Here is a 67,551-nt window from a genome sequence, read left to right on the forward strand (position 1 = left end):
CCATGACTTGTTTCATCTAAAAATGAAATTTAAAACTGTTCAGGGTCAGCACTTGGACCGTGTACGCACTTCTGGGGTGCTTATAACAGCTCTGAATTGAATAGAAATAAGAGTCGGATAGAGAAAATGATTGTAGTTTTTTGCAACAAAAAAATTGGAATAAACTTCTGAAGCAATTTACACGAAAAGAATATTCCTCTTTAGGGGAAAATTTTTTCAGAGGAAAAAATTCATTTGAACGTGGTGAAAATTATTTGAGTGTGATTAAACCAAAGCCATAACATCGATTAAAACAATTAATTTTTCAATGATAAATTATTATCAAAAAAAAAATTAAATTTAACCGAAAAGTCCATATTTTTGAATTTATGATAAAGAAAACATATAAAGTAACAAACAAATAAACAAAAAAAAAAACAATAAAATTTGCATCGTCAATAGATTGAAAAAAGTGCAAACGATGTTAAAAAAAGATTCACACGTTGCTAATATTCCGATTTGATAGTTTGTGTGATGAGTAGCAATACTTCAAAAGCCGGTTAATTGCAGGCGCTTCTTTGTTTAACTGAAGAAACACGCATATCAAATACCACAGCAAGTGAATGAGTGTGTGACATGACAATGCAAAACACTTCAGCCAGTTCAAATCGATTCCATACACACGAATGGATGCACCAATTCAATTGGATACATAAACTGTTTATTAGTGAAAATGCTTCAGTCATCGTTATCAATTCAAAAGACCACGTAAATGATGTTATTGTGGAGATAATCGGTGTGTGCGAGAGCCACTCAATGACAATTGCCTTGTGATAAAGAGAACAACATCAGCGGCGTTGGTGTTGCCCGATCGGCTGTCAAATGAATCAGGGGAAAATGTTGAATACACACAGAGCCGTGAATGCAGCAAAATGCTGCGTATAAAATGTGAAGAAGAATTTTTTTTTCAATTCTTTTTTTTGATGTTTTGATTTTTTTACCGCAAAAAAAAATTATTGAACTCGCATAAAATCCGCTTAAAAATCTACAAACGACTTCGGTTGTCGGCCGTAATGTCATGCATTTGACATTAGCACAACGATTTGTCAGTGTTGTTTGTCTCTTTCGCACGGAGCCGTATGTGTAAATTGTTCGCACGACTATTCATTTAATTAGTCCAACATTTGACACATTGAATGAAATTCTCTAGTTAATAAGTTAGAAATTAATTATTCGATTTCGAATTCAAAGGAAAGACCTAAAAAAAAACTATCGGGAAATTTCTGCTTAAGTGAGTTGGTGAAAACAGGAAAAAAAAGAAATCATGTCGAACACACGAACCAGCACAGTGGAACGAAATGGGAATAGCAGCAAAGGTATAAAATTAGCATCTCCGTGGTCTCGTGCCATCACCAGCAATTCAGAATGGCAAGATAAGGTATGTGATGCCGTGTTTTTATCGCCTTTTTTTTTAACAGAAAAGTTTCTTTTTGACTTGAAATCGCAACAAAAATGTCCAAAATTGATAGTTTTTTCTCTTGGTTTCAGGACGAGTTTCTCGATGTTGTTTATTGGTCTCGACAAGTATTAGGTATCATAATCGGTATTATCTGGGGCATCATTCCATTGCAAGGTTTCACCGCGATCGCACTGTGAGTTTAAACAACAAATCCAACATTTTTGACCGTTCAGTTCAATCGCAATCAGAGAGACATTTCCTCCATGGGAAATTGTCATTGAAAATGAGCGAAATGAAAAAAGAAGAAGAAGAAAATGAAGAAATCGAGAGTGAAAGAGAGTGCAAGAAAAAAACAGTTCATCTAAACTAAGAATCTAATTTCATACCATCATTTATACTAATCGATTTCTATTTTCATGGTTATTTTACAGTTTCGGCGCTATAAATTGCGGCATCGTGTATTTGTATTGTTTAAACTTTCAAAAAATCGACGAGGATGAGTACGGTGGCATTTGGGAGTTGCTGAAAGAAGGATTTATGACATCATTTGCCTGCTTTTGCGTCACATGGATCGTTTTCTTCACTGGTCTACACTTTGATGATGTCAACACACCGACCAGCCTCTGAAACCGACCATCATACACACACACACACATAATCGACGTTTTGTCCACAACGCCAATTCAACACAGCAATAAATCGATTGACATCAATCTTCATTTTTCGATTCGAAACGATTTTTGGAGACACACACACACTTAGAAATAGAATGCAAAATTCGGCCACGGAAACAATCGCTGTAATATTTTTATCGATCAGTTTTAAGATGAATCGCTAAACAAGCTTTAGACTTATTTAAGACTTGAATATGGTGAACTAAATATTTAAAAGAAACACTCCTCAAACTAATCGTAATGAATATTTATATTGAAATGAATGAAAAGAATTCAAATACCAAACGTTTGAAATAAATTTTTTGAGATTACATCGAACATTTTACTTGTGATTTTTTGTCTTTGTTTGGTTTATGTCCCGATCTGTTGAAATAAAATGGATACTTTTGTCGCTTCTATAGGGGAAGGTTTATCACTGAAGAAACGAAAATTAGCATATTCAATCTTTTTCTCCAAATTCTCTGGATACAGAAATAGTTATCAATTGGCATCTGTTATTGGTTGGTTTTTAATTTTTATAATGTGGATATATGATTATTATAAACGTTACACTGGAATGAAAATATTTCTATTCCATGCGACTGATCGATAAACATCGCTCCCTTTTCTTCCCTTTTTCACACAAATATAAGCTTACCTGTTGAATCTGTAACTCGAACTGAAATAAGGTAAATGGAATTTTTCGCTAGAACTTCCAATTTAGCGGTGCCATCTAAATCCAGGAACTTGTCTTTAACTTTTATTTGTTGAAGAACATCTCCCGTAACTTCGTTACGTACATGGTGATGTTGGGCAGATTTTGATTATATTTTGAAATGGTTTCATTCACGTTGTTTATTCGAAGTATCTAATCTATTTTGAGTTTCATATGATTTATAGTTGTAATTCGTACAAATTTCAAATATCAGCGAAAAAGTGAAATCGAATACAGTGTGTGACCGCTGGGCAGTTAGATATTGATAGATATGGAATAAGATTATTTGTGTTCACAAACAATGATATTTGGATGTCCTGGACGTGCTTGTTTTTATTAAATCAATTATATTGGCATTTCACTCATGTTTATGCGAATCCTAACAACTTAATCGTTTCATTAATGACATATTGACTCAGATAAAAAAAAACGGGATACACGTGTATATTAATGATTCGGTTTCAGATTCCACGGCGTGAGTGTTGATAAAGCATTGGTGAGTTTTAGACGAAAATCAAACATTCCCAGTGTAACAACAGGTTAGCAATCCGATGGCTTTCTTCCCTCCTATGCATGATTAAAAAATAAATTCAAACATTTTTTGATGTTTTGAATAGAAATTTCTTTATCTTAATCATCTTAAGACTTCGCGTGTTGTATAAAATATGATTTAAAATTCGATTCATCTGGAAGAAAAAACTCCTCCCAAAAAAAAAAACCAAATCATTGATTCGTCTCATATATATACTTTATTAATCTGGTACGATTTTTATAATAATATAAATGGATTGTTTTTGTTTGTAGGCTACACAAAGCAAGTAAAACGAGTTGTACAAATCGTTTCGAAAACTGAATGTTAAAAATCAAAAGTTGGAAAAAAAATGTTCTAAAAAATGGGTAAATCAGATCATAAAATGTGACCATTGTTTGACCAAAGATGATGGATGGACTATTGTACAATTCATTTGTCATTACGTAAAATATTGGATAAAAAAAATGTTTGTCTTTTGGTTGCTGTTCGCGCGGTATTCTCAAGATGGATGCCGTATTAGAACCCGGGCTCATGAACAATTGGCACAATAAACTTTGCAAATGGCAATGGTTCGAATAAACGTGTGAATTCACAAATATTCTCGGTATTTTTTTCTTTTTTTTTTGCTCTGTGAGTGTATGTGTTGTGCGTTTGTTTTTCTCTGTTGTAAAATTGAATTCAATCTAGAACAAAAAATGCCACTGTCAAGTTTTGTTTCGAATAAAGTGGTAAATATGTGGGCTAAATTCCGATAATATTCTCAGTCGGACTCTAAATTCCTAAATTGTGTTGTTTCTTTTCTCGAATCAATAAATTTGTATTTCACCTAAACGGACTTCAAAACAACAGTTTTTTTTTTAATTTCACCTAATCGTGGTGTCCATCTTGCATTTTTTTTTGTTGTTTTCTAGCTGCCATTCCATCGGTTGGTTTCAAAAATCAAAATTTTCAAACGAATTTCATTCTTCTTTTTTTTACAAGTTTTCTTCTTTCTTCAATAAACAAAAGGAAGTGCGAGCGTAATAAAAAAATAAATATCAATATTTGTGACTATTTAAACACAGCTATGGTGCTTCGAAAAAATTGAAACGAATTTCCATTTCGGCACCGGAGAGAAAAAAAAAACATTTGTCGTCAAAATTCAAATTGACAAAAAAAAATTGAGAGTTTCGCGAGAAAAAAAAAAAGAAAAATCAAAAACAAACTTAGTTTTTATAAACAATTTTGGCCGAAAAAAAAAAACGAAATCTTTCTCTCATTTTCATCATCGTTTTCGCAATTTCAGCGTTTTTTTTTTCTTCTTTTTGTAATTTTGACTAACGTTTAAAAAAATATCGTCGGAAATCTCTATTTTTTTTGTCTGTTAATTAGTTTTAGGTTTTTCTTCGCAATTAATTTTTTTGTTGTTGGGTTTTTGCATATTTTTTCTGTCGTGAACTTTTTTTTTTCTCTATCAACTAACATTATCATTAAAATATTAATATTAAAATAAAATACAGATGGTGTATAGTTAACTAGATTTTTCACTAAACTCTACTAATTTCTAATCGTACGGGGGGGAAAAAATGAAAAGACAAATCATTTCTTTGTTTCATGTGTTTGTCTGTGGTATTAATTGCCATCAGATTCACACAAAAAACTCATACGAAATTAAAAACGAACGATGAATTCAGATTTGTTGCTTGGAATATTTTGTTTGGAACATCTAAAAATTGTTGCTCTGTGTTGTAGTTCTCTCCTCATCTCGAGCCTTTCTCACAATATCCATTCATTCTACATACGAACGGAACCAGGGAAAATGATACAATTTCACAATTACAATTTTTATTCAGACGAAATTCCGTTTTGTTATTCGTTTGTTTGTTTTGTGTTTATAAATGTTATGGCGAAGTCGTTGTGTTACACTTGGAACTCTCTGTTGATTCATTAAAATGCAGTCGCACCCGGTTGAACGCGCGACTCCGATGCCCTGACACTTTGCGCTTGAATGCAGCCCCTTCAACTAACATTCTCTGGAATTGGCTTCACATCACGCTTAGTACCATTTATGTTACTCTTAAAACGAGAAAATTAAAAGAAAATCAATTAAAATTCGTTAAAATTTGAAGAAAAAAAAACAGAATACGCTCAAGGTTTATCAAACTTGATTGAGGTTCTTATCTTGTGGTACAGACAATATCGATGTACATTTTTGACAGGAAGACACTTAAAGTGACGCACTTTTCTGGATGCTTTATTACGTTTTGCTATTCGTTTGACCCAAGAAATGAATTAACATATTTCAAGAATTGAACATTGAACATGGAGCATTTTTCGATTCGATTTTTTTGTGAGAAAATCTGTTTGTTTCCATTTTTTTCGAATTTTTTCCTACACAAATTGTGAATTTAATTTTGGTGCTTAGAAATTTCTAAGATTTAAATCTTCTGCTCCCAGTTTAGAACATTTTTGCTCTTGAAAAATAAATTCAATTCTGAACAATTTCGTGAAAAATGACGTAATTTCTGGCAATGAATCAGAAAAAAGCTGATTTGCTAGTGATTCAAGCATTTGTACTTATGATTGTGCGATATTTTACATCGATTTTATACAAATTATACACTTTTTCCTTCATTCGATCCGAAATTGTGAATCTTCTTCCGGTTTAATTCAAAATTGGGAAGATTTCGGCGAAACTCAGCCAAATATTACTAAAAGTCAATGGTTATCCATTAGTTTTCGGTGAATTTTCTCAGTAAAATTTGTTAAAAATGGACACAATTAGAGTGTTCAACGAATGTTTGTTCGTTCATTGGCCACTCTAGGCATACTATCATCTTTTTGCGAGATAAAATTGTGTCCATTCCAAGGTCTCTCTACGTCCGCAACAAGATAAAAACCCCATTCACAACTCTCAAAAATGCAAAATGGTTCTAAAATACAAGCGCATGCAAGCGAAACAATCGATTAATTCAAAAAAAAAAAAATTCTAAGTCTACATTCTAAGTGCATGCAATTAATGAACGCTGCGCTGGTATCACAACACACTCAATGGGAAATATAGAACCGTCAACCGAATCAATTCAATCTCAGCACATGGAATTGGTTTTTTGTTTTTGGAATTGTGATTCGAACCTCAAATATTGTGGCAATTTGTTTGCTGCTGATTCGTTTCATGACATCGGGCGTTGATTTGCTGCTGCTGTTGAACGAGAATCGTTGGATCAACGATTCAGTCTTGCTGACCGTTGATGTGACAACGGGCATGGCAGGATTTGTGCTAGCACTTTTGGCGGGTGTATTTGCTGGGGTTGTTTCCGTGGCGGCAGCGACGGTTGTGGCGGTGGCTGGAGTGGTGTTGGCTGTAGTCGACGTAGTATTTTCATTTGAATTATTTACTGTCGAACTATTATTGCTACTATTTGCCTGTGTAAAATTGATTACGTTTCGTGGTAACGGCTTTGGCTTAATTATATCTACTAAAAAAGAAACATAAAAAATAAACGGTTTCAAAAGAAAAGAAACGAAAAAATAAAAATAAAAATGAACGGAAACGAATGGCATGCAAATTTATTTACAAGATAATAATAATGATAAATTAAAGGAGAGATCATGAGCATTCTGACTGTAAATTAAAATGAAAATATCAAATAATTGTTTCGAATTCTATGATTGTGGTGCACCGATTTATTCAAAATTAACTGTATGTTAGAATATGTTAGATTTGGCCGCTCGGATATGCTTTTCAAGAGTTTCCAGTTGAGACTTTGAACACTCTGTCGATTTGCTTACCTCCTAATCGATTCAGTCCAGCTGCCATATCTCGAACGGATTTCTTCTCAAGGGCAGCGCCTACAAATTAATGAAATTGTTTTAATTTGCGGTGTTTTTCTTTGTGTGAATTTAAAATCATAAATCATTTCTTGAATTGGATCATTTTTTAAAGCCATTTTCAGTTATTTAAACATAAAAATTTGGTGTGATCCATACTCAGTTGGACAAAAATATTTTTTTTTTTCAAATTTCTAATTGTAAAAATAATAAATTTGTCTTTTTTTATTTCTTCAGAATAAAAGTTAACTTTCATAGTTCTTTTCAAGTGAAGTTTAAAAAAAAACGCAAGAGAAATGGCTTGATATTGATGTTTACCTGGTGAGATACCGACAATACTGCTACTTAAAGCTGCAGGTGTGATGCCAACTATTGAACCGCCCGATTGACCTTCAATCAGAACCACATCACTACCATCCAGGCCATCTGGTGTTGTCGATGAGTCAACCGTAAAATCACATTTTCCCTCATTTCCAGCCACAGACCTGCAATTTAAAAAAAGGGATTACTTTTGGTTAGGTTTTTCTATTTTTCTGATTAATTTCATTTTTATTAATATCGATTAAATTGCTTAAAAAATCCAATTTACCCGGACTATAAACAATTGTTCAATTTTAACTTGAAAATTAAACGTTATCTACGCACTCCAAATCAAAGTTCAATTTTATTTTATTTTTTATGTTGGAAATTGTGTTGCGATTGCCATTGAAACTGCTTCGAAGAGCATGTTTCATTTAATCAAATGCGATTTTTTTTAAATAATCTTTTTCCAATAAAATAATAAAGAATAAAAATATTTCTAGTATAAAAATTCAAATCGGTTCTGATATTAAATACAAATTTTCAAGGGCAACATCGTTATTGTAAATTATCCAATTATTTTTTTCTTTCCCATCTCACAAGTTTCTCGGCTTTTCATGACAACATTCATCGCGAATAAATGATGACTAATTATTAAAAAAAAATGATTCAACGCTAGTCACAGCCATTTCCATGCAAAAAAGTGCAAGAACTGTTGGTCGGTCGTGACAAATTTAATCGGGGTTTCTAGCGCCATTTATGGAATTAATAACATTGCCCACCATATATGGATATTATATCAGCAGTGACCGATAAACGTCAAAAGGGATACAAAGCACCGAACTGATAACTGAGTTTCTGTGAATAGCTGGCGAACATGTTTCTTTTTTATGAATTTGTATTCATTTTGTTATGATAAAAATAGAAGGCACAGAGGAAAAAAACCACAGAAGTCGGTGATTGGGTATTCATAAAGTACAGATAAACCTTAACACTAGCAATCTGTGCCATTTTTCATAAGGCGTCTCCACTCGCATTGAGTTTGTATTGTGAATGTTAAGGTGCGTGCAACGCCCTTCAATGTAAAAAACAATACAAGTGGAGATGATACACGGGATTTATCTGTACTTTGTCTCGGATAAGCATGATTCATTCATTTGATATCGGAAATGCATTCAGTGAATACTATTCACGTTCGTGATGTGGAAAAAGAGTCGAAAGAGAAATAAAGAATTTAGATTGAACGAGAAAAATGAAAAGAAATGAGAATGTTAGAAACACCGCAGCTAAGTAGACTGATGGAACACGATTTTAGTACGTAGAGTCTACAACTTTCAGTGCTGAGTTGCGTCCCACTATGAAATGATTGAGATTATCAATTTGAGACTGATTGACCATATGACGAAGGAAACGAAGCAGAAGTAATGAAACAAAATAGTACAAGCGTCATGTGCCAACCATATTTCTTAAGTGGAGCGAGTAATTTATCGCTCAATTTTTCCGAAATACCGATAAAATTCAAAGCACTCCCCAGAAATGGGCCACAAACTGTCAGCTGAGAATGATTTTTCCTAGTATTTTTATACTGTTTTGCTGATGCTATTTTCTAATTGAATTCAATGCTGTGTTTTTAACACTACATGAAATGTATAGTTTTAACAATGTTCAATTGAACAATCGAATGTTCTATGGAGAGAAAAAAATGAACATGATTTTCTAAGAAAAAGTCAAAACCATCGTCATCCAGAAAATATGAAAAAAAATAGATGTTTTTCCGCTTTTTTCCATAAAACTAAGCTTAGAATTCGATTTGGAGTGTGATTGAGGTAAGAATTTTTCTAATTAAAAGAAGAAATGTTTACCATGGCCTTGGTTTGGGTGGTAAAAGTGGTGTTTTAACAACGCCGTTGCCCACTTTGTTTGCAATGTTATTGTCCATGTCAAAGCTTTTGATGGATTCGTTGCTTGGTGATCGTGTTTTAGTTTCGTTTGCATGTGCCGGTGGCAGTAAGCGGCTTTGATTATTCGTGTCATTGTTATTATATTGTGCATTTGATGCGTAGTTATCGTTATTGCTGCTGTTGACCTCAGTCATTTGTTTCTTAATTAACGGTGATTTGCGGCCGACGAGTGGTGAGTATTTTTCCAAATTGTCCGTGGACCGTGAGCGTGGTGTCCACGATGCGACCCCTTTAAGCAGCGGTGAATTGCGTTCCAATTTAATTGGTTTACGTTCTTCTAAAATGGGTGTCGTTTCTTCGGATGTAAAGCAATTTTTGCCATTGTGATCGTCTCGGCTCATCGTTGGACTGTCGACAAAACTCAGTGAGCTGCATTCATCGGATGTGGGTGAAACGAGTGGTGTTAATGTGGTCGGTGTTACAGAACCGGGTCGGAAGAATGCTTCGATCCCTTCACCAATGGCATGCGCTGACATTTCAGTTACGAGTGGCCGTGTAGGCGCTCGTGTTTTCACACGTTTCGGTCGACCTTTGACCAAATGCTGCAGCTGCAACGATGTACTCGGCAATTCGGTGATTGAATCACAATTCTCACCATTGTCTTTGTTTTGTGAACCGGACGAATTGTTACGCGAATTCGGTGTTTCCAATAGATCCGGAATGTGGCCAACACTTAGATTCTCGACCACCGACTGCGGTCGCACTTTGTGCGCAAATGAACGACGCTTTGGCTGGAAATGCGGCGTCGCCTATTTTTGAAACACAAAAAAACAGCAAAAATTTAGTGGTTGCATTTGAAAAAACACGAAAAAAGCAGCATTTTCATTAGGAAAACAAGCAAAGCTCGCTCGGACAAGGGTGGATTTCGAAATTTGCATTTATGAAAAAACGGCTTTGTACAGGGAACGCTTTTTTTGTACAGACATTGACTAACGCATATGTTGTTGATAGAAACGAAAAATGGATGAAATAAAGAAAGAGAAAGAGAGAGAGAGAGATGGTGATTCTGGATACTTACGAGATTCAGGTATTCCAATTTCTGCATGAAACAAGTGTGTGTGTTTGTGTATTTGTGATTTGTTTTTTTTTGATTTGGTTTGGTTTACGAATTTGATAGGTTTGTTTTTGGTTTGTGGTGATGAATGCATGTTTGATTTGTTCAAGATGAATGAAATAGAAAAACAGAAAATTTCAACTTTTGATTTTGTTTGTTGTTGATGATGATGTGTTTAAGTTTCTTTTTAAACTTCTCAACATTTACAATATAAATATAAACACTGAATGAACCAAGCCAATCGGTTGTTTCGTTCATTTTTGGTGAATTTTTTTTTTTTTTTCGTATGTGTCTTAAATCAATCGGTGTAAGTGCAAGAGACGTATTTTACTACTGTTAAATACAAGTTTTGTGTGTTATTAGTTTCATTTTGAGATGTATTTCAGATTAGTTCATCTAATTCGAATGTGAGAGAGAGAGAAAAGATATGAGTGATGATGATTAACAGAAAATGAACATTAAAGAGAAGAAAAGTAACAAAACATCGAATGGTAAAAATAAACAATGTCTCATTTTGAAAGTGAACAAAGAGTCAAACAAGGCAAAAATAATAATTGATCAAAACATTAATTGAAGATGAATTGAGAAATTAAAGTACGATAAAACTGGCCAAAAACAACGACTAATCTAATAAAAACTTGAGAATTTGACTGAATTCGTGTTGTTAAGGCAAATTCAATGTTATTTTTTTAGTTAAATTTTCGGGAGAAAGAAAAAAATTCACTAAAAGCATCACAATTCAGTAAAGACTCGAAAAATAACTTAAAATACCAAACAATTGATTGAACAAGAAGAGTTCAATCACAAAAAAAAAATGATTGAAGAAACCAGAAAATTTTCGAAAATGATTGGAAAAACCCATTTTTTTCTTTGATAAATAGGGTAAAAATTGAGTAAAAAAGACTTTTGAAAGAAAAGAATTGAGATAAAAAATCAAAACAAATTACTACATTGAAGAACGTCAAATCAAGTTAATTCGTATTGAATTTGGGCAGTTACAAAGAATTTAGATAGTCAAAATAGAATCGTTCAAAAATTTGGCAGAAAAACGATCAGAAATACTAAAAAAAAGGTTAAAATCCACAAAAATTGAAAAAAGTGGCAAAAACTTGTTGAAAAAAAAAACTTTCAAAAGACAGAAAAAAACTTCAGTATGGCAAAAAAGCAAAAAAAAAAACCAAAAGAAAATTCGAAAAACTAAATAAAACTAACTATAGAAATGTAAAAAAATTACCACTAATGACACAATAGTTGACCAAAGATCAGAAAAGAATGGCATAATAAAAAAGAATCACTCGCTTCAATCGCAAATAAAAAACTGACTAAATGAACACAGCCCAGCGAATGATTAAAAGTCTCTGGTCGAACACTGTATGAAAAGCCTCCAAAAAAGGCCAACAAAATGAGTGTATTAATATAAACATGAAACATGAGTCAAAAGTAGCACAGATGAGAAGAGAAAACAAAACACACAACTGAAATTCAAGTCATATAAATTGATATCAAGCGTTAAATGCCACAGCAATCAAAGAAATGATAAATACCAAATCATATCAAGAAAATACAAAAAGTCGAGAAAAAAAAAAAAAAACCAAAGAACAGAAAAAAAAACCCACGAGAACGCGTGAATTGAGTAGAATAAATAAAATAAATTCAACTGAATCGAAAGTGTGATGTGTGATTGTTGTTTCGATATAGTTCAGAACAAATATTTTACCGTTGGTGAGTCGAGATTTCGGTGTGGCAGGTCCAAGTCACGGATTTGTATGAATCCCATGGAGTCTTGGCTAGATCGGCTACGTACGATGTCGGGTGTTTCGGCATTTTCGAATGTAACGGTTTGTGAATCGGAAATATCAAGACCTCGTCGGCATCGTGTCAACGCTTCAATCACTTCATCGGAAGCACGGTCTGCAATCGTTCCTGCCAAGCTTTGTTCCACTTCACTGCAGTCATTCGAGGGGGAAAGGAAAAATTGGTCAGAAAATATTACCAAGAATTGAAAACAGTTTTTTTTTACAGTAATCCGTGATCTTGGTAGCGATGACGACAACAATAACAACAAAACGCACACCAGCCGCACATGTTTGTCGGTTTTGGAGCATCAACGCAACTAATTTGGCCTTAAAACTAACGATAGCCAAGCGACAAAAAATAAACACAGTCCCAATTCAATGCAATGTCAGTGTTAATTATTTGCTATAAAGCAACACGGTCGACTAAATGAAATTTAATTGCAAAATGACACAGCTGGTTCGCACAATATCAAATCGTTCACACCGTATTCATTGTTCGTCTTTTTTGCACTTCTATGCTCTGCGTCATCGTGAAACTGATAACACAAAGATAAAAGATTCACTAACAAGCGGCAACAAATACTAAATATTCAGTTTGGGCGAAGCGGTGTGTATCATTTTGCTATTTATTGCCTCGGAATTAACATTCCGCAGTGCGAATGAAAGTGAATGTGCTGTACACGGTGTGTGTATATGAGTGTAACATTTTGGCTAACCTGATTTTGTTCATAATTTCGCCGCCGGCATTGTTCATGATGCATGTGTGCAGAAATTCATCGGTGATGTGAAGACGTTCTTGGCAATTCTTCCGTAAATCATTCAGAACACTTTGGTTGCCCAGCGTTTTCGGGCATTGTTCAACGCCCGTTCGTAGCATTGTTTCCATCGTTTCGGTTAGATAGCTGCGAATGTTTTGGCTTAAATCGTTTGCCATGCGACTCAATTTCACTTCAATCGGATGCTGGTCACATCGTACGGATTCTTGCAGTTTTGGCAACAATTGCTTACTATTCTCCGCATCATCGATCAAACGTTGCACCGCTGAATCAACATTTTGACCGCCATGCCGAAATGAAATGGTTTCCTGCGTTTCGGACACCAATTTATCCACCAATTGATGCGTTGACGACAACAAAAATCCGTGCTGCAAACGAAAACCTTGGCCACTAGCATGCTTGAAACCATTGCTATTCCGTTGCAAATACTCTTGCATCTTACGCATCACAAAATCCGTACGTTCCGGATGTTGCTTGAGACATGGCGCAATATCAAACACCGGAAACAAAATATTTCGCATGCTAAAATTATTCTCTAATGCATAGACGATGTCATTGTAACCTAACGTTTTTTTTTTTGGTTTTTATTCGATTAGAAAAAGGAGAAAATAATAATTTTGTCAGTGAAATTGGATTTTAGGTTGATTTTCGATGAAAGGTTGACAATTTACCCTGTAATGTTATGTTGTTTCTGTCGAACGAAATTGATCGCAATTTGTTGTTGATTTGCAACGCTTTGGCTAACAGTCTTGCTCCAATGTCTCCCATCAAATTACCGCTTATATCTGAAAATATTGCGAATATGTTTTGAGCATCTGTTGGATGTTTCGCACTGTTTCTCGTTCAATTTCTCCATTTTTCTCTTTCAATTTCACGATTCCTGTCTTTTTCCATCTTTCTCTCTCTCTCTCTTTCTCTCGCTCTTATTCTGTTTTTCTCTCTCTATCTTCCTCTGACTTTGTCTGGAGCTGTGATGTGGCTGCTCGCATCATCACCTGCAGCTGGTACAAATCGAATTACCGGCAAGGTGAGAATTCGAAGCATACTCACGCAGACACACGAAGAGAATGAGGAAGAAGTAAAAAGCAAGCAGAGAAAGAGGGTGTAGACTAGAGAACGGGAGAATCAGGCGTTCAATCGACTCACCTAATTTTTGCAGACTTTGATTGCTACCCAGTGCATTTATGAAATCATGAATGTCGTTCTTGAGCTTGTTTTCCGCCAGAATGAGTTCGGTGAGTGGGAAATCGTCTTTTTGAATCAAACCGACTAGCGCATCCATCACAGTTGCAATGTGCTTCAATTTCATGCCCGCAAAGCTACGCGTCATGTTCAGCGATTTTATCGATGGATTTTTACCGATTGCCGTCAACACCGATGCCAATTCCGAGTCCAAATCTATCGAGGGAATTTCCGTTTTATTGAATTGATCAACGTAATTTATTCAATTTTCATCGCATAAATAGCATCGAATGAGACAAATCGAATGCATCGAACCAATGGGTTCAACAAAAACACCAGTCTAATGTGATATTCGTTCACGCATTTCCATACACATTTGACTCGTCTCATGCGAACTACTTTACGCACGAAAATTGAGCAGAAAATATCTTCAAAAAATGAAATTCATAAAAATTGGAATTGAAAACGATTTCTCGTGACAAAAATCAAATTCGCATACACCGAAACACCCGAAAATACATTTTTTTTAATAAAAAATAATGATTTTTTGAAGGGAAATCATTCTTAGGGTGGAGGAAACAATTTTTATGAAGAGAGGAGGATAATATGCCACGTACTATTGTCGCCAATATCAAGACTCTGAAGCACACGAACACCATGTATGCACGATTCCAGCACATGCGCTCCCTGTGCACCCAACGAATTACTGCTCAAATCCAAATGCAAACCGGCCGTTGACTCGTTGCACGCTAAACCGAGCAGCAAATGCTTTAACGCCTCCAGCGGTAATTTACATGATGCAATATTCAAATGCTTTAGACTCAACGAACTGGTGAAAAATTGCTTGAACGACGGTGGTATCTCTTTTCCTTTTTTCGTATTGAAAAAATTGTGCGACACATTCAAATGCGTTAAATGGGTTGAACATCCACGCAATAGGGCTCCGAATAACTGCACACACCATTTGGAAATTAAGAGAGAAAAAAAAAATTAGAATTCAATTGAGAAGTGGCTTGAGAAATAGAAAATGAAATCAAATCACATTGCACTTACGTTCTCCAAAAATGTATCCGTTGCGGACAAATCCAAATACTCTAAGACATTTGGTTGAGCAAGAAAATTGTATAGATTCTGCAATGAAAAACGGGAAAAGAAATTTTTCGTCAATATTTATTTTTAAATCGCTTTCAAAGCGTTTCTTCAGAAACGAATTTGGAATTTTATTCGTGATTTTGTTAGGTTTTGAAGATGTCCCCATTTTCAGACTTTAAAATTGAAAAAAAAAACATTCAAATATTTACTTTAACTTGAACAAAATTTAATTTAATTTTTTTTTTTATTAAAAAAGAATCAATTTTTATTTTCTTTTAAATTTTAATTTCAAATTGAAGAATTGAATGAATTGAAAAAGAATATTGGTTCAATTGATTTTTTTATGTAAATTTCTTTCCATCGATTTCAAAATATTTCTTTGGGATTTTTTGTTATTTTCGACATTTTTTGATTTTTTGTTTCATTTTTAAAATCATTTAATTTTTTAAAGATTTTTTTCTAGATTGACTTCGACTTCTTGAACTATAAAAATCAATAAAATGTCTAAATCGAGCGACTATGAATGGTGCAAAATTTTATTTCCAATCGAATTTCCTACATTTTATCAAAGGGACGACACGTTTTGACGAAGTCTACGGCGAACTCATGAACTATCGAAAAGTCAATACAAAATGATACGAGAGTTCGTGGCGCTGCGAGCGCTCAAATGATGTTTGCACTGAAGTGTCGTCAGCTTGCATTTTATGTCGGCAGAAATGACTTTTGTCAAATGTTTTTTGTCAACGTATTCTTTTGTGTTTTCATGACAGTCGTTGGTTCAAAGAAGAAATCTGCGCAAAAAAGGCTTCAGAATCAATTTGTCTTAAAAATTCAATTCTTATAAGAATTCAATATTTTGATAATAATCACCTAAAACTATTCAATTTCCCTAAATATCAGATGAAAATTCAAATCTTGCAAGATCACTTAATCCTCATCCGTATGATACTCACATTAATATCGTCCTTTAAATTGTTGCCGCTTAAATCTAGATAGGTTAATGAACTGGAAATGCTTTGATTCAATGTCAACGAATGAGCCATTTGATTGACACCCTTTGCTGTTAGGCCACAATGTGATAAAGATAGCCGACATAGACCTTTAGATATTTTAGCTATCGGACCGGCTAAATGAACAGCGCCTGTGAAGACAAGAATAAAAAAAATGGAATCAAAAAAACAATCACAGATCAAAAAGAGTTGCATTCATTACGATGGATAAAAAAGTAACGACAAGTCTAAAAAAAAAATTCAAATGGGAAAAAATTACAAAAAAGAATAGCTACAACAACAAGGCTACACATTCTCTCTAAAAGAATAGTGAATGGAGTGGCATTGTTGAGTATGAACAAAATTGTAGCTATCGCTAAAAAAGATGTAAAACGAAACGAAAAAAAAACAGTTCAACGAAATGTGTTGCATTGCAACGAAACGGAAACGAGCTAGCCATTCGAGTCGAATGGTATCAGGTAATCATTTAGCGTGTCAAAATCCAAACTTTGTTCAATGGCACACACACACAGAGAGAGAGAGACCATTTGCGCATCATCTGATTACCTAATACCATTGGCCTTCAACATCTAAGCAATTTCGGAATATGACATGTAATGATGAACAAAAATGGTCATTCGTGTATGAGAGAGAGAGAGAGAGAGAGAAAGAGAGAAATAAATGTGTGAAAAATGTTGCTAGGTAATAGCAGAACCAAGGAGACAATTGCACGGAACAAAATTGGTGTTATGTTTTACATCAAGATAAAAAAAAATTTGCAATTTTTTTTTGTTCTTTTCTAATTGAATAGTTTCGAATTGAATCCAATGCCAACAAAATATAAACTCGAAGCAAATGAAAAAAAGTTTTTTTTTTTTCCTTTTTTTTGGTTGGTAACAAATGACGCCGCAAACAATATGTTTAAAAAATAACATCTAGATTTTGCATGAATATGAATGAGAGCACTAAATTAACAGAGACAAAGAGAGAAAAGAGAAAGAGACACTGAGGTACAAATACGTAAGACAAGCAAGAGTTTTTCATGAACGTGTCAAACCTTGCACCAACTTTCCAATAAGAGCACATATCGAAGTGGAACCTATGGGATACATTCAAATGTGACAGCTTAGTTTCAAATGACTTTCAATGTTAAAATACCTTTTTATTCTACCAAAATTGGTTAAATTCTTTGTTCGATTTTGGGTGAAATGGCTTTTAATGAATTTATGAATGGAAATATTGATGTTTTCCATTTTTAACTCGGAATGAAAATGATTTTGTTAGACGCAAACATGGATAAAATGTAAGCCATGAATGAATCAACATTAGGACAGGGCTATTGAAACACTTACCTTTATCTTCAATTAAATTATGACTTAAGTCAATAGTTCGAAGTGCCGGACTATTATTGGTGATCACAGATACAGCTAATTTATGAACAAAATCCGATCTACACAACGAAATGGAAGAAAAGAAAACACGATTAGGAGAAATCGAAAATTATTGAATATTTTTGGAAAATTTACGCATTGATAGGGCTTCAAATTTCTGTAAAAAAAAAAGGTTTCCAAAACAAGGAGCAAGAATTTTTTTCCCCAAGCATTTACTGTCTCAAATTGACACTTTCGAGTTTGAAAATTCAAAATGAGAAATGAGAACGACTTCCAAGTTGAAGTTTAATTTTCAAAACAGATTTTATCTCTGAAATCTAATTGGATGTGTGTGTGACTTGTGTAAGGGTGGAGTGTTCCTTTCCAAAGATCACATCAGATATAAATCTCAGTACAGTTTATTCAATGCGCCCAATCTGAGATCGGCAATCTCTTACCTTAATCCTAACGCTTCAAGATGCAGCTCTTCCAACCACATCGATCGCCTAAGGACATGAAGTATTCGTTCAAGCGTTTCGTGCGATAGTCGTGTATGTGTGACTTTTAAGCCGCGAAAAAACGTATTGTATTCCAGTGCCGATACGATTGCCGTTAAGTCTCTGTGAATGGGGGAAATGTTTGATTAGCTTTTTCTCCGGAGAATTTCGATGGGTTCGAGTTTTGTTTTAGATCGAATTTATTGGTCCAGTTTTTATGCATAAAATCATGGTTTCATTTTTTTTGTTCTGATTTTTTTTTTTTTTTTTTGATTTAATTTTCGTGGTTTAACTTTCTGTGGTCAAATTGAATGTTCCAGTATGAACGTGTCATACGTTGTTCTCATTCTGCATTCAATTTCGTGTTGTTCGCAAAAAGTGAATATTTCCCTGTGTTTCACTTACTTTGGTTCCAAGTGATCGAAATCACGTAAATTCAGTATTCGTGTATCGTGTGACAGGTAAATTGTGTCAATATCCCAAGCCACTTCATCTCTGTAATGCAACAGGGAATTTTTTTAGAAAATTTGAGTTGAAAAATGGTCTAAATTATTGAATTTCTCCGAATTACTTCGAATTTCAATCAAATTCGATTCTTTTTCTTCTTCAAACCGAATTCGGCGAAATTTAAATAAGAAAACCAAGTATTGTACCTGTAGGTAATGCCGTGAAAGTCGCACATGCATGCATATTGTCTGCTAAAACCGCCGCATGGTCCAACATTTCGTGGATCCGATGGTCGTAGTTCATCGGAGAATATTGCTTCTCGTTCGCTTGGTTGAATGTCAATCTTCGGATATTGGAAGGTGAGAATGAAAAGAGAGACGTGTTCAATGAATTTCGGTCAATATACACACAAAAGACCTTTTATTTTTTTTTTTTAAACAACCAAACATCAATAGCTCGGCATGAAAAATTACTCAAAAAAAAAAATCGCCATGAAATATGACACAAACTTTGAATGTTTTCAAACAAGCGTAACTGGCTGGTACCAGTCACTTCAATTCAATATCGTAAAATGTGGTGAATTGTTGGAGGAAAAAACCCATAAAAAATGTGTAATAGTTAGACAAAAACACATGATGATAATAAAGAAAAAGCGTATTGTATTACCTTCCGAATGATATATTTCAACGGAACGGTTGGAAATATTTGTTTAATTGCTGAGGCCAAATCTGTAACAATAACATCGGCATCCTGCAAAGATACACATCACACAGGTAAGAAAACAAGTTGTTAGAGCAACGGGCAAGTGGATGTGAAAGAGACAAACAGCGAGAGAGCAATAGATATATGTGTTGGTTTCGCTTACCGAACTGAAATTGCCAGCATCTCCGGATGTAACAAATGAATAAGCTCGATCATTTGTAATGATCGTAAAATGTGTCGAATCTTTGCTTTCAACGGACTGAATATCCAAGTAATGAAAATGGCAGTCGATCTTAATGGAACACACACACATGACAACAGCAGAAAGAAAAAGATGGTTGTTTTGTTAATTTTTCGGTTTTGTGATGTGAATAATAATAATAGAAAAAAAAGAGAATCTACTCACTTTTGTTGGTACTTTGGCTATTAGTAAGTAAATTCTAACCGGTGTAAAAACCTAGAAAAAAGAAGAACGTAAACATTACAAAATCGAATGAAGGTCGCATAACAGGCACATCACATAAATCCACGTACGCGAATTGAATGCGCAAAATATTTGATTTTTTCACGACGACAATGATGACAACGATGACGACCATATATGGACATGACAAGAAACGAAAAACAAAATAAACATAATCAAAACGGAATGAAAGAAATACTTACGAGTACACGATTATCGGTTTTGTCACCTTTTGTCTCCAATTTCACCATGTATTTGATGAGAATTTTGGTGTGGCGACCCAGCAATGCTTTGACGCTATCTGCACATGGAATAAATAAAGAGAAAACAAACCACATAAACAATGAACATTAGCAATAAATGTCGAACAACAATAACTATCTATCATAAAACGAAACAAATCATTGTTATTATAATTGAATCAGCAGCGAGATCATTTCGAGTGTATGCGGCCAAAGACAGTAAGCATACAATATCACTGATCACTCAGTCGAAACCAGTTGATCTATTTTTATTAGTGGCAATCAAGTCGCCGCAATGCGCCGAATTGTTCTTTTTATTGCACAGCACACAACCCAACAATTGAATCAAACATTTTAAATGGGCTCGAAATTTGCCATTCAAGAAAACGAGCGACATACGCAGAGGCAGAGAGAGAGAGAGGGAGAAAGAGAGAGAGAGAGAGAGAGAGCAAGAGACATGCACAACAATCGCAGCGCATGCAAAATGCGTTTGCACGCTCATTCCGGAAATTGCGATCCATTTTGCCGTTGATCACTTGTTGCTGATGACGCAAATTATAACCAAACGTTCGGCCTTTTTTTCACTTTGAGAGGTGCACTCGCCGTTTTTGGTCCAATTTGTGTCTCTTTTTCGAAAGAAAGAATAGAACGGTTTTTCTTCGTTTTTTTTTTTTCGTTTTGGCGTATTTTTTCCCATATTTTCACTCTATTTCTTTCATTTCTGTCTTTTTCGGCCCTTTTTCGCTCTCTTTCTAGCTCTTTTCTTGAATTTCGAGCCCAACTCTTTTCTTCAATGTCTTTCATACAATTTTGCTCCTTCTCGCTCTCTTTCCCGATCATTTCTCTCTTCTCTTTCCCACTCGCTGGCTTTCAATCGTTTGCCCGTTCTCTGGATGGTCCATTCAATCCGAAAGACATGGCTCATCTTTCGGTTCAATTGTTGAACGTTTCTCTTCAAAAGACGATTAATAAAAGACAATATAAATGGCCTAACGGAATTGCTTAAATAATGTCCGAATCAAGTGTGTTTTATTCTTTCTCCACATGCGAATAAAACTTTCTTTGTTCTCTTTCTTGATGCTTCCTCTTTCATTCTTTTTCTTTCTTTTTCATTCTTTTTCTTTCTTTTTCTTTCTTTTTCTCTCCATCTCTTTCACTCCATCTGTGTTTCGGCTGCGATAAAAGCCGAGATTTTTCTTTTCAACGGTCGCTGACCGAAATTTTTGCGCCCGCAACGCCAAACCGTGCAAACAAACAGAAAAATAAAATACAATAAAAATAAAATGTCGAGCAATTCATCCATAAATTGTGTGAGCGATTTATGTGTGCTCGTGCGCTCGTTTGCTCGCGGTGTATATGTTTATAAATTCGACTTTGTGGAATGAATGAATGAATGGCGTTGTGTGTCTCTCGGGTGATTATTATAATAATTCCGCTACATTTGTCCATTTCACATAATAATACATGTTTGGCGGTTTGTTGTTATTGAGTTGGTTGCTTCTCTTCATTCTGTTGCTTTTCGTTTCCATTTCGCTTCCACTACAAACCCAATTCAATATGTATGGTCGCAAACAATTAGCGTTAATTTAATTACCCTTCAGAATTTCTGAATTATAAATAAAAATGACTAATGAACATAACTGTTGCGTTTTTTCTCTCCATTTTTTTTTTCTTTCTGCTGTTGCGCGCTTGCTTTTCATTTCATTCTTTGGGGCTTTAATTTTTCTTTTGTTTTGTGTGTGCGCCTGGTTAATTGGGTATATATATCTTTTTCTTCACGTGGTGCGTTGCGCTCGAATGTTTGACGAAATGCCGAAATTTTCGTTCAACGCTATGCCATTCGGTAGCGGCTTGTTGTTGTTTTTTTTTTCCTTCTTCGGCACAACTATTTTGTCTGTGTGCAATGAAATCAACCGAAAATGTTGTTATCATTTCACAGTACAAAACGACGATGTTTTTTTTTCTGGTTGGGTTTTGTCTGCTCGTTTGTGTGCTGTGCTCGCGGTTTGCGTGTGAAAAATGATTCATAATTGCAATCGCTTTCATTACCTCATCGTGCATCGTATTGTGTTTTAACAAATGCGCTTCGAAATTGCCTTTGAAATGGGCAATTTCAGTGTAGCATTTCCTCTTGATTCGCGCGCAAGCTGTTTTAGTGGGTGAGATCATGGAATGTTCCACTTTTCGTTTCGAAACGATTCGAGCGAGAGAGCGAGAGAGAGAGAGCGAAGCAAACATTTTATTCAAAAAAATCATTTCAATGTGTGCATTCTTTTTTTCTACGCCCATCTGATGATCTTCTAATTGATTTCGTTTCACATTTTTTTTTTCTCTGTTCATTCTCGTTCGATCAATGAATCGGTTTACAAAAATAGAAGAGAAATACAAGCAGCACACGGAGAATTGCTGTTGCATAAAGTTGCACATTACATAATGCTCGTGCATTTGATGTGATAATTGAAATTCGATTTGTGTGTGAGCGCGCGCGCGCGCGCAAACGTCATTCGGACTGGCGAACTCGTACGGGCATGGGAAAATCCACCTAGCTTAACAATTCACACATTTTTTGGTATGATTACGTGTGGTGTTTTTCGATTCGGTTTCAGTTTTTATGTTGAGGTTTTTTTTTCTCATTTGGATTTGTTTCGATTTAGAATTGCTTTTCATTTGGAAATGGACTTCCATAAAAGGAGCGAACTTCAAACTTCGATAAATTGAACAACTCTAAACAAACTCAACAAACAACACCGAACCGATCAAGCTACTTTTGACAAAAATGTACAATTCCTTGATAATGCCTTTCAAAATTTGATCTAATTTTATCACTTGTTCTGTGAATCACGTCAAATTTCCTTAACTCATTTCTATTTTTGGGAATTTCCGTCAAAAAAAAAAATTCACTAGAAATTCATCATATCCTTACAAGAATTGATAAGTACACAAATCTCCGAGGATTGATAAGAATGAAAACATGTGCACATTTGACCGATAATAGTCGCTTGAATGCAGAGGAAATCTCGAAATTTGTGTACAGTCGAACTTTGGCTAAATTTTGAAAGAGTCAAATCTATGAATATTCTGTGGAAATCCATATCGAATCTCGATCGATTTCTTTCACGAATTTGAAACGAATTCGAATTTCGTTCCGAGTTTTGAGAAAATCGAATTTCATTGTTGAATCTTTATCTTTTTTTTAGTAAAGGCTCGTTACTGTTTCCAAAGAAAGCAAATCAATTGCATAGCAAAAAAAAGCGGATGGATTTGCTGTTGTTTTACAAAAGGATGTGCGTGTACACAGAGAAAGAATGTATGTAAAAGGAGATGGGTGTTGTTGATGCACGTACCCTGATTTCGACTAACGGATGCAGTTGTGCGCTCATGTATGTGTGTCTGTGTGTATGTGTATGTGCGTTTTTATGCGATGCTAGAGCAAAAAAGCAAGACAAGAGAAGCAAGCAATGGCAATAGTAATAAACAACACCGCACCACTACATTGACAAATGACTCATTCGCTTACATAATTAGAAATATAGTAAAAGTGCCGAGCATCCCGAAAACCCGATTCGGATGGATTAAGAACACTTTTGCGTCGACAAGACACACAACAACAGCAGCAGCAGCAGCAGTAGTATCGAAACCGAGTCCATTTTTATTCCCAAATGACAAAACATAACACGCAGCGAACACACATTTCATGGTTTTGATTTGACAAACACACATACTGAGATTCATTTCACGGGAGTTAGTGTGTGAGAGAGAGAGAGAGAGAGAGAGAGAGAGAGAGCGAGATAAAATGAACGAGATGATTTGTGGCGCGCGGCATACACAACATATTTTTGTATCATATGCGAGAGAAACGGAGGACAGATATTCGCCATTTATGTTTGAGCGGCCCCCATGATGAACGTTTTCTTTTTCGCTTTCTCTTTCTCTCTATCTCCCTCTTGTTCTCGCTCTTTCTTTATCGTTCTAACTCTCACCCATCCTATCTCACTCAAATGACAATCGTACGCCACTGACGACGGCGATGACATCGCAATTCATGCACAAATTTTGATGAGAATATTATGTTTTCATATGGTTATAAATTTTTAAAGATCCACCAAGAGCCTAGCAGAGTCTCACTTCCAGGTCGGTTTGCACTTTGACTCTTGTCAAGTCTTCAAAAAATCGATTGATGAGCTGAGTAGAATGCATTTGCAACAAATCGAGCGAGTGAAGAAGCAAATCACGTCTCATTCTCTCTAAAAAAAAACAACATGGCAAATAAATGGGGATTAAACTTACCGTTTAAGTCTTTTGTTAATTGCGACCGGGTAGACATGATTGTGCGGCTTTGTTGTTAAGATGAAATGATGACTGTAACTCGTTCGTTCTGTTTTTTTTTTCCTTCTGCTTAATTCTCAGCACACATACAAACACCGTATGTCTGTCTCACGCTACAAAACGTTGTTTATTATGATGAAGGTTGTTCGGAATTCTGCCTCTTTTTTTTTGTTTCAAGCTAAAAAAAATTCTCGGTCGGTCGTTCTTTTGCTTTAAATATTGATGGCCGTGTATGATGTTGTTGTTGTTGCTGTTGTTGTCGAAATAATTTTCGGTGAATTTCCGTTTGTTAAACGAAACTTGCAAATCGTTGATGGTTGATGGTGCCAGTTGTTCCTTTTTCAATGCGTTGCATTCGGTCGTAGTGCATTTGTGACTCGTTTTTTTTCTCTGTTGTTTTGTTTTTGAACGCACAGCACACAATCGAAAAGGTGCGCGCGCGAGCGAGCTGGGCGATTGGCAGTGATTTTACACTGAAACAGCGAATTTGTTCATTTTCTTTCTTCTGTGGTCGTTGCGCTTTCCTTCTGTTTATTTCTCAATTCAAACTGCGTGTTTCTGTCTTCTTCTTTTTTTTCACCAAAAATGCACCGTAAACTGATTACGTTATAGAAATGAGTGTGTTCATTGTTTTGTTTTTGGTATGTTTTGAATTGCATGTATTCTGCGGGCGAGAAACGAATTGAATTCACGTCGTTGTGTGTAAAAGAGAATCTCATTTAATGTGCGTGGACTGTTGGAACGATTCTTTTTGGTGAGAGCTACTTTGTTCGATCATCTTTCCAACCAGTGCAGCAAATCACAATAAACAAGATGACGCGAAACACAATGACCATTCGGTTCACTTCCTTGGTACTTTGGCTATTTTCACTCACTTCTCTCAATTGACCACATAAACAACAACTGATTCGTTCATCGCGCGCACTTTACCGAAATTTAAAACTGTGCACACACACATTACTTTTTAATAACTTGGATTTGTCTGTTTGTTTGTTGTTTTTAGTGTTTTTTTTTTCTGTTCCGCGTTCGCGTTTTGCTTCGTCAATCAAATCAATTGATTCGCAAAAAAAAAGCACGTAGAGTTGAATGAAGAAAAAAAAACAGCTTTGCTGTTGAACCGAAACTACAACACAATTCCCATTTTGGGTTGGCTCTCTCTCTCTCTCTCTCTCGCGCACAATGTCAATTATTTGAATTAGATTATGGCATTTGGAATGTGGGATACCACCGACTTAACAATTAAACTCACAATTTCAACGAAATGAAAAAAAAAAACGCACGAAAAAAAGAGCATACACAGAGAGCGTTTTGTGTGTATGTGAGTGTGTGTGTGTGCGAATGTGTTTTTCCCTTGTCGTCTATTACTATTATTGTTGATGCACAACAATAATCAATTGTATGTTGTTGTTTTTTGCCATTCGACCGAAATGAAGAGGTTTTGTTTTTAATTGATTTGGGCGAAGTGAATCTGCACGCACAAGTACACACAAGAGAACATTCACTACCGGAGGCACACACTAAAAGTTAACTAATTTCGCTTAGGCTGAGCTGCTTCTGCTGTTTGGTTGACTCTTTTTTTTTGCTGGTGCTGGTGCTGCTGCTGCTGTACACAGTCCCTTGGAACAATGTTTAAATCAAGTCAAAACTTTAGAATATTTTTTCTTCTTCGTTCGTTTGGAAACTTGGCAGCTTTGGCCCACAACAGACAAGAGAAACAGAAAAGAAAGTGCGACGATAAAAAGAAAATAAAATGTTTGTTGGTCGGTTTTTAAAACGAAAAATGTAAATTGAAAACGCACACAGCACAGGTCACACACGAAAATTGGTGATTTTTTTTTTTGGGCAACCGTATTTTTGTTGTTGTTTGTTAAACGAGAACCAATAAGTGATATTGTCTTGTCGTTGACGTCGTCGTCGTTCTCTGTTTCTTTCGTTTTTGGCTGGAAAAAAAAAATTTCTGTCACTTTTCGAACGAGATTCTTTTCGATGCGAATGTAGTTGTGTCTCAATTTGATTTTCACACGGCACAGAATATTGGTTCTTGTTTAGTTTTCGATTCGATTCGGTTTTTCTGTTTGATTAATAATTTTTTTTTTAATTATTTTTTCTTTTTGCATCGCATCGAAAATGAAGAAAACAACAATAATATACATATATATATATATAATGAAAACAAGTAAAAACTGAAAAATAATATTCCGTGTTCAGTGGCTTGCGTTGCACTGAAAACCGATAACTGGATATACGAGTATACACACTCGGTTGCGCGCTCTCTCTCTCCCTCTCTGTCTGTCTCTTGCTCTTTCTCTCTCTCACTCTCTTGCCTCGTGTATGTACGCCTCGTCATTGACGCTGTGCGCTGCGCCGCGCGAGATACCCAATACACAAAACAACAACGAGATTGTTAGCTGCACAAACCGAGCGAGACATGTATTGAAATAGCACTTACACACATACACACTGGTATACGTTTCTCTCTCTCTTTCATTTTCGGGCGTATTGTATTGCGCGCGTTCGACTCACTGCATGAGGCATTTTTTGGGTGCGTATGTATATGCATGATGGTGTGTGTGTGTGTGTGTGTGCGTGTGCCACACAAACAAATCAAAATTCAAGTATTTTTCGTTGAAACATACGCACACACAGAGAGGCAGCGAGAGTCGAACACAGGGCGAAACAGGAGTCGAATTGGTCGCTATGCATGCGACAACAACGGCAACACACACATAAATACGCGCACGGCTGTTTGGGAATATGGAGCATAAGGAGCACAAAAATGAATCATTTTGTGCTGCGATTGGGTGTGCCAGTGTGCGTGTGTATGATATCGATGTCGGGTGGCCTGTACGGGCCACTTTGACTATAAACAAAACACAGCGCTGTCGCATACGTATATGAGACATGGAAACTGGTGGCCCCTGGTATGTTTCTCTCTGTTCGGTGATTATTACGCGATAAACGAACGCGTATGATGTGCCGTATGGTCGAAGCGACACATGCGCGCTGTGCGCACATTTTGCTGCTGCTGCTGCTTCAGCTACTGCTGTTGTTGTCGTTGCCCTTGCATCGAGCCACGGATGCTGCGGCAAACAGCATTCGGCTCGATTCAGCCGTTTTGTTAGGGATTTTTTTTTTAATCGTAAAAAAAAACAAATTTACTCATTCCAGCATATCATTACTGCCAAATGTAATGATCGATGATTTTTTTTGCATCGTCAATTTGGGATTTTGTCGGCCGACCTTTTTCGTTGCTGTTGCTTTTGCTTCGATTATTGCTGTTCGGTACGCTCAGAACATTCAAAATGAGTCGATAACAAGCCGATGCATCCATATTTAAACCGTTCATTCAAATGCAAACTTCTAATTGACAATGGGCATGTATTCAAACGGCGCGCTATCGACACACATCGCCGTTGCAACAAAAACGATTGAATCATGACTTTCTGAGGCAATTAAACTCAATTTGAATTTAAATCGAATTTAATATTCGAATTCATTTCGTTCGCTCTCTCCCTCTCTCTCTATTCCATTTGCTGTGTTGTGTGCTGCTTTTTATTGAACAGGCGTACGCCTAGTCTGAGGAGGGCATGGGAAATAGGTGAAAAATTTATTCAACATATTATGATCAATTAACATTTTCGTTTCGGTTTTGGTCGAGTTTTCATTTAGCCGACAACTATTTGCATTATGCACATTTGACCGATCAACGTCCATCGGGCACACAGCAGCGCGTATGTGTCATACGATGTTTTATTTTGATTGTTTTTTTTTTCTTCTTCTCTTGTTTACACAATCGGTTGCCTTTCCACGAAGTGATCTTGAATCACGCAATGAATAAATTCAGTCGGGTTGAATCACTGCACGTCATTGGATCGAGTTTCGGACTCCAGTCGATAATTGTGTAACAAGCAAATCATTTGAATACACACTATAGATACCAAGTGTTGCCAAGCATTATTTTTCGATGTGTCTGTTTATATGCGTGTATGCATGTCGATATCGAACGAAGATGGAATTGAAAGAATTTGATGATAACTTTTTTTCTCGCTCCGAAATGCCTAGATATGATAACATTCACAGTTGGTAAATATTTACTGCGATGCACAGCAAAAAGAGTTAGAGACGATCGAAAAACATAGAGCTCAATTATGCTCATCAAATATTTGCACGCGTTTGATTGGTCATTTCAACAGACTCGGCTAGATGTATGCGGCTTGTGGACGAGTGAAAGAGAAAGGGAAAGACATACAGAGTGAGTCTCTTTTCGAGACAGAAAGAGAGAGGAGAAGAAGAGGGAGATAAAGATAGGAGAGATAGAGAGCAACGAGAGTGATAGATAGACATAAAAAATGAGCAGCGCCTATGATTACTAATTAGTTTAAGTAAATTGGATTTACGGCCGTACCAACGACAAGAGGCACAAATTCAGTGCCAAGATGAGCGGGTGGCAAAAAATTGCTGATGCAATTTGGAAACGTTACAAATTGAATTGGAGCCGACTTTTTTTGTTGCGAGAGCGACGAGATGAAAGGCATTCATGAGTGAGGGCAAGTGAGAGAGTGTGGAAAATATGCGGCATGTGCGTAAAATCGGCTGATGTCGAGTGATTTTGGAACACAAAAGAGCGAGATTGAAGGATTCGGATTTGAAACGGTAATGAGCGAGATGGAGGAAGCGAAGCGAAATTGAACGTTGAAAACGGGACGCGAAATAGAATATATTAAGAATGGAATGGAAAAATTAGGAAAAATGGGATAAAAAGGCGAAATTTGAAAATTGAGGGAAGAACGAAAAAGTTCATTGAAAAATAGAATGAAATGAGAGAAAAAAAAAGGCGGAAAACTTGAACAAGTGTGAACATCTTGCGATATGTGGAAAAACTTGAGAAAAGTGAAAAAAATTGGACAAATGGAAGAAGTAATGAAAAGAAAGACTTTGCAAAGATTGAAAATTCGACAAAACAAGCTAAAACTCCTTTTGCTCATCGAAGCCATGCGATTGATACATCAAACTGAAGAAAGAATAAGGAAAAAATAGAACAGACAAATATATTTCAATTCGAGGCATAGTTTTTTTGCCAAGTTTTTTCGATGACATGGCAAGTTTGTCTCTTTCTCTTTCTCTCTCTCTCTCTCTCTCTCTCTCTCTCTCTCTCTCTCTCTGTCATCGGATAGTAAAGTACAACGACGGCGGCAGCATGCCGAATATACTGAATCGCAATTGATTTATCAATATCAAAAATCCAAACTGCAAATAAATTGCTGTTGTAATGACATGTTGGCTCGTGCATTTACTTTTTCGTTTGCTTACATAACAACTGAGAATGTGGCGAAAAAAAGGGCCAATTGAAGCAGAAGGATGGAATCGATGAGAGAAAAGAAGTCGTTTAGTGTCTATTTTCGATTCAAGACGCATTTGTGATTTCAAATATTTGATTACAGCATAAATATATTATTTAAAGTTGGCGCACACAGACACCCGCCGACGGAATGAAGAGTGGATAACAATCAGAGCCTTCGAATGGCAGAGTGTGGTTCGCCATTCTGCTGTTGCTGAGCGCCGATTTATGCAAATTCTTCGGCAAAATCGGTGAATTCGATGTGCTGTGTATGCTCTCTCTCTCTTCATCGTCTTTTTTTCCGTGCTTTCCGCGGTGTGAGGCGAGAAGGAGGCTTTTTCTTAGCTCGCGCGCTCGTGTTCGATTGCATGTTTTACCAAGATTAAAAAGCAAAACAAATTTTCCGTTGCCACTAACTACAAACGGCAAATTTTCGTTCTGATTTTTTTTTTTCATTCGGTTGCTGTTCACTCGGCGCTTCTTCCTTTGCGTAAAGACAATACACGTAAACCGATTTATAACAACTAAATTTCGATCAATGGACTCAGACGATTTCTGTGATCCGATTTGAATAGTTGAGCACCACTTGGAGCTCAGTTTGAGTTTTTTTTTATTTGTCAAACGAATTCGCTATTATCAGGGTTAAAATACGAACCAGAAAGAAAAAAACGACACACACTCACTTCTTTTTCATTCGCTTGAAAAAAAAAATTAAAAAAAAAAGTACACACATAATTATTGCCTAGTTTTTTTATGCCGTGTTTCGCATAAATCATAAAGTATTAGGTGCAGTAACAAAAAAAAAAGTTCGTAGTTTTTTTTTCACACACGCGGGAACTATCGACCATTCCGTCCATTTTTCCCTGATAAATTCGAATCGTCTGAATACGTTTGTGGATTTGTGCAATTTTACACACTTAACAGAATATGTCTCAGGTAAGATGCTGATTATTTTGTTTAAGAAATCGATGGTATTGACTATTCGTGTATGAAAACAAGTTCCTAAAATGTAGTAACCAAGTGGAAATGTCGTGATTTCCATTGAACAATTCCTATCGAGGTATGCACGTTTGATACATGGCAAAAAGTGTTAAATCTAAGGAATTAACGGCTTGTTGGCCATGCAGTAGAGTGAATGAGATGAGAAAAGATCTCAAAACTGATCATCATTCAACTGATGATTCATTCTGCACTAAAATTTGATGGAGTACAAGTGTTGCAATCCTTTCAACACCCAAACACAATTTTCATTCAAAGAGGAATTTTCAAAAAAAGGTTCAATTAAGAAATGGTGCGACAGAACTAGTAAGGTCTTTAAAGTATTTGGCTTTGATGAGACCAGACTAAGCTTTGTAAGCTTCATATGACGGCCTGAGTAGAAAAACCTTTCCTACAAAACCTGTGCGCAGAACACAAACACAGAAATTTTTTAGTCATGAGGCGAACAGCAAATTTGCGAGCGCAAAAACCTAATATATTTACAGCGAGCGCAAAAGTATAACAAGCCTACTAGCATGCAAACTCCGTATAAGTAGGCCTAGGAAAGGTTCTTCTTCTCAGGCCGTCATATGATTTTTTTCACATTCCTCCTCACATTTGCCAAAAACGTGAAGTGTTTAAGCTTTTTTGAAATCAAATTTTTGACAAAACTCAAGTCCGATTCAAAGAAATTTCCCGAAAATTCGGCTTAATTCTCTAATTTAATTAGTTCATCACCCACATTTTGAAAACACTCGAATTCTTTTTCTCCACAATTTTTCTTTGGCTTCATCAATTTCCACAGTTTAAAGTTTATTTGTCGTCGCGAGTTAAAAATAGTCATGCAATCATACATCAATTTACAAAGCATACATCGAAATGTCGATTCGTACTGGATTCACATGGACTCATCACAAATTTTCATACGAGTCGCAAAAAAAAAACAAATTTAGCCCCATATAGAATGTTCAAACTTGTTTAAAACCAGAGTTTAAGTTTGTTTGAGTCTGCTTCATCCGGACCAATTTTAGTTCGATTCAATATTTTTTGGTAATAATTAATGAAATGCCTAGTTAACACATAACCCTTACAGTAAGTCTGACTTTTTAAAGATAAAATTGTCTAAAAATATTTTACTCCCCCCTTAAGATCCCTCTTAAGATGGAATCATGATGAAAGATATAAACTCTCATGTGAAAAAACAATGACTGACTGACTATAACTTCAGTTGACTTTAGTTGATTGAATTTATGTTTTTGTTCTGAGAAAATCAGTTTGTCCCAAATTAAGCAACTAAGATTGACTTGTAACTTCAAATAATTTCAATAAACTATGATAGACTTAAACTTCACTTTGTACTGAAATGTCAATCAAAGAAAGTCATTTTTGTCCGAAATCAGTTAACTGTCTGCACAGTTACAATATTTTCACATGGGCTAATTTTAAATATGAGATTGATTTGTTTTTTATTTTTAATTACAGCACCTAATACTTTTAACCTATACTCAAATCTTTCCATTTTAATTTTGGTAAAGGATGTTATTTGAACAGTTATGTTATGCTTTTCATAGAATCAGCTGTTAAATTCTTGGTTCGATGATTTAAGTATATCAACACTTTCATAAAAGAAATCCATAAGAAAAATAATATTTGGAGAAAAAAAAATACTTACTCAATATATGGTTCTTACAAACATTTAGTTCGGCATTAAAATGGTTCCATGAAATTTTATCATTAATTCAAACTTGAATCATATATGAAATTTGAAAGAAATATTATTCAAATATGAAAATGTTCAAAGCAAAAATTCGCAATGAATCAGTCAAAAGTAAAGCATTATTCAAAAAGTAAAAAAAAAAATGAGTAAACAAATTCATATTATACTGATGATACAGAGAAGATAAAAGTCGGCTCGCAAAATCAAAGAGTCATCACTTGAAAAGCTATAATTTCACAACCAGACGTCCTAGATTGATCTCATAGCACGTATTTTTTAGCTGAGGAGGTCAGCTTTAAAACCACATATAGTTAAACTTGAATTATAGCTATTTTCGAGTCGCAATTTGGACCAGAGACCTCAAAAAAATTAGTCGTCTTGCAGGGGCAAACATCCGTATTCGTCTTGCAAACTTACTATTCGAAAAAGGAATTCAAGTTTAGCTATATGTGGTTTCAAAGCTGACCTCCAAAGCTAAGAAATGCGAGCTATGGCATCTATCTAGGACGTTTGATTGAGAAATTATAGCTCTTCGAGTGATGACTCTTCGATTTTTGCGAGCCTACTTTTATCTTCTCTGCTGATGAATAATAAACAAATCACATTTGAAATTTCTAAAAACATGGTTGTTTTTCACAATTGAAATGATTAAAACAGCGAGCTGACATGCCAAATGTAGATTTAAAGTCAAAAATAGCTGTGGTGCGCATGGTGATGTAGATAAGTCTCCATCACATTTCCATAAAGTTTCTCTTGTTCGTGTATCTACTGCGCTTACGTTATTTCATACGATGAAATAATTCGTTAAAAGAAACAAGTCGAAATCGTTTAGCGGAAATGACTTTGAAATTACAGCAGCAAGTTACTTTAAGCGGCACACATACACACAAGCCTATTTATTTAAAATGATTAATTTGAAAACAATTCGCTATAAAAAAAAAATCGAACATAATCATAAAATAAATGGTTTGATTGTATTTCGATAGGAAATTCTTGGGTATGGCTTTGAAAGTTGGTCGTGTACTTGAGTTGTTGTGCGGTTGGGTATATCCGTTTGTTGAGCCAATTATGCCATCGCTGATTTGAATATCTTGTGATTTAAATGTTCGCCCCTTTACTTTCCTCATGGCAACAACAGCAGCGACAGCAGCAGCAGCAGCAGCAGCAGCTGAAAATAAACCTTGATACTTAGCGTTCAAGCACAATTAAATGGATTCATTTCTTTTGAAAGTTTGTTGTTCTTTCTTGACAACAACAACAGCAACAACAGCACAATTTCTGAAGAAAAAAAAGAAGTTTGGCATATTAATAAAAACGGCATATAAATTCCACATTCTTTGCTCTACCCGCGTATTGATTGACAATAATTTTGTGTATTTTCAAACACGATTTGCATTTATTTCCTATTGTCATATTTATTTATTCGTTTCGTATGACGAGGAACAGTCAGAATGATGAAGAAGAAGAAGAAAAAGGAAAAGAAAATGGTAAAAGTGGTTTTGAACAATATCAGATAGTGGTGACAGTCAGTAACATGCGTGCTAAGTCAAATAATCGATTATGTATTCTTCGATATGTGTGTGCGCCCGTCTACAAGACGATCTCTCAACACAGGAAAACCACATCGACACCGGAGCGCGTCAAGGCGTACATCGTTTGAGTAAATAGTGGAGAAACTCAATGAACGCATGGATTTCCTGTTTGCCAGGTTGCTGTTGTAGCTGAAAGAAGTTGTTGGTTGTGGCTAACAAGAGTTTTGTACCGAGAACGCTTCGTTTCATACTTTACAAAAGGCGAATTGAATCATGGACAGGCGGTTGTGGCTAATAAAATTGCAAAGAATCGCAAATTGCACACTTTGAAATGTGAAGAAATGCGAAATTGCTATGATCAGTTAGCAATGCTAACTTAGCATTTCGGAAGTTGTGGCCAAGTAATAACCGTTGGGGAAAACACGGTTCACCAAACTTCTTACACATTTTTTTTTTGATTGACAGAATAAGAACCGGCGGAACGGATTGATTTACTCAGCGCGTAGTAATTGGTTTAGAACACTTTGTTGAACAATAACAACAGCGAAACGAAAAAAACTAAACGATAGAATCATTCACACCGAAACAAGTGGGGGATGGACGCACGATAAAGAATTCGAATGATCGAAAAAAACATGCAAACACCGAGTTTCAAGCGCGATGCACTTTTATTACGGCACACCATTCCTTTCCATTCACCGTTACACTCACCACCGACGCGATGTGTGTACAACTTTTTGTTTCGTTCGTTTTGACTCGTATCCACGGTGATCTCCGCTCACTCGACTACGTGAATACAAACGGGTGTACTTTTTTCGTTTCTTTTTTCTACCTTTCTTGCGGTACTCATGCTATTTTTCTACGAAACTCAACCACAATCTACAATTAATAGTATTTGTTTTGGTATTGAGGCCGCCCTCTGCATACTACACACCGATAAAAAGGGGAAATTCGGTTACACAGCGAAAGCGAAAGAGAAAGAGAAAAAAAACTACCATATGGTTTAAAATACATTGGCACTGAACACACACAACAATTAGGACTCGACTCGCCAGTTTTGACACAACTATCGCTTGGCACACACATTCACCTTTAATCGTCATTCGTCAAACATTTGTGCCGCTTTGTTGCTCCTTTTTCTTTTTTGAACCATTTAATTTTGAATTCGATTTAAAATTTGGAATTTTTCATAATATTTGTTTGGCTCTGTACAATTTTGTGATTTGATCGAGATAAAAATTGCATTTCTGTGTTGACATTTGGAGTTTGGTTTTTCTGAATAAAATTCATTCACACGATTGAAACTCTCGACAAAACTGGCATTTCAAACTAAATTGAATAAAATTTACTGAGTTTGATTGCTCAAACAACAATGAAACTGTTCAAATTGTGCGAGTCCGTTGTGAATTCCGTTCATTTGTGATGAATTTTTTCTCAAACCCTTCGGCTTCAAAGCAGTTTTTTTTCTTCTGAAAACGTTTTTATGAAAGCCGATGAATCAACTCAGTCAATATTAGGTTGTTGCAATCGTATCGAAAATTCCCTTGAAAATCGCGTGAAATCCATCATAAGCTGAATATAATGACCTCAGAGTGTGAATAAAAGAATCAAATGTCAAATTTGTTGTAACAAAAGGACCAAATCGTGTAGATTCCCTTAAAAAATCCACTAAAAACGGTTTCAACTATTGTGTATGACCTCTTTTACTGTTCAATTTGTGTGTATTAAAAAAAAATATAAATATAGAATTAGTGTTCGATGAACATTGTTCGTTGATCGAAAAAACGTTTCGTTCCTTCTACGAAAAAAAAAACTCTCTAAAAATCCGTTTCAAATATTTTCTGTGTTAGTTTGGAAGGAATGTTCATCATTCGGATTTAGCGGAACGAAAGGCAAAACCACCATTTAGACGGAGCCGTTTCGAGGGTGGAAACAGTGCAAAAGCAATGGCACACTCGCCAAAGCATTCGTCCTCCGGGCCGGAATCAAATTCGTTGCAGCGACAAAATCAAGAGCTGCGCGAACGATTGCAAGAAGATGCAGCCCTTTATCGACGCCGTTTGGACACATACAAACAGGCCCAACAGAATCAAGCGGCTCTCGTTGCCCGTCTTCAATCGAAAGTTATGCAATATAAAAAGAAGTGCAACGACCTAGAGGATCGAATGTGTGACCCCGTTGGACCGCCAAGCCCAAAACCGGTTAAGGTATGGAGTTTTTTTTATTCGTTTCTTTGGGAATTTTTGACTGTTTTTCAACTTTATGATTTTCGAGAGAACAATTGCGTATTTTTGAAGAAAGTTTGCCATTTTTTCGAAGAAAATAGGATATTATTGAAGAAATAGGACACTTTTTAATCGATTTATGGGTTTTTAATACAAAATTGGAGTCAATTTTCAGTAAAAAAAAGAGATTTGTCCATTTTTTACGATCTTTTGTTGTGATTTATAACTCCAAAACATACCTTGTACATAAAAGCTAGGTATTTCAACCCATACATTTACGTTTCAAGTAAAATACACTCGAATTTTTATCATTTTTGCTTGAAAACTGGACATTTTGTAGTAGGTTGAGTCATAATTCTTGTAGTCAGTAGATTGAAAGGGAGAAAATTGGCCAAAACAAAAGATCTTCATATTCCAATGGCCAAAACAAATCGCCAAAAAACGTGGTGGTTCCTTAAAAACCCAAATAATCGAGAGACACGATAGTAGCGCAGTGTTCTATTTGTTTGAATTAAGACCATATGAATGTTTAATGAGCATTGTTTTCTCTCTCTTTTTTTTCTCTCCTTCTCTCTATTTCTCTAACTCTCTTCTTCCGTGCCTCGTATTCAACCGTGCAGTCATACGGGGGTGGTCAATATGCAGGCGGTCATGCACCGCCGATGAGTTTGCCGTGCATGACAACAGCCGAGCAAAACAAAGAATTCAGTGTGCCATGTGCTCAGGACGATATCCTCAACAAGCTGGAAAGTGATAAACTCAAGTAAGTTCATGCACTTCGTTTTTCTATTATTTATCACGAATAAGTCGGATTTGAAGAGAAACTGAATTTTAAAGATTCAAATTTTAAACTGAGGTGACTAACAGAAGCTCTGAACTGAAGAAAATGTTAACTGAACGAAATTTGGATAGAATTTTGAACCAAATCTAAACAAATATCCAAACATTAAATTCTCTATCATTTCATATCATTAAAAATTAAATGAACTTTAGTTGATACAACAAAATAACCGAATCTCGATGGGATATGGTTGAATGATAATTATAATTTCAGATGTGAACATTTGATGGTACGAAATGAGCAGTTGCGTCATCAGCTCGGCGAATCGCATCGAACAAATTTGGCGTTAACAAATGACCTGCACAAGTTAACCATCGATTGGGAGCATATGCGTGATGATATGGCACACAAAGAAGACGAATGGAAAGAAGAGGAACAGGTAAATTGTCCTATGTTACCACTTACGCGATCCATTGCTTTTATTTATATATTTCTCTCTCTCTCTCTTCCTCGCTCATTTCCTCCAAAGGCGTTCAATGATTACTACAGTTCCGAGCAAAATCGTTTGATTGAAATGTGGCAGGACGTGGGCTCAGTGCGAAAATCATTCCGTGATTTACAGTTTACCTTGAAATCGGATTTGAGCCGAATGCAACAAGAAATATCGGGTGTAAATCGTGAATTGGCCAATGCATGCGGTTCGGTTGCCGAGCAAATTCGACAGCATGCCCAACACGAGGAAGCCTATCAAACGCAAGCCGAACGTGCGAATCAAGAATTGAAAGCTCAAGTCGATGCGCTGAATTTACAGAATGAAACATTCAAACATGAACTGGCACAGCGTGAACAACATCTTCAAAATGTGTTGGTCGATTTGAAAAATTGGGAAGCCCGTTGCTTGGAAGCGGAGAATAGTGCCGCACAAAATACACGCTTATTCGATGAAATCGATCGCTTGAACACCGCACTACGGGACATTGCACACATTGTTGTTTCGGATGCCGAATCAAAACAAGACGGTGGCTTTGTCGATGCACAACACATGCATCTCACCCAGTCACTACCAGTGCCACCAAAATCACCGAAACGTGGCGGCGTTCGTACATCACAAGCATTCGCCGAGGGTACCATTTCGGCCGTACAAGCCGTTCTGCATAAATATCAACTAGTGATTCATGATTTGCAGGTGAGTGACTTAGTTTTTTCCACTTTTTTTTTGGAATGTGGTGTGAACGTTGGACGGTGCACAATCAATGCATTCGATCTCTTTGGAGCTATCCATGCCGGAAAAATGTGGAATTGAAAAGATAGGAAATTATGGGAAAAAAATTTGGTTGTTAAGGCAAGTTATTGGCTAGTCCATAGCTTGTTCAAGACCTCCTTATTGGAAGAGACTACCGGCAGTTTTATTAAAAAGGGGGAGATTTTTATCACTTTGTCTGTGTTTAGTATGGAAAACAGTGTTGACTTGAGAACTCTGTCTGCGTTGGATTATCAATCGAGTGAAAAAAAAACAACTAGAAAAAATTGAGAGAAATTGAAAAAAATGTAGTTTTCTACAATTTTTTTCTATTTTTCCAAATGCGCAAAACACAAAGGCAGTGAATAAGTTTAGAATAACCAGAATAATTAGCAATAATCATGATTTCTTTTAATTACCCCAAATGACGATGATGTCGTTGATTTTCTATGTAGAAAAGATAAATCTTGAATGTAATCATGCAATCTCTAACGAGTGGTTTCTCTCTCTCTCTCTCTCTCTCTCTCTCTCTCTCTCTCTCTCTCTTTTCGAACAGGTAAAATCGGAAACAAGTGCAAATGAATTGCACGCCACTCACAAGCAATTAGATGAATCGCAAAATGCACGTGAAATTCTCACCAGTAAATTAATGGAATTGACAAACCGAATGGATGCGGCAAACATTCAACTATCGGAATTGGCAAAGGAACGTGAGAGTTTACACCGAACAATGGAATCTCTTCGTGGCGAAAAGCATTCCGTTGACAAAGAAAAGGTCGAATTGAATCTGATGATTGAGACGCTTAGCATTGATTTGGAGAAATCACAAACGGCCAAGAGTCATCTACAGAAATTGTACGACGTTCTGTTAGAAGAGAAGAAAATGCTTGAATTGGATTTGCAATGCTCTCGCAAGGACAAGGAAATCACCGAAATGAACCTGAGGTACGCAAATTTCGCAAAATTTAAAATTTCTTTACAAGAATCCAAACTTTGAAGGAATTCAAGTTGTTTTTGGTGAATCAAAAGTTGGAATTTCTTTCGGAGAACTCACAAGATTGACTTTAGGACCATGAGCCAATTCGAATAACTTCCATCGATTGACTTAGGATTCGAAAATGAGCATTTCGTTCAGAAAAAACGTCAATTTTGAAAAAGTTCAAAATTCAACGAGAATCAATCAAAATAATAACATCAATTTCAACATCAAACATCTAATAAAATATCATTTTCTCTCTTTCCCACAGAGCCGAAGAGTCACGAAGTGGCAAATTGCGTGAGAACACAATAATATTGCGTGAAGAATTGAATAAATTGTACTTGGCTCGTGATTTATTGGAGCAACAGCGCATTGAATCGGAGGAAATGCTGTTGATATCGGAGAAGCAGCGTGCCGATCTGGAGAGTCGATTAGAGCGTTTGCACTTTGAGAGTACGGATGTCAAGTATCAATTGGAAAAATCAAGTTCATCCAACACGCACATCAACCAGGAAGTGAAGGATCTCAACACAAAACTAAATGAATTGGAGGTGGAACGGGGCAATTTGAAGGCACAAATAGCTGATCAAATGGCCGATATCGCATCTCTGAAAAAAGAGCTCATATCAGCTGAGCAAGTGCGTTTGGACATTGATGCCGAGAAAATGTCCATTTCGGAGAAATTGAAAATCAGTGAAATAAACAAAGAAAAAGTGGAAATGGAATTGAGTCAATTGTCGCGTGAACGAAGTGATTTGCTCAACCAACTGGCAGCCATGACCAACAAAAAAGACCAAATAGCCGAAGAAGTGATGCGTTTGCAACAGCGTCTGAAACAATTGTCCGAATGCAATGATCGATTGAATCGCAATTTGGAAAGTTTGATGAAAGAAAACGAAGACAAGCTCATCATGATCGAGTCGCATGAGAAGGAGATTCAACGACAACAGGAACACTTTGCGGCACTTCGTTCGGAGAAAGAGGCTTTAGAGGGCATTCTCTTTGATACAAACACCAATTTGGAAGCGTCACAAAATCGATGCGAACAACTAGACCGCGAAGTGCACGAATTAATATCGAAGCAAGAGACAATGAAAAATCGAATTGCGCAACTGCTAAAAGAGTTGGAGAATAGTGAGCGTCGTTTGCAGGAGACGAAAACGCAAATGAACAATGCGTTGAGCAATCAAGAGGCGGAATTTGTGCAAAAGGTCAACTATCTCAAGCAATTGGGTGAAGATAATCTAAAAAAATGGAACGATGAAAAGGAGCAATTGAAAATTGCGGCCGAATCACGGTTGCACAGCTCATTGCAAGCGCTCGAAACGAGTAAAGACGGTGAAATTTTCACATTAAAAGAACGGCTCGAATCGCTTCAATTGCATTTCGATTCGGTGTGTCAACAGCATGAAGAGGTGTTGATTCGCTGCGAAAATGAAAAGCAACAATCGCTTTTGTTGGCCCATCGTGACAAGCAAGCGGTGGCCGAAAAGCTCGAACAAACGTTACGCGATTTGAAAACGGAATCGGAAAATTTGGAACGATTGCGTCGTGAATATGTGGCAAAAAGCGATCGTGATCGCACCGCCATCAAGCAGCTCAGCGACGATTTGGCTAAATTGAAAACGAAATGTGAAGAGCAAAAATTGCGAGCCGAAGAGGATTTGCGCAAAATCGATTTGATGCTCAGCTCAATGACGTCAGAACGTGATCTGGCCGTGAAAGAAGTGGAAAATCTTAAAACACAATTGGGACTAAGCGAGGATCGTATCAATGGTATTACGGCTCAATTGCAGGACACCAACCGGAAATTGAAAGAGAATGAAAATTTGGCCGAAGGTTTGCGAAAAGAATTGATCGACTCAAGGCGATTATTGGCCGAATCGAACATTGAACGCGATAAATATGTTAGCACAAACAAAGAACTGCGCGATCATATTAAATGCGCGGAGGGACAACGCCGCGAACAGGCTCGCAATTTGGAGGATGCCCTACAGAAATTGGCCAGTTTGGAAGACTCACGGAATTCACTTGAAAACGATCGAACACGCATCGCAACAATGCTAAAGGAAACACAGAACAATATGACCAAATTGAGTCAGGAACATCAAGCGGCTGTGGCCAACATTCAGAAACTGCAACAAAGTGCCGGCAAAAAGGAAGTCATGGGCAACGAACTACAGGCTAGACTCTCCAACGAAACCGATGAACGCGAACGCGTCCAACAGGAACTCTGTCAATTGAAGAAACAGGTGCGGTATTTGCAAGTGGTTGATTGAGATTTGTTTGGTTGGGTTTTTTTGTCATTTATTAAGTTTTTTTCTTGAGATTTCCTTCAAAAAAAATGGAAGAAAGCGTTTCAAACGGTTTTGAATTTGAAATAACTTCGTATTTTTGTTTGATTGGAATAAAGAAAGTTTATTTGACATTTTAATTTTCAAGAGAAAATTGTCTTTGAAAAGAATTCCAAGAAAAAAAATTCATTTTCAAACGTTGAATCTTCTAGATGACAGAATTGGATGAAACATTGGAGAATACGCGCCAAGAGCTTGGTCGTACGCGTTGCAAGGCAAATCAAGATGAGCATCGTTGGCATGCGCGTGAACAAGAGCTATTGGGCCGTTTGGAGGATGGCCGTGGCCGTGAAAAATGCCTTGAAGATCAAAAGCACAATTTGGAAGTGTGCCTGGCCGATGCTACGCAGCAAATTCAAGAACTCAAAGCTCGACTCGGTGGAGCTGAGAGCCGCGTTCGAGCACTTGACGAACAACTAGTGCAAATGGAATCATGCAAAAAGGACATTGAACATAAACTCACATCCGTTCTTCATACATTAAAACGAATTGCAGGCATTCAATTCGATGGCACGGTCACCGCTCCGCATCGACTACTCTCCCCATCCAGACGATTCAGTCCAGCACGATCGGGTGAGTTACTTTACTTAACTTCTTTTTAAGGAAAAAAGGGGAAAAACGAAAATTCAGAGGAATTTTACGAAAAATGGACATTTCAAGAACTTCAATTTGATTTTTAAAAAACGTATTTTGATGTCTAAGACCAGGACTTAGACTCTAAATCACCAAAAGTTGTGTAAAATAGATCTAAATAAAGCACACAACTCCAGATTAGGTCAAAACATTCCATTTTTCGACATTGAAATTTTCTATCGTTGAGAAATTGGGTGATATTTCCAAGATAAACAAGTATATTGAATATTTCTTGTTTAATCAAGCAATTAATCAAATCAAATCTCAATTCCTCCATTTCCAGGCGTCGACTACGATGGTCGTAGTGGTGAATGTTGTTTGTATGACATTGATCCGGAGATGATTCGAAAATCGGTGCGAAAATTGATGCAACAAGTGGCTCAAGTGGAGCGCGAAAAGGAAGAGTACAAAGTTCAATTGCAAACGGCTCGAAAGGAGCTGGACGAAGCGGGCAATCAACATACTCGATGCGAGAATAAAATATCGAAGCTACAACAAATGCTACGAAATGCGAACGAGGAAAAGGCGAATCTTGAATCGAAATTGGCACAGAAGCAACTTGCACTGCAAGGCGTTGATGATGCTCTCAAACTCAAAACAAGTGAACTGAATACATTGACCGATAAGTACAAGAGCCTCGACCTACAATTCTCAAATGTGTCCGAGCAAAAGTCACAAACTGAAGTGAGTATGAGCGGAAATCAGCTGGTTACAGAAAATTACTAAAATTTATATTCAAATTACAGGATCGTTTAGAGAAATCGAAGCAAAATGAAGCCAAACTAGAGAATGAGAAGCGTCATCTGTTGGATGAGATCGCTCGATACGAGAGTCGAAGCAATAAGCTTGACTTACAGCGCATCGCATTGGAAGGTGACATTCAACGCTTGCAAATGACGCTGCAAGAAAAGGACAATCATTTGCGCAACTATCAAGAGCGACTGGAGAATCAGCAGCGATCTGCTGCTCAGGTGGAAGATAGGTAATTCACGATGTTTTGGATTATTTTCCCATGGCTTTGGACACATTTTGTATTCAATATTCATTCATTCCCATTTCAGATGCGTTGCATTGAAGACATCTGTCGACCAATTGAAAGAGCGTCTCCAAAATACGGCCATAATCGAAACGGAGCTACGCGGTGAATTGAGCTGTTTGCAAAAAGAGCGATCGGAACAAGGTCACAATTTGACAGCGACTCAAGAAAAGATGAAGCATATGCAGAAATCATTGTCAAACAGTGAGAATGAGCGTCGCATTCTGGCCGATCGATTGGACACAACGCAGGCCGCATTGAACGAACAGCATCGTGTGCAACAGTCGCAACAGGATGTGATTCAACGTTTGCAGAATCAAGTGGCCGAATTAGAAGTGCAAAAGTCCACAATTGAGGCTCAACTACGCATTGCCAAGTGGAATCAAGGCAGTGGTGAGGGTGACGCCGGTTGTGTTCACAACATCGACGATGTTTCTAGTCAATTACTCAAAACACAGCGCGAAAAGAATGAACTTCGTCTGAAAGTGGAAATGCTCAACGAAAAATTAAGGCATGCCGAAAGCAATAAATTGAGTAAATTCTCCGAAAGTCGCCCGTACGATTGCCCGGAGAAGGTAAATTTGAGCGATTACGAGTATGATTCCAATAAATTCGCCGATTCTAGTCGAAGAGAGTGCAACAATCCCGAACATAACAGTTTGCGGCAGGAAAATCATGATCTCAAAATTAAAATCCGTCGTTTGGAAGTGTTGTTGGCCGAAAAAGAGGCTGAACTTACACGATTGCGAACTAAACTAATTGAGAGTACAAAATGTCCGGTGGATGACTTGGAAAAACATCGAGCAGCACAATTGAAGTCAGAACGATTGCTTGACATTCGCGAACAACATCATCGACAACAAATTACACAACTGGAAAATCAGGTACGGTTTTTTTTCTTTGATCGTCTTATATGGAAGACTCTTCCATAACACATGAAATGATGAGAAGAAGAAAAGGAAATGATAAAATGCTCCCATTTCTCAACGATTTGCTTAATTACCGTGTTTCATGACTCTGTTTCACAGATCTCATTGCTGAAGGAGCAATTGGCACAAGAGGCAAAACGACGCCAACAATATATCCTTCGAAGCTCAAGAGCTGGCCAAGAAATGAAACAGCTGCGACAAACGCTCGGTGATTCACTCAGACACATCGCTCAAGATCCAGTAGATTCAGAACTATTGGAAAATGAAGCAAGAAGGTATTTGAATCGAGTGTTTTTTAGTTTGAACTTTTTATTTTTTGGAACTGGCCAAAATGAGGCCAAATAAATTTTTACCTATTTCGAATTTAAACGAAATTGGATTAATTTCGATTGATTTTCTTCTTCAAAATTTGAATAAAATCAATTCAAATCAAAAACAATTATTTTTTTTTATTTTGATTTTACGTAGAAATCCTTCGAATTTCGCCCTCAACCATTTGAGCTTAAAAAACGAATACTTTTTGGTAAATTTCAGGTTGGACAGTGCCGTTTCGATGAGCCTTCCTCCGACCACATTTGGTGGCAGCCATCACTATGACCTTGGTAGAAGCTTAAGTCCACGTGCACCCTACTAAATGGATACACCCTTCAATTCAAAACACTGCCACAAATATATTAACCATACCAAGGAGAAAAATCTCAACATTTTTAATCAAAGCTTGACAAAAACATAATCACATACACACACTCACACATAAAACCCAAACACTTAGATGCTTTTCCAAGGAATATATGTACCGTCAGTATTTCATAGTCAATTTTCAAAGTACTTTCAAACGAAAGAAAAGGAAAAAAAAAGCAAAAAAAAAAATGTCAAAATCAAAAATCAAATGTGTTCACGAAAAATTAAAAATGTTCAGCAAAATAAATGTTCAGTTTCAGAAAATTACACATTAAAATGAGAAATGTACACACCTTTCAATAAATCATATGATTTTCTTTCTGTCTTTTATTTCTTCTGTTAAAAGATTTTCGCTTTGAATATTGAAGTGTGAAAATTTTCTTTTACAAATTCATAATTTTATGCAACAGAAAATTAGTTTTCCTACCAAGTATTTCATCGTTCCTATTCAGTTGTGTCATCCATTCATTTCATTTGATCTACCGATGAAAGAACATTTAAAGCAACCTATTCAAAAATAAATTATCTACATTCCCCAAAACCATGATGTATTTTTATTTTTGTGATTCTTTTGAACATTAGATGTTGGTTTAACGGTATAATTTGAAATTTCACTACTCCAATGTCATTGACTTTGCTCAATCGTCACAGACTTCTTAATTCGAATATCAAAGCGATTATTATTTTCATAGAGCCAAACACAGACGAAAAAAACCTTTGAATTAAACAAAGAAATACGTCAAAAATATGACGTTAGTAGGTTTCCATCCAATATCCCCATGTAATGACAGGAATCCTACCAAATCAAGTCATCTATGACGTTTGTGTATGCGCCAATGACTGGTCATGCGTATGTGTGTTGTTTAGTAGGATTCATGTCATTAAATGCGAATATTTGAAGGAAACCTGCTTACATCATATTTTTGACGTATTTCTTTGTTCGATTGAAAGATTTTTTTCGTCTGTGAACGTTTAGGAATTTGAAGGAGAATATTTTACACGAATTTAACCGATATTTTTGAATTGAGCTCTGAATTTGCTCAATTGACAGTTATCAATGGAGACGAAGTGTCACTTTGCGTCTTGAAAACTTGACGAAACTCACCAACACAAACAAAGCGCTTTGCAAGCGTATTAGTTTTCGCTTCGATGCTGTGATTCACGTTGTACGATGTTCTAGATTGTTCCGTCGACCACTGAGTGAGACAGACATCTTGAGGGAAACGTGAAAGAAAATATTTTCAGAAGAAAGAAGCCGACGACAAACGTGAGTATTAAATATTTTTCATTTGAACGCCATTTTTGAGCATAATATTTTGTGATTCGGTCAAAAAAGTGAAAAATCATGAAAATCAATCGATGCGCATGAAAATTGGTTGCACATAACCGAACTTATGAACGTGTGCTATGTGTGCACATTTCGTTCTTTGCATAAACACTTCAAGCAACGTAGATTGCATTTAATTGAATCACTTTTCACTATAATTCTACTTGAATTCATATTGTGATGATTTCAGGAAATGAACCCGTTCGAAGGTGTTGCTGGCAGACGCAGCAAGCGTACACCAAAATCTGAAATGATTGAAGTGAAGCAAGAGCCTGGCATTAAGGAAAAGTCCACCATCGATGATGGTGTCATGAATATACCACGGCCGACAGTTGAGAGAAGACATCGTGCGAATTACGAAGGGCCGTTTGATTTTGGCTATGACTTCGATGAGGTAAAGGATGAAATCAAATATGAGGAAGGAGAGACGGGCAAAGAAAAGGACTCGACGCCATGTGAACGATCGAATGAAAGAGCCGTTGACAATGATGATGTCAACGAAGAGCCAATTGGTGACACCGTCGATGTTAAACCTGCGAAACCAGTCAGCAGAGGAAAGAAGCGAAATAAAGCATCAAAAAACCAGAGCAAACGAGCGATTCCCAGGAATCAAGCGGCCAAAAAGCAAAAGAAGCACAAATGTCATGTGTGCAATCATGTTGCAGATTTCAAGTCCCACCTCAAAGTACACTTGCGAATTCACACTGGAGAGAAGCCGTATCAGTGTGACGTTTGTTCGCAATCCTTTGCACGAAAAGGTGATTTGAACATGCATAAGAAAACGCATTGCCAAATCCGTTGTTCAAAATGCAATCAAGGATTTGAACAAGAATCACATAAGTTCGACCACGAAGCGTTATGTAATCCATGCCAATTCGAATGCGATATTTGCGGATATCACACTGTGGTGAAATCCAATTTGACAGTTCATATGCGCATTCACACAGGTAAAAAGCCGTTCGAGTGCTCCATTTGTTTCAAGTCGTTTACAAGCAAGCGTAATCTCCGGAACCATTCAATGTCTCACATCGATACACTGCCGAACGCTTGTTCGAAATGTGGTCGAAGATTCGCCACTCCAAAAGATAAGCAAACGCATGAATTGCGCTGCCAACGAAGTCCGTTTGCTTGTAATCAGTGTCATTACAAAACTGTTCACAAGATTACTTTCAAGCGGCACATGCAATCAAAACACGGAGCCAAAAGATCGATCAAATGTGAAATTTGCAGCAAACAATTTGTTCAACAAATGGATTTGAATCGTCATTTGTCAACAGCACATAGCGATCGATTCCCATTCCAATGCTTCAAGTGCTTTGGAGGATACGCAACCGAAGATGCAAATATTGTCCATGAAGATATCTGCGCCTACCGTCAGTATCAATGCCATTTGTGCGAAGAGCATCGTCGAGACAAACAAAAGTTGAAGATTCACATGCGCAAAGATCACACCGGAGAGCGAATTCAATGCGAAGTGTGCTCAGCAAGCTTTACCCACAAAGGCAATGCCGAGCAACACATGAAAGCAGTTCACCATTTGAAAAAGAAATAAGTCACAAATTCTAGAGGTTTATTAAAACGTAGTTTAGCTTAAAACTAATAATAAACTTTCATGACACTTACAAAGCAATTTCACATAAAAGACAGTCACTGAATAGTAATAACGAGCATGCACCTGAAATTGAAATAACATTTAATACTTTCCAAAATAAAACTGCATAGTTATCGCTTGAGATTTAAGCTCTCATTTTGATCAAAATAGAACAAAACATGAAAATACATATTGAAACCGGAATCAAACGAAAAAAAGGGTTAAGAGTGTTGCGTTTAATTTCTGAGTTCATTTTTGCAGCAATTCTCTTCTCCAAAGAAAGAAACAGATGGTTTTGGGAATATGTATTATCTTCGCCAACTCTGCATTCGAATCGGGTTTGTACATTTTTATTACAAAGTCTCAGCTTCAAAATATTTCGTTCGTAATTCTTATCATCCGAATATTCCAGAGCTGTGCACCACGTAGTTATTTCTCTGTGGCGCCGATTCGACTAAGCGCTTGTCAAAATCTACTTTAGATTATTACTTACAAAATTACTTCAGATGCCTGGATCCACGATTTTTGTCCCTTAGTGGGGACATTTTTGTCTTTCACAGACATGCATAGATGCGTGCGGAAGCATTGTGACGATGCCTGGATCCAAGCATTGAGTACGATTCCGTGTATGAAATTATGGAATTTGTATTCGCATGTTGTTGTATGAAATTATATATTTGATTATTTTATTTTTATTTTATATTAAATCCAGAGAAAGCCGTTGTAAACTTGTAACAAATACGTAGAATTGTCACAAATACGTAGAAATGGTTTGTTCACAAGAATTTACAAGAACAAACGAAAATGTGTCAAACGTCAACAAAGCAACAACGTTTAAGTACTACTTCATGTACTTTGACTTCTGGTACACTTTGTGTAATAAAGACTATGAAAATTTATTTGGAAAAAAAGTGGAACCAAAAAAAAATTTAATAACATTAAATAATGACGTGATGTATCGAATTTAATATTTTTCCAATTTGAAAACCACGAATATACATGTTTTTTGAAGTAGTTTCATACATTGAGTTGTGCGCAATGATTGGATCCAGGCATCGTCGAAGTATTATGACAACTCAATGTATGAAATTACTTCAAAAAACATGTATATTCTTGGTTTTCAAAATGGAAAAATATTAAATTCGATACATTTCGTCATTATTTAATGTTATTGATTTTTTTTTTTCGTTCCACTTTTTTCCAAATAAATGTTCATAGACTTTATTACACAAAGTATACCAGAAGTCAAAGTACATAAAGTAGTGTCCCTGTATTCATTGACTACACGCACTCTATTGCAGTAATGTGGCACGTAGTTTGACGTATGGGGCACGTAGTTTTTCAGTTGCACAGCTTTGGAATATTCTCTTTGAATTGGTTTCTGATTACTTGTCCATTTGCTCAATTCATTGCCGCCACTTCAAAAAGCGTCACATTTCCGACTCCAGATATTTTCAATCACAAACAGAAACATGCTCTTCTCATGCGACTCTTCTTCAATTCATGGATTGGATAACAACAATAGATCGATGAACGAACGACTTAGAGTTTGGTGATATGCAATTACAGTTGTTTATAGAAGACACAATGGGTTCACTTCGAATACTTTTTCCACACAAAACCATAATGAATTCAATCTCGTCAGCCATAATTCGGTTTTCGGTTCTTCAGACAAATCCTTAACTAAATCAATAGCTGACTGTGATTAATAATCGCATGTACCGCGAATGGATTTATTTCTATCTTGAATCATATGCATTTGCTGAGCCAGAAATTAAAATAGTATTTTGCGATACTAATTGGTTTACATCACAACATAAACACAACGAATGAGTTCGTTATTGTTTCACAACTAAATGTTTCCATCATTCAGAATTCCGCGCATCAAAATGTTCGTCGTTTCCATTGGAATTGCTTTCAATTTTCGGCCATCTATCCAGTTTCCCAACAAGTTGGAAGCTGGAGTTTGAAAAAGAACATTTTGAATGAATTTAACCGATAATTTTGAATTGAGCTCTGCTTTTTGCTCAATTGACAGCTACCAATGGAGATGAAGTGTCACTTTGCGTCGTTGAGAACTTGACGAAACTCACCAACACAAACGGCGCGCTTGCAAGTGTATGAAAATCAGCTTCGATGCTGTGGCCTACACTGTACGTTGTTCTAAATTGTTCCGTCGACCACATAGTGAAGCAGACATTTTGAAAGATACGTGGAAAAAATATTTTCCAGAGAGAAAAGGCGACGACAAACGTGAGTGTTGAATATTTTTCATTTTTTTATTCAATTGGATGTCACTTCTTGAGCATGAAATTTTGTGATTCGATCGAAAAAGTGAAAAATCATGAAAATCAATAGATGCTCATGAAAATTGGTTGCACATAACCCAACTTTCAAGCGAATACGCTGAGTCCACATTGCATGTGTACTTTTCCTTTGTATAAACGAGTCAAGCACGCATAGTTTACATTTGATTGAAACAGGGCTCATTGATTTATGATATTGTTTTCCCTTGAATTCAACAGAAAATGAAGCCATTCAAAGGTGCTCCTGGTAGACGTTGCAAGCGCAAGTCAATGTGCACAAAGGTTGAAGTCAAGCAAGAGCCTGGATAGAAGCTCCAAAAGACTAAACAAACAAACGATTCCCAGGAATCGAGCGGCCAAAAAGCAAAAGAAGCATAAATGTCATGTGTGCAATCATTTGGTACGTAACAACTTTGATCTTGAAGTACACTTGCGAACTCACACTGGATTTCTGGATTCACAGCGGAGCAAAGCCGTTCGAGTGCTCAATTTGTTCCAAACCTTTTGTGAACAGCTCTAATCTTCAAAAACATTCGATGACCCACAAAGATGAACTGCCAAATGCTTGTTCGAAATAAGGTCAACGATTCACAACCCCAGAAGATAAGCAAGCACACGAAACGCGCTACCAACGAAGTCTTTTTGCATGTAATCAGTGTCATTACAAAACTGTTCACAAGTCTAGTTTCAAGACACACATGCAATCAAAACACGGAGCAAAAAGATCGATCGAATGTGAAATTTGCAACAAGAAGTTTGTCAAACAGATTACATTAAAACAGCATTTGTCATCAGCACACAGTGACCAGTTCCCATTCCAATGCTCCAAGTGCCACGGAGGATTCGCAACCGAAGATGGAAAAGAGGTTCATGAAGATAGCTGTGGTTACCGTCAGTATCAATGCCATTTGTGCAAAAAGTATCGCCGAGACAAACAGTATTTGAAGAATCACATGCGAAAAGATCATACCGAAGAGCGGGTTCAATGCAAAGTGTGTGCAGCCAGTTTTGCCAGTAAAAGCCATGCCAATCGACACATGAAGGCAGTTCACCGTTTGAAGAAGTGATAAATCATCCATTCCATAGATTGACTGAAACTCAGTTCACTATGACATCAATATTTCATGATTTCTACAAATAAACAGCTTGTTACACACATAAACGCCTTTCTCATCAAGAATTTGTATCGTAATAATGAGCATGCATTCGAATTTGCAATAACATTCAATATTTTCCTACATACATAGCCATCGCTTTAGATTTAAGCTCCCATTTTGATCAGAAATATATTGGGATCGGAATAAAAAGAAAAAAAGAGAAAAGAATTTCATTTCTTAGTCTATTTTGCAGCAATTATCTAACGGCGAACAAAATCATAATAAATAAAAAGAATTACATTGGTTATCCCGGACTTTTCCGTACCGTTGGCCTGTGTTGTCCGTAAGTTATTTTGGTCATTTTTTGTGAATTTTTTTGAAATAAAGGCAGTGAAAATATAATAATAAGAATAAAGCGTCGTAATCGGTCACTTTAACTAAAACTTCGACAATTTTGTATGAGAGGTACCCGTAAACCGATTCTCATTGGCTTTAAACTTTCTGAGGTTTCATTTTTTGGAGGAAAAATAGGATTCTGAAAGTTTCATCTGGATCGCATTTGCAGAAGTTTGGTTTTTGGCCCTCAATAAAAAATTGAAAGAAAATTTCGACAAAAATTGAGGACAAAAAATCAAACTTCTGCAAATGAAACTTTCAGAATTTTATTTTTCTCCAAAAAATGAAACCTCAGAAAGTTTGATACCAATCAGAATCGATTAACGGGTACCTCCCATACAAAAGTGTCAATTTTTTGAGGTTTTTCCTAGGGCAAGTACTCCAGGATCAAATGAATGTCCGAGAATGAAAACGCAACTTCTATTCACAACACATATAAGTGAAACAAAAATAAAAAATTTATTGAAATGAAACAACACAATCGAATTTTTTCAAAGTGTAACAACAAAAAAGATTTTTTTAAAGTGTAACATCGGTATGTTGTTAAAAAATCTTTTTTGTTGTTACACTTTGAAAAAATTCGATTTTGTTGTTTCATTTCAATAAATTTTTTATTTTTGTTTCACTTATATGTGTTGTGAATAGAAGTTGCGTTTTCATTCGCGGACATTAAAATCAAAAATGGCTCATCTTCGAACTTAAACTAGGTTTTTCGGATACAAAACTTTTGGCGTTTCCAGATTTTGATTATCTCAATTATTTTTTGAGTTATCGTGTTAACACACACCAACGCCGACGACAACGACGACGGCACACGAACGGGAAAGTGTTTCAAAAAGTGGTTTTCTACGCGTTTCATGAGTTGTTATGATGATCTAAGCTAATTTTGTGAAAAAAGTTTTCGGGACCAATTCCTATACTTTCCCTTGACACGTTGTGTACGGAAAAGTAATAAATTTCAGACTCCGGATATTTTCGATTCCGAACAAAAACATGCGCTTCTAATCTAGGGGCTTTTATGTTGAAACGTATAATAATATTATTGTAAATAATAACCACATAAAGTGCATAAATGTCAAATGGTGCAAAGAGATTTGTATAAACACATATATTTCGCGTATAATTCATATAAATGGAATATGAAATGTTAACTCTACATTACCGACAATTATCCCTTAGCATTTGTATTTATACGCAATATACGAAATTGTTGCGGCTTTATTCGACAAATACAAAAATTCTGCATATATTTGAATACCGGCGTATAAAACGTATATTTTGTGTATAAAATAGCATATATTCATACATAAAAGCCTAAATGACAGCAATGGAATTTGAAATTTTACTACTTCAATCAAGTTTAATCTTTTGCTCAATCATCAATGACTTTCTATTCGAATGGCAGATCAATTTTATACAAAAATCAATGAAATCTTTTTTTTACAACAAAAAAAGTTGAAAGAACAAAATGTTTGGTTTCAATCGATTTTTTTGTAACCAATTTGAATTTGAGGGAGACAATTTTACACGAATTCAATCGATATTTTTTAAATGACCTCTGAAGTTGCTCCCATTTGATCGACATGGAGTGTCATTTGGCGTCGTTCGGAAACTTAACGAAACACACCAATACAAATGACACGCTTGCATGAGCTATAGACATTGAGATGCCGTAGCGTACAGATTGTGTTGAGCGGCCACCTCATTGTTCCGTCAATTACCGTGTGAGAAAGACATATTGAAAAATACGCGAAAAATAACATTTTCAGCAAAAAAATCGAGGAAAAACGTAAGTGTCGAATATTCTTCATTTTTTTTTTCATTTGGATGCCAATTCCCGAGTAAAAAAAATTCTAATTCCGTCGAAAAAGTGAAGAATCATGAAAATCAATAAATGCTCATAAGAATTCGTAACACATAACCCTTACTTATGAGCGTGTGTGATGAATGCACATTTTATGTACTTTTTCTTTGCATTTCGACACGTGGTTCACATTTAATTGAATCAATTTCCGAGATATTAAAATAATTATTTTATATTTGGATTATTGATTTTCGAAATTGTTTTTCAATGTCAACAGGAAATGAACCCGTTCAAAGGTGTTGCTGGCAGACGCAGAAAGCGTAAACCAAAGTCTGAAATGGTTGAAGTTAAGCAAGAGCCTGGTATAAAGCCAGAACCTAACAACGATGGTGGTGTCATTGACGTACCACGACCGACAGTTGATGGAAGATATCGTGTGAATTACGAAGGACCGGTCGGCTTTGCCGATGACTTCGATCAGATTAAAGACGAAATCAAATGTGAAGAAGAAGAGACGGGCAAAGAAAAGGACTCGACACCATGTGAACCATGTGAAAACGCGGGCAATGATGATGACAACGAACAGTCTCTAGGAGACGTAATCGTTGTACAACCACCGCAACCAGTCCGCAGCGGAAAGAAATGGAATAGAAGCTCCAAAGGGCGAAACCAATGGGTGATTCCCAGGAATCAAGTGGTCAAAAAGCAAAAGAAGCACAAATGCCATATGTGCAATCATTTAGCACGTAACAACTTTGATCTTGAAGTACACTTGCGAATCCACACTGGAGAAAAGCCATTTCAGTGTGACGTTTGTTTGAAGTACTTTGCACGAAAAAGTCATCTGAACGGTCATAAAAAAACGCATGGCCAATTTCGTTGTTCAAAATGTAAGCAAGGATTTGAAAAAAAATCAGACAAGATCGACCACGAAGCATTATGCAATCCTCGTCGTTTCGAATGCGATATTTGCGGATATAAAACAATGAAAAAGTCACATTTGACAGTTCATATGCTGTCTCACACCGGGGAAAAGCCGTCTGAGTGCACAATTTGTTTCAAGTCATTTACAAGCAACGCTCATCTCCGAAATCATTCGATGACTCACAAAGATGAACTGCCGAATGCCTGTTCCAAATGTGGTCGACGATTCGCCACTCTGGAAGTTAGGCAAGCTCATGAAACGTGCTGCCAACAAAGCCTTTTTGTATGCAATCAGTGTCATTACCAAACTTTTCACAAGCAACATTTGAAACTGCACATGCAATCAAAACACGGAGCCAAAAGATCGATCGAATGTGGGATTTGCAGCAAACAATTCGTCTACCAGATTAAATTGAACCAACATTTGTCATCAGTACACAGCGACCAGTTCCCGTTCCAATGCTCCAAGTGCTTCGGAGGATACGCAACCGAAGATGCAAAAATTGCCCATGAAGATGTATGTGGCCACCGTCAGTTTCAATGCCATTTGTGCAAAGAGCATCGTCGAGACAAACAAAAATTGAAGATTCACCTGCGAAGAGATCACACCGGAGAGCGAATTCAATGCGAAGTGTGTGCAGCAAGCTTTGACGATGAAAGTAATGCCAATCGACACATGAAGGCAGTTCATCGTTTTAAGAAGAAGTAAATCGTGTATTTCACAATTTTATTAAAACCTAGTTGACTTTGACATCAAAAGTTCGTGATTCCGACAAATGAAAAGACAATACACATGAAAGACATTCACATTCAACGAGCATCATACGAATTTCAAATAACATTTAATATTTTCCCACATAAAATTTTTTTATTATCGCTTTAGATTTAAGCTTCCATTTTTGATTGAAAAAGAACTGAACAGGAATAATATGTTGAACCCGGAATAAAAAGAGGGAAAAAACGGCTGAAGAGTGTTGCGTTTTAATTTCTGAGATTATTTTTGCAGCGATTTCCTTTTCCAATGAAAGAAACAAATGGTTTTGGGCATTTGTGCTATCTTGGTCAACTCTACATTCGAATCAATTTGTACATTTTTATTTCAAAGATTCAGATTCAAAATATGTCGTCCATAATTCTCATTGTTCAAGTGCTCGACTTCAATTGATTTCTGATTACTTGTCAATTTGCTCAGTTCTTTGTCGGCACTTCAAAAAACGCCAAACTTCAGACGTCGTACATTTTCGATTGCAAACAAAAACGTCCTCTTCAAATGCATCTCTTCTTCAATCCATCTCGACAATGGATTCATACTTCAGACAATCAGAGTGCTGAAAAACTATAGAGATTAAATGTTCCCAATCTACCGATTGAACTATTGTATTATTCTCGAGTTTAGAGAGTCATTGGTTTGCGTTAAGCAACTCAAACTATTTTCAATTTGTTTCAGAATATTGAATATTAAAAAGGAAGTGGTTGAGCAAAGCTGAATTTACTTTTTGAATAAATATTATTAAACAATTTTATGTAGACAAATTGTTTTCTTTATTTTAATTTTAAAACTCAAATATTCAACAAGCCAATTTGAATATTGGTGTGACATCTGTTGTATTTATGTGTAATGTGAATTTGGTGGGTGTAAAAACTGAGTTCCATCAAGAAATTCAATCCACCTAAAATGTAGAAACGCTGAAGATCATAACTATTAAACTAGCTGATGTTGGACCAAAACCATGGCCCATTCTGAACTCAGGGCGGCCCCAACTATCGCCTGGCACTTGAACATCCCATGTTCCTATTTAAAAAAAAAAAAACACGCGTCACACTGTGATAATTTAAAATGAAAAATGGTGAAAGAAAGTGAAATAGAAAGTGATATCGAAAAGAGATTTTTTCTGTGCGTTCCAATGGTTTTGGACGATTTGTGAAAATATTCCCATGAAAATGATTCATTAATCGATTATTTTCCATTCATTTTATTGTTCATCGGTTTATTCATTTAAACAAATGGTCGAAAGAATCACACTGACAACAGCGTATGGGTCGCAATTTGAGCTCGGACGTCTATCTTCGAAGTAGCCGCAACCATTGTCGGCAACCGTTTTCGGAATTCGAATTGAAGCAGAACGATTAGAAACACCTATTTAACCAAAATACACAGAAATTAATTTGGAAGTTCAAAATATCAGTTGCAATGGCTCCGAATTACCGGCGCTGAAATCATGAATGGAGCTAGTTGCACATCCAGCAACCAGACGACGTTCGTTATCTTTTCCTCCCTTTGGATCATAGGCTTTTATGTGTTTATCATGGCGTTTCGATAATTTGTCAATAGCCGTATGAATGGCGGTGATTCCACCCTTGGCACGCGTTGATTTTGTTGATACATTGCAATGCGCTCCAGAGCTAAACCATTCGCCCTCCATGGGATTTGGATCGAATGTGACAACAATCTGAAAGTCAAACATTTTTAACAATCATGAACTTTAGTTCACTTAAGCTTAGACCATTCCTGATTCATCTTACGCCAAAGTCCTCCGCAATGCGATACAACAAGAAACGGGCAACCCATAAATCATCAGCGACCGTGACATCTGGACAGGGTCCAATTTGGTATTCCCATTGTGCTGGCATTCCTCCAGCGTTGGTGCCAGCAAGTTTTATACCGGCATAGAGACAGGCACGAGTGTGAGCTTCAACCACATCACGACCGTACACTTTCTTAGCGCCAACGCCACAATAGTTTTCAACCCCTTGCCGGTCAGGACAACCATTTTTTGACCACCCGAGCGGATGCCCATCAAAATCTAAAAATGCGTACTCTTGTTCGATACCAAACCAAGGTTCTTCAGCGGCACATTTAGCCGCAATTTCGGCGCATTTATTACGACGATTCTTGACTGATGGTTTGCCATCGCCGGAATACGTTTCGCACAACACTAGAATATGATTGCCCTGACGGAATGGATCTCGATAAATTTTAACTGGGTGTAAATACCACTCGGAAGTGGTACCATCCCCTTCGCCATGGCCAGCAGTCCAAATTGGAAGCTCTAAAAACCGAAGCGAATATAAACGAAAATAAAAATAAAATTCAAATCACAATTGAACCGAAGCTACAACAAGTTGAAATCGGAATCATTTTTTCTGTTATCATGTTTAAATTGATTTGATGAATTTGATGGATGTCGTCGTTTTAAAATGGTCCAATTGTCTAATAATATTCGGCTGAGAGGTATTTATTTATGATTCACTTCAACCGTACCGTTTACTGATTTGGGAACAAAATCTAGAGCACGATCTTTAGAGCGAATGTTTAGAGCGGGACCATCAAGCCAGATGTATGTTGCCATAACTTTGTTCGCTGGTAGCTCTAATGCCAAATAGCGATCTAACACTTTTTTGCTGATCAAAGCATTCGGAGATATTTCCAATGTTTTTGACATCTGCAAATAAAAACGAAGAAATTCAATAGCGTTGAATAAATTTAAAATTTTTCTGTGTGTAAATCTGGATCACTTAAAACTTCAAACTCACTCAAAAATAATCACGAAATGAGAATTGCATCAATATACTATTAATAAAAGATTTTTTTTGTCATTATTGTATAATTACTCCTGAAAAAATGGCCCGAATTTCATTAAGGTTAAATACAAAAACGTCTAAAAATAAAACAAAATCGTTTAAAAAAATGACTATCTCGTCTAAAGGAAATGGTCCCTTTTTTAACAAATTCGTCTATCATATTTTTTTTTTAAATGACAAAATCATCCAAAAGACTCCAAAAACATCTACTCACAAAATTGTTCGTACACATTGCTTTTCCGAACAAAATGCCATTTTTTCATTAGTTTTCGTGAAAAATGAATTGTATGAGCACATGATTGTAAAAGACTAACACTTTTAGCAGATATTCATGTATATATTTGACATAAATATTGAACACGAAGTTTATCGGCATTTTTTCAGTGAATATCCAATACATTTGCAGTGAACCGAATTTGGAATCATTTTTGCTAGGGGAATATCACGCTTAAATTATTTCAAATATTTCAAAAAAATCCAATTTATCTCTAAGAATCTGTCGTATGAAATATGGTGGATATTTGTGAATACGGCGGAATATTGTGGATTTTTGTGATTATGAATGATATTTAAATGTATTTATTCGGATTTAATGCAAAAAATCTCAAATATCACCAAAATCCACAAAAATCTTATTTATTTATTCGAAATATTCGAAAATATGTCGTACAATTTATGTTTATGTACAAAATGTTTATTACTAATTATTTTTACGATTTCAATAAAAATTATTAAATTTGAATTGTTGTGCGTTAACGCTTTGAAAATTCTTGATTCAACACAATTTTGTGATTCTTAAAGTAAAAAATAAAGAAGATATTGAAGAAAATTTGGATTTTAGATTATTTAGTCATTTTAACCTTCAAACCGTAAAATGTATTTTCTAACGTTGTTCGTGAAATCGGTGACTGAGTGCCCATAATGCATTTTAAATGGGAAATGTCAGTTTTTTCTTAAATTTTTATTTTTGAATGTAAATTTTTCAGTATTTATTGATCGGAAAAGTATGAAAATTACTTTGAAATGTGATAAAAGTCATAAAAAATCGAAATATGAAAGACAACAGCAAGTTTTTTGGAATTTTTTCAATAAATTGGGGATTGCAATGTTGATCTCTTCACAAAAATGAAGGCAAAAACATATACATACAAATTCCACTATTGCCGATTTTGACGTCAAAAATTGAGATTTTGAACGGCAGGTTGGATCAAAAAGTTATGTATATCACTAGAAAGGTCTTGAAAAGTGGATTCCATTTTTGGTATAAAACTTCAAAATAGGCCGGCATTTGGCCAACATTTGGCCGTTGGAATTTTTTTGGCCAAAATTGATAAAAATGGCCATATTTTGATAAAATGATGATCGATTTTGATGTCTTATAACTCAAATTACATGTACTTTTCAAGATCTTTCCAATGATGTATATTTCATAGTTCCCACATTAATTTTTATACGCAATTTGTCGAAAAATGTATATGGGCCTAGAGAAACCCATTTCACGTATAGCGTGAATCACACATGTTTACGCGCATACGTGGTAAGCTAGTGCGCGTATGTGGGTATGTTAAAGCAATTTTTGTAGCCAAATGTTCAACGAATCGAACCATAGTTAATTTATTAATTTATATATACAGACAGTGCCCAATTTACGGTTTGAATGTTGAATGAACTTTGACTTAGCGTATTATATCCGTATGCTTTGCATGCGCTTTACGCTAAAAATATGCCTCTGTATTAAACTATGTATATAAAATAAGCGTAAGCGTGAAAATGATATAACCGTAGCGTGCGCAGGGAATACACGCGGTATATTTGTAGCGTAGTTTTTTTTATTGAGTTCCTTTAGACGAAATTGTCCTTTTTTTAGACGTTTTTGTTTTATTTTTAAGACGTTTTTGTAAGCAGCCTTTTCATTAACCCATTAACTACCAGTGGTCGATATTTCAGTGATTTCCAATGTATTTCTCATATTCTATCTCATAATATAGGTCGAATCTTATTTTTAGATCCAAATTATTAATATTTGAAAAAAAAAATCCATTTTAAAAACAAAATAAGGACCTTGGTCGCTAATGGGTTATTAATACATACCTTGTAATGCTGATAATAAATCTTGTTTGCGTATTATTTTTATATTCAACTTGAATTTGTCTGCATCAAAAGTAAACTGATTCACAATTTAATTCGACTGCTGAATGTGTGCTCGGTTTTAATATTTGCGATTTCTGGCTATATTTGCGAATTAAATCACATTTTTGAGTGTAATTTTCGGGTCTTATGTCATAAATATCACTTCCTAGATGTGTTTTCGAATGCTACATCTATCAAGGTGATAAGATACGAGAGAGTTACAATTATGACCAAACGTGTCTAGCAGTTTATTATCACAGATAAATCCATCCCATGTTTCAATTGAAATGGTGAAATTATGGAGTTTGTGTGTGATGAAAGTGAATTGGATTTTAAAAAGTATGAATTTTTCATGTTTGGGTTCAAAGACGGCTCCTTTTGTTGCTTGGAACTAAATCATGTGATCTGATTACAATAACATTATCAAATCATGTGTATAAACAATCAACATGGCAGTTTGATTAGCAAACAGCGTGCATATCTGATAATCTGAAATCAAATAGAAATATTCTACTGATGATAAAAGTTTATTGCTTCATTGAGCAATTCGTCAAATGTAAAAGAACTATGTTATTACTATGGGGCAATATCAAAATTTGTACTAATTCTCAAATGGAGATGTTGAGATTCACTGCTTCAAAACAGACCAGACACCGAAAGGTACAAATGATCTTTAAATGAATGGGCAAGCGGAATAATGAAACGTACCACAACGCAAAGAAATTGAAGCACTGGAACCTGGTCAAATCCTGAGAATCCATGGATCAGCCCAAATTCGACCGGATTTGTATTCTTGGCTATCAAACCAGCCGGGTGTTTACACTCCCTTTGAGAGTGACATCACGGTCCGTTTTGCCGATTTATCCAGCCATTTTCGAGATATTTCCATGTGTACATTTGGCCATAGAAGCCAATGCAATAGCAGCGGCGCTCTGAGGTTTTCATACAAACTTCCCATGTAGACGGTCCAACACAGGCAAAAATCGAAAAAAAAGATTAATTTTTTTTTTTCGATTCTAATACAGTATTTTTTGTGCCCAATCCATTGGTGTTATCGCCACATCGAAATTCGAGCTCCTTATTACTTAATTTGCACTATGTGATAAATACGAGTGACGTCACCGAAAAATATTGTATGAAAGAGTGCCCCACGAAAAATGTTCAATTTGAATCGCCTCGTAAAATTTTTTTCAGTAAAAGTGGTACATGAATTTTTCTGCATGAAGCGAATTCACGTGTCGTTTATTCAGACAATATTTTTGTGGGGCACTTTTACTGAAAAATTTTCTCAGAGGCACTTCATTTAAAAAAAGAATTACGTTTCATTATTCCGCTTGCCCATTCAAATGTTCATTGTTGTTATTGTCGTATAACCATTGCTTACTAAGCATTCGATTTTCCATTCAAAATGTTCTATTTTTCGAACATTTGGTAGATAATGAGCCGATTCTCAGCTGGAAATACAAATATTTTGGAAAATTTGACCGAATTTCGAAAAAAAATCTTCAGATTTTCAATAAATTTTTATAAATACAATTTCCAATATTTTAACCAAAATTACAAAAAAAAAACTGAAATCATTTGGCCATCTTTCTCTCTCTCTACCTCTTTACCTCTCTGCCTCTTTTCATCTTTGTTATTCGTCACGCAAAAGATTTGTGTGTTGTGCGTTTTTTTGTCATTTCACAAGAATTTCCATGAATAAAATGGACATTTATGTGTCCATTGAGAGAGAGAGAGAGAGAGAGAGAGAGCGCGAGAACCACTTGAACGCTGTTATGTATTCGAAAATTTTTAATTGTTGTTGCGTTGACCGAATGCGCGCGAATGTGCTTACGCGCGCACGCTTGCTGGCTCATGTGGCCATGGTTTCATCTTTACTCCAAGAATTTTTGAATAATTAAAAATGTAACGCGCGCATGTTTTTCTCTCGCGGTCGCTTTTTCTGCTGCTATAACAACCGTTTCCCGTTATCGCAGATCATTTTTCATTAGTCCATAGTCTCGCCCATAAACTCAAGCGATTCCCTGGTGAATTTTCGGTGATGCTATAACTTCCGCTGGAAGTGTTATCGTTGACTGAATCTCGACTCTCGGCTCTCATGTACACCACACGTCTCTCTCTCTCTCTCTCTCTCTCTCTCTCTCTCTCTCTCTCTCTCTTGTATACACGAATTTTTTTAATTGCTGCCTTACTAACTGTAAACATCGAGTGTGACACGACTCGCAGCCAACGAGTGAGAAAAAAATGCTCGTTTTTCCCATTTCCAGTCGGGGTTTTTAATGCGTTTTTTTCGGGTTTTGGAAATAATCGTTTTATATTAAATGTCAATTTGTTGTTGACTCGTTTAACGACGTTGGTATTTTTTCGTTGCTTTTTCACTCCTGAACTTTTTTTCGGGCTCTACCATTGCAGAGTATGCTCGTGTTTACAAACAGCAATAAAAGTGTCTTTCGTTTTGTCTCTCAGTCCGTGGTGTCATGCAACAAGTGCACGGCATTTCGATGCGATGGTACATCGTGGTCGGTGTTGATCGAGAGGAAGTGAAAGAGAAAGGGAAATTGGCTTGCATTTCGGAGCCTGGATAGTCAAAACAGAGAATATTCGTCACGGTGTCTTGATTTGACTTGCATTTATGAATATCTAAATATACTCGACTCTGCAGCACAATTTTTTCCGAACCATGCACCGAATTCACGGTGAGCTGCTACATTTTAATCGGCGATTACTTTTGTAATTCCCCGTATATATCGTTTTTGTTGTTGTTGTTTTTTCCGGCACTGGTTACAATGGGCTCGTTGTGTGTGTCTGTGTTGCGTTGTTTTTGGTTTTCTTCTGCTTCGACGTCATTCTAAAGTCAGCAGCGACAGGTTTGAGACTGTGGTTGTGCGCACAACACTGCATACATAGAGACAACGCATAATTTTGCTGAGGTAACGGCGCAGCAAGTGAAGTGAATGAAATGCGTACATGCAAATCCGTTGAAATGTCAGCGCAAGATCGCCAATTGTCTCGGCAAGACATCGTTCACACGCATATGCGCAACAGTTTTCACCGTAATTAACACGTGCGCCACGTGAATGTTTGACGATACGCTTTTGAAGAAAACATTCTAAACAACAATGTCTAATCCGATGAGCCGATAGGAATGTCTTCAGATCTGAACACGAGATCAATTACTAAAGAAATATACTAGGGGGTGGACACGAAATAACACTAGAAGAAAACTAGCAAAAATTGAGCATACTAGAAGTTACTAGAAGAATATATTTGTGAAAAATAAGAATAGCATTGCCAGTGGTTTTTATATGGACAAATTCTTCCATTTAAAATATACTGCCAATGCTTTGCTTATGGAGTTCAAATGTTTTGTTTATAAAAAGTACCGTTAATCCTTCCATAAGAAATGCATTGGCAATGTTATACTTATGGAAGAAGCAATGGTACGATACTAGAAACACTGGCAGAATATTTGCGTTTCTACTTGTATACTAGAAAAACTAGAAGAAACTTAACGCATATCTATGGGTGAGATTGAGAGTGGAGTATGTTTTTTCTTCGATTTATATTTTTGAAAAGGCAAGTATGTTTTCTGATGATTCTGTTGGCGTTAAAGTAGAGTATGTTGTAGTACCGTCTAGCCTCCGCGGTCTTCATGGTTTTCGCGCAACTGATAAAAGATAACAACATGGTGTCTTCGACAAAGTTGTAGTACTTGAGGTCTTCTATAACTAAGCTGAAGACAGTTATCTCTTATCTTTTATCAGTTGCGCGCAAATCGCGCACATAAAAAAGCAAATTTTATATAGAACTTTTTTTTTCTTATTATTTTTCGCGCTTTTCGCGGAACTGATAAGAGATAAGAGATAACTGTCTTCAGCGATGTTATAGAAGACCTCGAGTGCTACACCTTTGTCGAAGACACCAAGTTGTTATCTCTTATCAGTTCCGCGGAAACCGTGAAAAACCGCGAGGACCCGCTAAAAACGAACATACTCGCTTTTAACCATTTTTAAGTCGACAGAAACTTGCTCTTCTCTTTCGTAACAAAGTCAATCAAACATACACTACTCTCAATCTCACCCATAGATATATGAACCGATTTGAACAAACTAGCTATGCTAGAAATTGGTGTCTAACCCCTAGGAAATATATCATTCGTTTTGAAAAACGTTCAAAGTATCGAATTCATTGATCTTTTCCTTAGATTTTCTGTGTACTAACAAGCTTAACCTAATTGCATCAGCAATTTACCTAACCACATTGGCCACACGCGTCACAGTTGTGTGACATGCTTCGCTTGTATACAGTATAGTGAATTTGATTGAGTACGCATTGGTTTCTCAACACCGCACACAAGCAACATGTGGAGCGTGTGGCCAATCACGTCACAATGTACATATACGGCAAAGTAGGGGGGAATTCTTGTAATTCTAGTGGTTGTTCCAGTATAACATTCTAGTTCATTCTAATTTTATCCTCCACTTACATCCAATCAAAACTTTTATGATAATCAATGTTAATGTTCCAATGGGAGTTGTAAAAATGAGACAACCAATTTAATCAATCAATATCACACACAGCCGCTAGTGTATTAGTGTCACACACGATTGGTGTTTTGACGTTTCACCACGAGTTTCGTTACAAATTACTGACAAATGAAGTAAAACACGCTGATGTGTGCAGTTTTTGTACGTATGAATTTAAATCGTGATAAAACTCGTTGTTGTTGTTCGTTAAATCTTTCCGTTCGATATAAAATCAAGACAATTGAATAGCTCATTTTGAATATTCAGGCTACAAATTACATTCCGAAGATCAACACACTCAATATTATAGCGACATCTATTATTAAAATAGCTTGTAGTAAACGCATTCATAGCATTTCACTGTAGTTGCGATGTTACCTATTAAATTCCCCTGTGGTATGTAGTTAACAAGTGTCAAACATGAATGTGTCAGTACTACAAGGGAACTTAATAGGAAACATCGCAACTACAGGGAAATGCTATAAATGCATTTACTACAAGCTATTTTAATAATAGATGTCGCTATAATATTGAGTGTGAACATGGTAGACAAATGAACAGAAATTGCGAGGAAAGATTTACCTCTTCTAAGAACATTGTATACTCCTGATAGATCGAAAAAATTACAGTGCATTTACAACAGTTGATACTTACATTCGATGGTTTGAACAAGAGCACATAATATTCTTCTGTTTAAAATGGAGATTTCTCCGATGGAAAATTCGTGATGACGGTAAATTCATCGAAGTGTATTTTTGTTATTTTAATCAACAAAATTGGATTTCTCAGAAGTCCCTAAGATTGTTGTATGCGTGATTTGTGTGTGCGTGATAAACGTATTATGCCAAAGGTAAGTGTGTTTGTACAATACGGCTAGAATGAACGGAGAAGCCTCTGTGTTACCGTATGCAATATTAGGCAATACCAGTCAAAAGTCACACGCACATATATGCGGTATTAGGAACTTAGTAATGAGTCTGCTGCGAAACCCTGTTTCTTTTTTTTCTGAGATTTTTTACAACAAGTGATCGCTTCATTATTTTTAGAGATCGTTTCCTTTTTTTCGAATTCAATTAGAGATCATTTTTAGGCATCACTTCTTATAAATAGAAATCAATTTTATATTTTTGAAAAAAAATTCTATTTTAATTTTCGAGACCAGTTATTTATTTTCAAAATTCATTTAATTTAAATAGTACTCCATATCTTTTTTTTCTAGTGACCATTTAATTTTTTTACATTAATATTTTTGGAGATTAATTCCTCTTTTTCGCAACCAATTCCAGAATTTCAGTAACCATTTCTTAATTTTAGTGACCGTTTCATTAAAATTAAATACCAAACAAATATGTCTCCCATCTGGAGTGTATAAACTTTTCAGGGTTGGGTAGATCATTTCTTGTAATTTCTGTTAACTTATCTACCATGATCGTAGCTTCTTGAAAGATTATTCATGGTCTGAATGTGCGGAATAAACTGATTCATAGTGAACATCACTGAATTTAAAAACCAGGTTCATTATACGACGTATACGACAGAGACTGAAATTTCAAAGAACGAGGCGTAAATTCTTGCAGATTTTTATACCATTGTGCTTTCAAGCAGTAGTGGAGAAGTTACGTACTCAAATACACTGTACTTCAGTACTATTGATTGGTAAATAATCATGGCGGCTCCATATTATTGCAAAAAGCACAAATGGTATAAAGCCTTCACACGTTCTTTTAAGAAGATCCCAATTTGAAGAAAAATCGATTATACAGGCAAACGCACACCTTGCTTATTTCATGTTATTGAGTCATGTGTTGTTACACTAACAGTCGAGCTAAATAGAATTATTTCAGAGTCATAACAAAAGAACTAATAAATTAAAATCGGCGGTGTTCCGAAGAACACCAACGAATTTCATGGAAACATTAATTGGAATTTGCCACATTAATGATTTACATTGAATTTAATTCACACAAATAGTGCAACCCGCTCTAGCTTATTTATTTTACTTATTTTGCCATTTTCACTTTTTTAAATTTTTATCCAATTGATTCAATTCAAACATAAAAACCAAAACTAAAAACCAACATAAAACAGAAAAACCCGTCATTGTGGTTTTTATTTAGAATTTTCCACAAAATAATTAAATTCGAACAACTAAAATTATCATACATATATGCTGAAAAGTCACAAGACTGAAACTCATAAAATGAAAACTTTGTAAATATTGTAGGTATATAACAAGGGGGAAAGTACTAGATTTTTATAATTCAAATAATGCAATCTAGTACAAAAATAATCCCAAATAATCCTTCGGAATTCTCAATAATGCTCATATATATGGATTATTTTTATAGAGTTTAGTGCTTAGGGCAAAAATCAATTATTTTATTTCAATTTCTCAAAAAAAAAATCTATTTTTTTGCACTTAGATTATCAAATGTATGATGCAGAGGGGAGCAACTTCATTCGGCAATTACGAGTGGTGTCATTTGTAATGATTGGTTGATAATATAGCGAATCTGTTCCTAGTGAATAGAAGCATACAATAAAGTTATCACATTTAAAAAAAAAAAAAGAATCATATGCCAGCTATTAGGACTGAATGGCGAGTTTGTGCTCTTATCCATCGTGCATTTTTCCGAATATCCGTGTACACTACAATATGTTCTCCTTCATATTGATAAGTCAAACTTAATATACCCACGGCATGTCCTTCTTCAATAAGTGGAACACCTGAATAAAAATACCCATAACAGAGTATAAAAATACATACATGTATGGTTATAATTAGATTTTACCTGAGTCCCCGTCAGAGCTAGAAGCAGCTCCTCCTTCAATATGAATACAAATTACATTATTCTCATCGCAAGGTACAACTTCTGCACTAAGCATAGTGATTATGTGCTGGAAAGATTTCCAAGAATATCTACGCCTTCTATCAAGGCCAACAGCCGTTAACGTGTTCCCCGATTTAAAAAAATTCAAACCCAGATGCACAAATAAAGGGACTTCAACTGTAATGACACTTATATCATGTTGAGCATTCTTTTCACCGGGAATGTACTTGTAATGGGATTCTACATTATCTACGGTTATTGTTTCA

At 36.1% G+C, this 67,551-nt stretch overlaps 4 protein-coding genes across 24 annotated transcripts; 2 read left to right on the plus strand and 2 right to left on the minus strand.

The window, feature by feature from the left end:
* Positions 1 to 886: 886 nt before the first annotated feature.
* LOC129575856 (GEL complex subunit OPTI) lies at positions 887 to 2,437 on the plus strand. The gene is made up of 3 exons (XM_055460001.1): positions 887 to 1,417; positions 1,528 to 1,631; positions 1,870 to 2,437. The coding sequence occupies exons 1-3, from the start codon at positions 1,304 to 1,306 to the stop codon at positions 2,063 to 2,065; spliced, it is 414 nt and encodes a 137-aa protein (XP_055315976.1). The 5' UTR covers positions 887 to 1,303; the 3' UTR covers positions 2,066 to 2,437.
* Positions 2,438 to 5,006: 2,569 nt separating this feature from the next.
* LOC129575842 (F-actin-uncapping protein LRRC16A) lies at positions 5,007 to 26,764 on the minus strand. Of its 20 annotated transcripts, XM_055459954.1 has the most exons (24): positions 25,221 to 26,581; positions 24,307 to 25,009; positions 19,981 to 20,078; positions 19,721 to 19,771; positions 19,478 to 19,606; positions 19,279 to 19,362; positions 18,819 to 18,955; positions 18,571 to 18,660; positions 18,127 to 18,288; positions 17,651 to 17,748; positions 17,356 to 17,397; positions 16,263 to 16,450; positions 15,271 to 15,348; positions 14,835 to 15,168; positions 14,182 to 14,433; positions 13,707 to 13,820; positions 12,976 to 13,597; positions 12,181 to 12,409; positions 10,428 to 10,448; positions 9,311 to 10,158; positions 7,467 to 7,633; positions 7,110 to 7,169; positions 6,453 to 6,796; positions 5,007 to 5,393 (listed from the first exon to the last, which is right to left on the minus strand). In XM_055459954.1, exons 2-24 carry the CDS (start codon positions 24,341 to 24,343, stop codon positions 5,337 to 5,339), a joined length of 4,242 nt encoding a protein of 1,413 aa, XP_055315929.1. In that variant the 5' UTR covers positions 24,344 to 25,009; positions 25,221 to 26,581; the 3' UTR covers positions 5,007 to 5,336. The 20 variants fall into 20 exon arrangements, with proteins under 20 accessions (XP_055315929.1, XP_055315937.1, XP_055315933.1 ...); XM_055459962.1 differs by lacking the exons at positions 17,356 to 17,397; positions 25,221 to 26,581 and adding an exon at positions 26,604 to 26,764 and having other exon boundaries at positions 6,453 to 6,793; XM_055459958.1 differs by lacking the exon at positions 17,356 to 17,397 and having other exon boundaries at positions 25,221 to 26,592.
* A 3,465-nt stretch (positions 26,765 to 30,229) lies between these two features.
* On the plus strand, positions 30,230 to 45,075 carry LOC129575841 (rootletin). 2 transcript variants are annotated; one of them, XM_055459952.1, is made up of 13 exons: positions 30,230 to 30,619; positions 35,761 to 36,117; positions 36,756 to 36,898; positions 37,190 to 37,355; positions 37,446 to 38,102; positions 38,713 to 39,101; positions 39,404 to 41,387; positions 41,642 to 42,062; positions 42,406 to 42,806; positions 42,869 to 43,104; positions 43,184 to 44,042; positions 44,187 to 44,362; positions 44,622 to 45,075. In XM_055459952.1, exons 1-13 carry the CDS (start codon positions 30,611 to 30,613, stop codon positions 44,719 to 44,721), a joined length of 5,898 nt encoding a protein of 1,965 aa, XP_055315927.1. In that variant the 5' UTR covers positions 30,230 to 30,610; the 3' UTR covers positions 44,722 to 45,075. The 2 variants fall into 2 exon arrangements, with proteins under 2 accessions (XP_055315927.1, XP_055315928.1); XM_055459953.1 differs by lacking the exon at positions 30,230 to 30,619 and adding an exon at positions 35,182 to 35,601.
* An 11,082-nt stretch (positions 45,076 to 56,157) lies between these two features.
* Positions 56,158 to 60,001, minus strand: LOC129575821 (glutamine synthetase 2 cytoplasmic-like). Its single transcript, XM_055459917.1, has 5 exons — positions 59,887 to 60,001; positions 57,476 to 57,656; positions 56,737 to 57,263; positions 56,420 to 56,663; positions 56,158 to 56,350 (listed from the first exon to the last, which is right to left on the minus strand). Exons 2-5 carry the CDS (start codon positions 57,654 to 57,656, stop codon positions 56,202 to 56,204), a joined length of 1,101 nt encoding a protein of 366 aa, XP_055315892.1. The 5' UTR covers positions 59,887 to 60,001; the 3' UTR covers positions 56,158 to 56,201.
* Positions 60,002 to 67,551: the final 7,550 nt, after the last annotated feature.

This window comes from Sitodiplosis mosellana, unplaced genomic scaffold, assembly GCF_009176505.1.
Source record: "Sitodiplosis mosellana isolate CC-2019 unplaced genomic scaffold, AAFC_SMos_1.0 Smas_scaffold_6170, whole genome shotgun sequence".
In the NCBI taxonomy this organism is placed as follows: Eukaryota; Metazoa; Arthropoda; class Insecta; order Diptera; family Cecidomyiidae; genus Sitodiplosis; species Sitodiplosis mosellana.

What these genes read in the sequence shown, in the direction of transcription:
- LOC129575842 (XM_055459954.1), bottom strand. Translation starts at nt 24,343, where the DNA reads ATGTCTACCCGGTCGCAATTAACAAAAGACTTAAACG. An exon ending in TTTCACGGCATTACCTACAG is followed by an intron (nt 18,661 to 18,818) that starts GTACAATACTTG and finishes GTTGCATTACAG; the next exon opens with AGATGAAGTGGCTTGGGATA. An exon ending in TGGACTGAATCGATTAGGAG is followed by an intron (nt 6,797 to 7,109) that starts GTAAGCAAATCG and finishes TTTCTTTTTTAG; the next exon opens with TAGATATAATTAAGCCAAAG.
- LOC129575856 (XM_055460001.1), top strand. Translation starts at nt 1,304, where the DNA reads ATGTCGAACACACGAACCAGCACAGTGGAACGAAATGGGAATAGCAGC. An exon ending in ATTCAGAATGGCAAGATAAG is followed by an intron (nt 1,418 to 1,527) that starts GTATGTGATGCC and finishes TCTTGGTTTCAG; the next exon opens with GACGAGTTTCTCGATGTTGT. An exon ending in GGTTTCACCGCGATCGCACT is followed by an intron (nt 1,632 to 1,869) that starts GTGAGTTTAAAC and finishes GTTATTTTACAG; the next exon opens with TTTCGGCGCTATAAATTGCG.
- LOC129575841 (XM_055459952.1), top strand. An exon ending in CTGGAAAGTGATAAACTCAA is followed by an intron (nt 36,899 to 37,189) that starts GTAAGTTCATGC and finishes TTATAATTTCAG; the next exon opens with ATGTGAACATTTGATGGTAC. An exon ending in GCTGCTCAGGTGGAAGATAG is followed by an intron (nt 43,105 to 43,183) that starts GTAATTCACGAT and finishes TTCCCATTTCAG; the next exon opens with ATGCGTTGCATTGAAGACAT.
- LOC129575821 (XM_055459917.1), bottom strand. Translation starts at nt 57,656, where the DNA reads ATGTCAAAAACATTGGAAATATCTCCGAATGCTTTGATCAGCAAAAAA. An exon ending in TGTTCCCAAATCAGTAAACG is followed by an intron (nt 57,264 to 57,475) that starts GTACGGTTGAAG and finishes TTCGGTTTTTAG; the next exon opens with AGCTTCCAATTTGGACTGCT. An exon ending in GCATTGCGGAGGACTTTGGC is followed by an intron (nt 56,664 to 56,736) that starts GTAAGATGAATC and finishes TTTGACTTTCAG; the next exon opens with ATTGTTGTCACATTCGATCC.